A 65,000-nucleotide genomic window follows, 5' to 3' on the forward strand; every position below is an offset into this window, starting at 1 on the left:
TAATACATTTAATCCAGTTTGTAATAAAACAAATGTAGAAAATGCACTGTATTCAAACGTCAACATAAATCCTTCTGACCTTTGCCCTGACCTATGCCCTGACCTTTTCCCTGACCTCTGCCCTCTCTGTTTGAAGTGCCCCGGCTCAGACGCTCAGAAGACTTGTCCACAGGGTCTTTGTGGACCTTCAGGAGGAGGACTGGGCTCCTCTGGGAACTGCACTTCCTCCTAAAACAGGAAACACTCGACGTTTAAACAGATTAAACGTAAGAGACGTTTCCACGCGAGTCTCCTGTAGTTTACATCCTGCAGAGGAATTCACTTCTCATGTTCAGCACTTGTGACGTTCAGCACTTCTCACACTTTAGATATTTTTACATTTGTTTTTATTGAGGTATTTATTTGAGACAAAATCACATTTAGACAAAATAAATAAAATGGACAAATTGAACAGAAACTGGACTAAATGGGACTTTTAAGTTGGACTTTGTGTCTTGACTGTCTTTTTCTTTGTTGTAGTTTAATGTTTTCATTTTATTTTGGAAAAAATCAAATAATAACATTTTTTGCTGCAAAAAAGAGAAGAAAATAAATAGTTATTTTCACAAAGCATAATGTAAAAAGAAATTCAAGACATTTAGGCCCAAAAAGTACAAATCCAGAAGCAAAAACCTCAGACATAAACAATCTAAATCTGTCCCATTGTTGTGTCCCAGCTTCACTTCCACTACTGACCGCTCCATCCTCTCACAGTCCAGTCCTCAGCCCTCTGACCACAGCATGACTCTGACCACAGCATGACTCTGACCACAGCATGACTCTGACCACAGCATCACAGCATGACTCTGACCACAGCATGACTCTGACCACAGCATCACAGCATGACTCTGACCACAGCATGACTCTGACCACAGCATGACTCTGACCACAGCATCACAGCATGACTCTGACCACAGCATGACTCTGACCACAGCATGACTCTGACCACAGCATCACAGCATGACTCTGACCACAGCATGGCTCTGACCACAGCATCACAGCATGACTCTGACCACAGCATGACTCTGACCACAGCATGACTCTGACCACAGCATCACAGCATGACTCTGACCACAGCATCACAGCATGACTCTGACCACAGCATGACTCTGACCACAGCATGACTCTGACCACAGCATCACAGCATGACTCTGACCACAGCATGACTCTGACCACAGCATCACAGCATGACTCTGACCACAGCATGACTCTGACCACAGCATCACAGCATGACTCTGACCACAGCATGACTCTGACCACAGCATCACAGCATGACTCTGACCACAGCATGGCTCTGACCACAGCATCACAGCATGACTCTGACCACAGCATGACTCTGACCACAGCATGACTCTGACCACAGCATCACAGCATGACTCTGACCACAGCATGACTCTGACCACAGCATCACAGCATGACTCTGACCACAGCATGACTCTGACCACAGCATCACAGCATGACTCTGACCACAGCATCACAGCATGACTCTGACCACAGCATGACTCTGACCACAGCATCACAGCATGACTCTGACCACAGCATGACTCTGACCACAGCATCACAGCATGACTCTGACCACAGCATGACTCTGACCACAGCATCACAGCATGACTCTGACCACAGCATCACAGCATGACTCTGACCACAGCATCACAGCATGACTCTGACCACAGCATGACTCTGACCACAGCATGACTCTGACCACAGCATCACAGCATGACTCTGACCACAGCATCACAGCATGACTCTGACCACAGCATGACTCTGACCACAGCATGACTCTGACCACAGCATCACAGCATGACTCTGACCACAGCATGACTCTGACCACAGCATCACAGCATGACTCTGACCACAGCATGACTCTGACCACAGCATCACAGCATGACTCTGACCACAGCATGACTCTGACCACAGCATGACTCTGACCACAGCATCACAGCATGACTCTGACCACAGCATCACAGCATGACTCTGACCACAGCATGACTCTGACCACAGCATCACAGCATGACTCTGACCACAGCATGACTCTGACCACAGCATCACAGCATGACTCTGACCACAGCATGACTCTGACCACAGCATCACAGCATGACTCTGACCACAGCATGACTCTGACCACAGCATCACAGCATGACTCTGACCACAGATGTTTGACTCATTGTCATGATCAAAAATACTTTTCTTTTCAAACATTGATCATCTTTTGAAACATAAAAATTGAGCTCAAATAAAGGCAAAGAAACTAAACTCAAATACAAAAGCTTGGGTCAGATGTTCTGACCGGATGAAGCTGTTGCGTCCGCTCCTGGTTTTGAATGATTCATCTGAACATAATTATGTTCACGTGTCTCACAATGAAAATGATAAATGCTCCGATATTTAAACTATATTTAAACTATATATTTAAACTATATTTAAATTATATTTAAACTATATTTAAACTATATATTTAAACTATATTATAATTATATTTAAACTATATTTAAACTATATTTAAACTATATTTAAACTATATATTTAAACTATATTTAAATTATATTTAAACTATATTTAAACTATATATTTAAACTATATTATAATTATATTTAAACTATATTTAAACTATATTTAAACTATATATTTAAACTATATTTAAATTATATTTAAACTATATTTAAACTATATTTAAACTATATTTAAATTATATTTAAATTATATTTAAACTATATTTAAACTATATTTAAACTATATTATAATTATATTTAAACTATATTTAAACTATATTTAAACTATATATTTAAACTATATTTAAATTATATTTAAACTATATTTAAACTATATTTAAACTATATTTAAATTATATTTAAACTATATTTAAACTATATTTAAACTATATTTAAACTATATTTAAACTATATATTTAAACTATATTTAAATTATATTTAAACTATATTTAAACTATATTTAAACTATATTTAAATTATATTTAAACTATATTTAAACTATATTTAAACTATATTTAAACTATATTTAAACTATATATTTAAACTATATTTAAATTATATTTAAACTATATTTAAACTATATTTAAATTATATTTAAACTATATTTAAACTATATATTTAAACTATATTTAAATTATATTTAAACTATATTTAAACTATATTTAAACTATATTTAAACTATATGTATTGAAACAGAATAAATCACATTCCAACACGTCTCTCTTTCTTCTTTCTAAGGACATTTTTCAGATATGAATGATTTTTGTTCCGTGGAATTAAACTGTTCAAACAGAAACACGGAACTTTAAACATTCTATTGCAGTTTGTGAAAATGTGTCAAAAGTGTTTATGATTCTAAAGTTCAGACGAATTCTGAATGTTTGTCCCTGACACCGGCTCAAGACCAGGTAAACACACGTGTGACACATACAAGACCAGGTAAACACACGTGTGACACATACAAGACCAGGTAAACACACGTGTGACACATACAAGACCAGGTAAACACACGTGTGACACATACAAGACCAGGTAAACACACGTGTGACACATACAAGACCAGGTAAACACACGTGTGACACATACAAGACCAGGTAAACACACGTGTGACACATACAAGACCAGGTAAACACACGTGTGACACATACAAGACCAGGTAAACACACGTGTGACACATACAAGACCAGGTAAACACACGTGTGACACATACAAGACCAGGTAAACACACGTATGACACATACAAGACCAGGTAAACACACGTGTGACACATACAAGACCAGGTAAACACACGTGTGACACATACAAGACCAGGTAAACACACGTGTGACACATACAAGACCAGGTAAACACACGTGTGACACATACAAGACCAGGTAAACACACGTATGACACATACAAGACCAGGTAAACACACGTGTTTGAGCCTCAAACATGAAACACTTTCTCCAGCTCCACTTGGACTCAATCAAGAACTAAGCTTTTGATTTTCTGTCATTTGAACCTTTTCCATCCGCGCTCCTCCTCCTTCCCCCAACAACAACAACAACAACAACAACAACAACAACAACAACAACAACAACAACAGCAGCAGCAGCAGCAGCAGCAGCAGCCCGGAGCCCTGAGGGGTCCTGAGGGGCCCTGAGGAGTCCTGAGCCGCTCCTGCAGCTGTGGAGGAGCCAATGGAAGAGATGGAGCACAGGAATGTGGCCCAGCGGAAGTGGAGGAGCAGAGGCGCGGGGACATGTCCACAGTTGAGACACAGCTCCAGTTACAGTTACATGTGGAAGTCTGAAGCATTCGAACTTCTTTTTTTTATGATTATTCTAGAAAGCTTGACCCAGTTCGGCGTGACTCTAGATTAGTTTATAATAGTACTATTATATATATAGTATATAATAGTACTATTATATATATAGTATATAATAGTACTATTATATATAAAGTATATAATAGTACTATTATATATATAGTATATAATAGTACTATTATATATATAGTATATAATAGTACTATTATATATAAAGTATATAATAGTACTATTATATATATAGTATATAATAGTACTATTATATATATAGTATATAATAGTACTATTATATATAGTATATAATAGTACTATTATATATAGTATATAATAGTACTATTATATATATAGTATATAATAGTACTATTATATATAGTATATAATAGTACTATTATATATATAGTATATAATAGTACTATTATATATAAAGTATATAATAGTACTATTATATATATAGTATATAATAGTACTATTATATATATAGTATATAATAGTACTATTATATATAAAGTATATAATAGTACTATTATATATATAGTATATAATAGTACTATTATATATATAGTATATAATAGTACTATTATATATAAAGTATATAATAGTACTATTATATATATAGTATATAATAGTACTATTATATATATAGTATATAATAGTACTATTATATATAAAGTATATAATAGTACTATTATATATATAGTATATAATAGTACTATTATATATATAGTATATAATAGTACTATTATATATAAAGTATATAATAGTACTATTATATATAAAGTATATAATAGTACTATTATATATATAGTATATAATAGTACTATTATATATAAAGTATATAATAGTACTATTATATATATAGTATATAATAGTACTATTGTACAGCACAGATGAGTTTGACAACACGCTGACGTCCCGGGAGGCTTCACTTGCTGACGTTGCAGGAGGAGGTGCAGGAGGAGGTGCAGGAGGAGGTGCAGGAGGAGGTGCAGGATAGATTCCCGGGGTCACTTCAGGAGGTGCGGGAGTGTTTTTGGAAGAGAAGGAAAAGTTGCTGACTCAGGAGATCACGTCCTCCGCGGGCGCGGCCGGAGAGGTCAGAACCAGAGACGTCCACGAGGTGAGACGCGTCCAGCCGCTTCACCGGGGTCACGTGATCATAACTCGCTTTAATATCTGGCACTTGCTTTGTTCTACTTTAGTCTGCATGGTGGAATGTGGATTCTTCTGTTGTTTCTTTCTTCTTCTGGAGTAAACGTGGCAGACTGTAAAGTGCACGTGAGTCATCTTTAGATCTGACTTCAGCTTAAACACAGCAGAGGATAAATGTTCTGACATTTAAGAAATCCTTCAGGCAGACAGGAGCAATTTAACACTTTAGTAAATGATAAACAGCATGTTGCCTCTTTTATCTATGACTTACAGGATTGTGAAACATGAATACATCTTTTGAATGGTAAAATGTCCTCAAACTGTTGTAACACGAAGCTGAATACACTGCATTCTCTTTGCTTTTTGTCTTACACTTGTCTGTAAATGTATGAAACAGGCACTTTTTTCCTACTTTAAGCTGTTCCTAAAGTAGTGTTTTACTTCTGAAGTATATTATAGCGTAAGTGTATCGTGCTCCTACACTTCACCTTTAAATGGGACACTTCCAGTTGGTTATGTCATCTCTCTGGTCAGAACCAAACACTGAAATGCTCATTTTCTCCAGAACACTTGTGGTTTTAGTTCTAACTCTCACAACACATAGTTTGAAGACATTTACTTCCCCCAAAATGAACTGTGAAAGTGAAAAGCCCGTTCATCCAGCCGAGCATTCTTCTGATGGGAGGTTTGTTCTGTCATGTCTGCAGCTGTGTCCGGTTCCTCTGAGTTCTTGGCCCAGAACGTAGACTTTAAGTTACAAAATATGAACTCATTTGGCTGGTGAAGCGCTCTGCGTTCTGTTTCTGCTGCATCACGTGTGTGGGAAAGTCCTCATAACGGATCATTACACTTTGTTTGGCCAACAGTTCTTTAGTATTTATTCCCTTTATCTGAGCTTGTTCCTCCACAAAGACTGAGTACATGAACTCAATACTTAGAACAATATACATACATATACATAAATATACAATAAATATACAGTAAATATACAGTAAATATACAGTAAATATACAGTTACTACAAGTGTTTGCTACTGGAGAAAGTGAGAGATCACACGTGACATTGATGGGTTAAATCCACCTGTCACTCACAGCATGAGGCTGAAGGAGGAAGAGCAGGAGGAAGAGCAGGAGGAAGAGCAGGAGGAAGAGCAGGAGGAAGAGCAGGAGGAAGAGCAGGAGGAAGAGCAGGAGGAAGAGCAGGAGGAAGAGCAGGAGGAAGAGCAGGAGGAAGAGCAGGAGGAAGAGCAGGAGGAAGAGCAGGAGGAAGAGCAGGAGGAAGAGCAGGAGGAAGAGCAGGAGGAAGAGCAGGAGGAAGAGCAGGAGGAAGAGCAGGAGGAAGAGCAGGAGGAGCAGTTTAACTAGATGAAGAAGCTGTGCTCAAATGTTATTCTTTTTTGGATCTTTCCTTGTCAGATAGTGAACTATAACTATAACTATAACTGTAACTGTAACTGTAACTGTAACTGTAACTGTAACTGTAACTATAACTATAACTGTAACTGTAACTATAACTATAACTGTAACTGTAACTATAACTATAACTGTAACTGTAACTGTAACTGTAACTGTAACTGTAACTGTAACTGTAACTGTAACTATAACTATAACTGTAACTGTAACTATAACTATAACTGTAACTGTAACTATAACTATAACTGTAACTGTAACTGTAACTGTAACTGTAACTGTAACTGTAACTGTAACTGTAACTATAACTATAACTGTAACTGTAACTGTAACTATAACTATAACTGTAACTGTAACTGTAACTGTAACTGTAACTTTAACTGTAACTGTAACTGTAACTGTAACTGTAACTGTAACTGTAACTATAACTATAACTATAACTATAACTGTAACTGTAACTGTAACTGTAACTGTAACTGTAACTTTAACTGTAACTGTAACTGTAACTGTAACTTTAACTGTAACTGTAACTGTAACTTTAACTGTAACTGTAACTGTAACTTTAACTGTAACTCTAACTGTAACTGTAACTGTAACTGTAACTGTAACTTTAACTGTAACTGTAACTGTAACTGTAACTGTAACTGTAACTGTAACTATAACTATAACTATAACTATAACTGTAACTGTAACTGTAACTGTAACTTTAAGTGTAACTGTAACTTTAACTGTAACTGTAACTGTAACTATAACTTTAACTGTAACTGTAACTGTAACTGTAACTTTAACTTTAACTGTAACTGTAACTGTAACTATAACTCTAACTGTAACTTTAACTGTAACTGTAACTTTAACTGTAACTTTAACTGTAACTGTAACTATAACTATAACTTTAACTTTAACTGTAACTTTAACTGTAACTGTAACTATAACTATAACTTTAACTTTAACTGTAACTGTAACTGTAACTTTAACTTTAACTGTAACTGTAACTGTAACTGTAACTTTAACTGTAACTGTAACTGTAACTTTAACTTTAACCTTAATTTTAACTGTAACTGTAACTTTAACTGTAACTGTAACTTTAACTGTAACTTTAACTGTAACTGTAACTGTAACTGTAACTTTAACTGTAACTGTAACTTTAACTGTAACTTTAACCTTAATTTTAACTGTAACTGTAACTTTAACTGTAACTTTAACTGTAACTGTAACTGTAACTTTAACTGTAACTGTAACTTTAACTGTAACTGTAACTTTAACTTTAACTGTAACTGTAACTTTAACTGTAACTTTAACTGTAACTGTAACTGTAACTCTAACTCTAACTCTAACTTTAACTGTAACTGTAACTGTAACTGTAACTTTAACTTTAACTTTAATTTTAACTGTAACTGTAACTTTAACTGTAACTGTAACTGTAACTGTAACTATAACTTTAACTGTAACTGTAACTGTAACTGTAACTTTAACTGTAACTTTAACTGTAACTGTAACTTTAATTGTAACTGTAACTGTAACTTTAACTGGAACTTTAACTTTAACTTTAACTGTAACTGTAACTGTAACTTTAACTGTAACTTTAACTGTAACTGTAACTGTAACTTTAACTGTAACTGTAACTGTAACTTTAACTGTAACAGTAACTGTTACTGTAACTTTAACTGTAACTTTAACTGTAACTGTAACTGTAACTGTAACAGTAACTGTTACTGTAACTTTAACTGTAACTGTAACTATAACTTTAACTGTAACTCTAACTGTAACTTTAACTTTAACTGTAACTGTAACTGTAACTTTAACTGTAACTGTAACTGTAACTGTAACTGTAACTTTAACTGTAACTGTAACTGTAACTATAACTGTAACTGTAACTTTAACTGTAACTATAACTCTAACTTTAACTGTAACTGTAACTTTAACTGTAACTGTAACTGTAACTGTAACTGTAACTGTAACTTTAACTGTAACTGTAACTGTAACTGTAGCTGTAACTGTAACTTTAACTGTAACTGTAACTGTAACTGTAACTATAACTTTAACTGTAACTGTAACTGTAACTGTAACTTTAACTGTAACTGTAACTGTAACTTTAACTTTAACTGTAACTGTAACTGTAACTGTAACTGTAACTCTAACTGTAACTGTAACTTTAACTGTAACTGTAACTGTAACTTTAACTTTAACTGTAACTGTAACTGTAACTGTAACTTTAACTTTAACTGTAACTGTAACTGTAACTTTAACTGTAACTGTAACTGTAACTATAACTCTAACTTTAACTGTAACTTTAACTGTAACTGTAACTGTAACTTTAACTGTAACTTTAACTGTAACTGTAACTGTAACTGTAACTGTAACTTTAACTTTAACCTTAATTTTAACTGTAACTGTAACTTTAACTGTAACTTTAACTGTAACTTTAACTGTAACTGTAACTGTAACTTTAACTGTAACTGTAACTTTAACTGTAACTTTAACTGTAACTGTAACTCTAACTCTAACTCTAACTCTAACTTTAACTGTAACTGTAACTGTAACTTTAACTGTAACTGTAACTTTAACTGTAACTTTAACTGTAACTGTAACTGTAACTTTAACTTTAACTGTAACTGTAACTGTAACTGTAACTTTAACTTTAATTTTAACTTTAACTGTAACTCTAACTCTAACTGTAACTTTAACTGTAACTGTAACTGTAACAGTAACTGTTACTGTAACTTTAACTGTAACTGTAACTGTAACTATAACTTTAACTGTAACTCTAACTGTAACTTTAACTGTAACTGTAACTGTAACTTTAACTGTAACTGTAACAGTAACTGTTACTGTAACTTTAACTGTAACTGTAACTATAACTTTAACTGTAACTGTAACTTTAACTGTAACTCTAACTCTAACTTTAACTGTAACTGTAACTTTAACTGTAACTCTAACTGTAACTCTAACTGTAACTTTAACTGTAACTGTAACTGTAACTGTAACTATAACTTTAACTGTAACTGTAACTGTAACTGTAACTCTAACTCTAACTGTAACTGTAACTTTAACTGTAACTGTAACTGTAACTGTAACTCTAACTCTAACTCTAACTTTAACTGTAACTGTAACTTTAACTGTAACTGTAACTGTAACTTTAACTTTAACTGTAACTGTAACTGTAACTGTAACTCTAACTTTAACTGTAACTGTAACTGTAACAGTAACTGTTACTGTAACTATAACTGTAACTGTAACTTTAACTGTAACTTTAACTGTAACTGTAACTATAACTTTAACTGTAACTGTAACTTTAACTGTAACTTTAACTGTAACTTTAACTGTAACTGTAACTGTAACTATAACTTTAACTGTAACTGTAACTGTAACTGTAACTTTAACTTTAATTTTAACTGTAACTGTAACTTTAACTGTAACTTTAACTGTAACTGTAACTTTAATTGTAACTGTAACTTTAACTTTAACTGTAACTTTAACTTTAACTGTAACTGTAACTGTAACTATAACTATAACTGTAACTGTAACTTTAACTTTAACTTTAACTGTAACTGTAACTGTAACTTTAACTGTAACTGTAACTTTAACTGTAACTGTAACTTTAACTGTAACTTTAACTGTAACTTTAACTGTAACTGTAACTGTAACTGTAACTTCAACTGTAACTGTAACTGTAGCTATAGCTAAAACTTTAACTGTAACTGTAACTGTAACTGTAACTGTAACTGTATCTGTAACTGTAACTGTAACTTTAACTGTAACTGTAACTTTAACTGTAACTGTAACTGTAACTTTAACTTTAACTGTAACTTTAACTGTAACTATAACTTTAACTGTAACTGTAACTTTAACTTTAACTGTAACTGTAACTGTAACTGTAACTTTAACTGTAACTGTAACTGTAACTTTAACTGTAACTTTAACTGTAACTGTAACTTTAACTGTAACTTTAACTGTAACTGTAACTGTAACTTTAACTGTAACTCTAACTCTAACTGTAACTGTAACTGTAACTTTAACTTTAACTGTAACTGTTACTGTAACTGTAACTTTAACTGTAACTGTAACTTTAACTGTAACTTTAACTGTAACTGTAACTGTAACTGTAACTGTAACTGTAACTTTAACTGTAACTATAACTATAACTTCAACTGTAACTGTAACTGTAACTGTAGCTATAGCTAAAACTTTAACTGTAACTGTAACTGTAACTGTAACTGTATCTGTAACTGTAACTGTAACTTCAACTGTAACTGTAACTGTAACTGTAGCTATAGCTAAAACTTTAACTGTAACTGTAACTGTAACTGTAACTGTAACTGTATCTGTAACTGTAACTGTAACTTTAACTGTAACTGGAACTGGAACTGGAACTATAACTTTAACTGTAACTGTAACTGTATCTGTAACTGTAACTGTAACTTTAACTTTAACTTTAACTGTAACTGTAACTTTAACTGTAACTGTAACTGTAACTGTAACTGTAACTTTAACTGTAACTGTAACTGTAACTTTAACTGTAACTGTAACTGTAACTTTAACTTTAACTGTAACTGTAACTTTAACTGTAACTGTAACTGTAACTGTAACTTTAACTGTAACTGTAACTGTAACTTTAACTGTAACTGTAACTGTAACTTTAACTGTAACTGTAACTGTATCTGTAACTATATAACTGTACCACCTCCACCAGAAAAACACAACATACGACACATGTTGTGTTTTATGCATCAACACAAACACATCTGGAGTGATATTTCTCTTAATAAGACTCTTCCATCTGAGCCTCAGAAAACACTCAGAGTTTTGTGATATTGTAGTTTCAGCTCTAAGATCTTCTGCACAAAAACAACAGAACATTTCAACTGTGTTAGCATTAGCATTAGCATGTCAGGGGAAAGCTAGCTTCTCATGATCCCCATTTGTAATTCCCTTTGCTGCCAGTAGATGGAGGTCTAACTCCTGATGAAGGAACGCCTGTGATATGATATGTGATATGATATGATATGATATGTGATATGATATGTGATATATGATATGTGATATGTGATATGATATGATATGTGATATGATATGATATGATATGTGATATGATATGTGATATATGATATGTGATATGTGATATGATATGATATGATATGATATGTGATATGATATGTGATATATGATATGTGATATATGATATGTGATATGATATGATATGTGATATGATATGTGATATATGATATGTGATATATGATATGTGATATGATATGTGATATGATATGTGATATATGATATGTGATATGATATGATATGTGATATGATATGTGATATGATATGATATGTGATATGATATGTGATATGATATGTGATATGATATGTGATATATGATATGTGATATGATATGTGATATGATATGTGATATGATATGTGATATGATATGTGATTTGATATGATATGTGATATGGTATGATATGATATGTGATATGGTATGATATGTGATGTGATATGATATGTGATATGATGTGATATGTGATATGATATGTGATATGATATGTGATATGATATGTGATATGATATATGATATATGATATGTGATATGATATGTGATATGATATGATATGTGATATGATATGTGATATGATATGTGATATGATATGTGATATGATATGTGATATGATATGTGATATATGATATGTGATATGATATGTGATATGATATGTGATATGATATGTGATATGATATGTGATATGATATGCGACTCCGACGGTCCCTCATCTGCCTGAAGAGTGGCTCCAGCTCCAGTCTCCCTCGTGTCCGTCTGTGAGAGTCGGATCTCTCCTTCACTGGAACTCCTCCAGGTTTCTACGCTTTTTTCCCAAAGAGGTTTTTTTTGTAGTTTTTCCTGGCCGAGAAGGAGAGTCTAAGGACAGAGGACCCTGGGACATCGTCCCTCGCCACCACAGACATTGTTGATTCATTTCTCCCTGTGGCCCTCAGAGGCAACTGTTGTTGTGATTTTGGGCCTTACAAAAATAAATTGATTTGATTTGATGATATGTGATATGATATATGATATGATATGTGATATAATATGTGATATGATATGTGATATGATATGTGATATGATATGTGATATGATATGATATTTGACATGATATATATATATATATATATATATATATATATATATATATATATATATATATACATATATATATATATATATATATATATATATATATGTATGTATTACTTCTCTCTCACAGTTGCTGGTGTTTGGCTGTGATCCACCGAACACACAAACACGCCTCATGTGGCCGTGGCAGATTTATGGAGTGATAAATACTCGTTGTTGCTCAGACTTTGGTCTGAACAGATTCTTCTGGTGAAATGCGCTGCAGCGAGACAGAAACTGTCCTCAACTAATTGGACATAAATGATGAGCCGGCTTCAGTCGCTGAGTGAGATTTATTCATCGCTCGTACTTTAGAAACGTCCCATTTATCTGAGCTCAGCACTTTTATGTTGTTTCTTTATGATGTTTCTTGCAGCTTCTTTGTCAGGACTTATTGTCCTGGATGTCTCCATCGTTTATCTGCAGCTCACGCTTTATGAGGCTTAAGTTCACATTCATTTTCCACTTGTACTTCTTTTACCAGGCGAGTGAACTCTGTCCTTAAACATCATGTCAACATCATGTAAACATCATGTAAACATCATGTAAACATCATGTCAACATCATGTCAACATCATGTAAACATCATGTAAACATCATGTAAACATCATGTCAACATCATGTCAACATCATGTAAACATCATGTAAACATCATGTCAACATCATGTCAACATCATGTAAACATCATGTCAACATCATGTAAACATCATGTCAACATCATGTCAACATCATGTCAACATCATGTAAACATCATGTAAACATCATGTCAACATCATGTCAACATCATGTAAACATCATGTCAACATCATGTCAACATCATGTAAACATCATGTAAACATCATGTCAACATCATGTCAACATCATGTCAACATCATGTAAACATCATGTCAACATCATGTCAACATCATGTCAACATCATGTAAACATCATGTCAACATCATGTCAACATCATGTCAACATCATGTCAACATCATGTCAACATCATGTAAACATGTAAACATCATGTAAACATCATGTCAACATCATGTAAACATCATGTAAACATCATGTCAACATCATGTAAACATCATGTAAACATCATGTAAACATCATGTAAACATCATGTAAACATCATGTCAACATCATGTAAACATCATGTAAACATCATGTCAACATCATGTAAACATCATGCAAACATCATGTAAACATGTAAACATCATGTAAACATCATGTCAACATCATGTCAACATCATGTAAACATCATGTCAACATCATGTCAACATCATGTAAACATCATGTAAACATCATGTCAACATCATGTAAACATCATGTCAACATCATGTAAACATCATGTAAACATCATGTCAACATCATGTCAACATCATGTAAACATCATGTCAACATCATGTAAACATCATGTCAACATCATGTCAACATCATGTCAACATCATGTAAACATCATGTAAACATCATGTCAACATCATGTCAACATCATGTAAACATCATGTCAACATCATGTCAACATCATGTAAACATCATGTCAACATCATGTCAACATCATGTCAACATCATGTAAACATGTAAACATCATGTAAACATCATGTCAACATCATGTAAACATCATGTAAACATCATGTCAACATCATGTAAACATCATGTAAACATCATGTAAACATCATGTCAACATCATGTCAACATCATGTCAACATCATGTAAACATCATGTCAACATCATGTCAACATCATGTCAACATCATGTAAACATCATGTCAACATCATGTCAACATCATGTCAACATCATGTCAACATCATGTAAACATGTAAACATCATGTAAACATCATGTCAACATCATGTAAACATCATGTAAACATCATGTCAACATCATGTAAACATCATGTAAACATCATGTAAACATGTAAACATCATGTAAACATCATGTCAACATCATGTAAACATCATGTAAACATCATGTCAACATCATGTAAACATCATGCAAACATCATGTAAACATGTAAACATCATGTAAACATCATGTCAACATCATGTCAACATCATGTAAACATCATGTCAACATCATGTCAACATCATGTAAACATCATGTAAACATCATGTCAACATCATGTAAACATCATGTCAACATCATGTAAACATCATGTAAACATCATGTCAACATCATGTCAACATCATGTAAACATCATGTCAACATCATGTAAACATCATGTCAACATCATGTCAACATCATGTCAACATCATGTAAACATCATGTCAACATCATGTCAACATCATGTAAACATCATGTCAACATCATGTCAACATCATGTCAACATCATGTCAACATCATGTCAACATCATGTCAACATCATGTAAACATCATGTCAACATCATGTCAACATCATGTAAACATCATGTCAACATCATGTAAACATCATGTAAACATCATGTCAACATCATGTAAACATCATGTAAACATCATGTAAACATCATGTCAACATCATGTCAACATCATGTCAACATCATGTAAACAGCATGTCAACATCATGTCAACATCATGTAAACATCATGTAAACATCATGTCAACATCATGTAAACATCATGTAAACATGTAAACATCATGTAGACATGTAAACATCATGTAAACATCATGTAAACATCATGTAAACATGTAAACATCATGTAAACATCATGTCAACATCATGTCAACATCATGTCAACATCATGTCAACATCATGTAAACATCATGTCAACATCATGTAAACATCATGTCAACATCATGTCAACATCATGTCAACATCATGTAAACATCATGTAAACATCATGTCAACATCATGTCAACATCATGTCAACATCATGTAATCATGTAAACATCATGTAAACATCATGTAAACATCATGTCAACATCATGTCAACATCATGTAAACATCAGGTAAACATCATGTCAACATCATGTAAACATCATGTAATCATGTAAATATCATGTCAACATCATGTCAACATCATGTAAACATCATGTCAACATCATGTCAACATCATGTAAACATGTAAACATCATGTCAACATCATGTCAACATCATGTAAACATCATGTCAACATCATGTCAACATCATGTTAACATCATGTAAACATCATGTAAACATCATGTAAACATCATGTCAACATCATGTCAACATCATGTCAACATCATGTAAACAGCATGTCAACATCATGTCAACATCATGTAAACATCATGTAAACATCATGTCAACATCATGTAAACATCATGTAAACATGTAAACATCATGTAGACATGTAAACATCATGTAAACATCATGTAAACATCATGTAAACATGTAAACATCATGTAAACATCATGTAAACATCATGTCAACATCATGTAAACATCATGTAATCATGTAAACATCATGTCAACATCATGTCAACATCATGTAAACATCATGTAAACATGTAAACATCATGTCAACATCATGTCAACATCATGTCAACATCATGTCAACATCATGTAAACATCATGTAAACATCATGTCAACATCATGTCAACATGTTAACATCATGTAAACATGTAAACATCATGTCAACATCATGTAAACATCATGTAAACATCATGTCAACATCATGTCAACATCATGTAAACATCATGTAAACATCATGTAAACATCATGTCAACATCATGTCAACATCATGTCAACATCATGTAAACATCATGTCAACATCATGTAAACATCATGTAAACATCATGTAAACATGTAAACATCATGTAAACATCATGTAAACATCATGTAAACATTGTAGTGTCCTGTGTTCGTGGTTCAGTCTTCTTTTCTCAGCATGTTCAGGTTCAGAGGTCCACAAGAGTTAAAGGGGGAATATTATTGTCCTCATTAGTTTTCTTGTGTTCAGATTGACTGGTGCATGTCATGTTTGTTTGTCCTGTTCTGTCCCTGAGGCTGGACTGATCTGGACTGATCTGGTTTCACCAGACTGAGACGTTTCAACTGCATCCGGAAGTCATTTTCAATCTGAGGCTGAATGTATGTCATGTATTTTAGGGGCGACAGTTAAACCAGCTCCATATCATCCATCCATCTTCTGCCGCTTTATCCGGTGCCGGGTCGCGGGGGCAGCAGTCTGAGCAGGGACTCCCAGACTTCCCTCTCCCCAGACACTTCCTCCATCTCCTCCGGGGGGATCCCGAGGCGTTCCCAGGCCAGCCGAGAGACATAGTCTCTCCAGCGTGTCCTGGGTCTGCCCCGGGGCCTCTTCCCGGTGGGACATGCCCGAAACACCTCCCCAGGGAGGAGCCCAGGAGGCTCCGGAACAGATGCCCGAGCCACCTCAGCTGGAGGAGCAGCGGCTCTACTCCGAGCTCCTCACCGTATCTCTAAGGGAGCGCCCAGCCATCCGGCGGAGGAAACTCCATATCATCATCAACCACTGATGGACAGAAAACATATTGGTTATGCATAGATGGATGTGTTTTCTGTTTATGGTCCGGATAACGACGAACAGTTATTGAAATAGCAAACTATTATTCCAGCAGTGAATTAGTCACAATTATTTTTGACAAATAATTTCAGCGCTTGCTTTTTTTTTTCAGATGACAAAATATCCCATGGGCTTTTATGTTGGTGGTGTTTTTAGGGGATGTAAACATTAAGCTTGTGCTCAGTAATAATGCATTAAAAACAAAAACAAAAGTACCAAGACACTTTTTGCATTGTTCCAGCTTGTGACAGTTTGTGGGGAGAAGACTAATCATTGGGATTAAGTTTGTGATTTGTTGGATACTGTGCTTGGTACAAAAGAACATCTGATTCAATCAAATCTGGACATCAACCATTAAAATGTCATCATTTTGGTCATAAAAGAAGGATTCACCACTGTCCCTCTTGTGTTCCAGTGAGCCTCACCATGTTGGGCCCCTTGCTCGTCCTGTCCCTCCTCTCGGTGGTGGCCCCTGGGCCCCCTCCTTCAGGTGGATGTAGGCGCTGCTGTGACAATCTGGAGCCACCAGAGGGCACAAGAGACCGCTCAGGGCGGTTCATCCCAGGGCCAGAGGTCCGGACCTTCATCAACATGACCATCCTCAAAGGTACTGATACTGGACCTTCTGCAGCGTGTTCCCTGACACGGTCATTCTCACAGGGGTTCTTTTTGTAGTTTTCCCTCATAGAGAAGCAGAAGCTTAAGGGCCGGAGGAGCTGGGGCAACAATATCGTTATCAATATCAAATGTTTGTGTCTATTTCTAGTTTAATTTGGAAAAAGCTCCTCATCAGACCTCGCAGTGATGTTTAAACTTTTGACCAGTTTTATACCGGGTCCAATTCAGGACTATTTCAGGTCAAAGGCCAAACCAGGTCTGAAATTGGACAACATTACTTTGCTTAAATATTTCCAAAAAAGATACAATCCAAAAGAGGACGAACCGTGGATAATTGACTCTAAATTAAGCAAATATTATAACTGTAGAGGACCTTGCACCACCACAGGCACATATACTGTACACATATGTATACTGTACTTTCCTCTGCACTACCTCCTTGTACTACAAGATGGAGTCACGAGTCACTTTATTGCTTTGTCGGCAGGTGACAAAGGCGACCGCGGTGATCGAGGCACTGCTGGTAAAGTGGGGATGGACGGCCCTCCTGGTTCTAGAGGCTCCATGGGCTCCAAAGGCTCCAAGGGTCAGGCCGGAGCTCCGGGTGACCCCTGCAAAGTCCAGCACTCTGCCTTTTCCGTGGGCCGCCGTAAATCCCTCCACAGCCTGGAGACGTACCAGGCGCTGATCTTTGACACGGTTTTTGTCAACAAGGACGAACACTTCAACATGTTTGAAGGAAAGTTCATCTGTCAAATCGCAGGCATTTATTTCTTCAACATCAACATCCACACGTGGAACTTCAAGGAGACGTATCTGCACATCATGCTGAACGAGGAGGAGAAGGCCATCATCTACGCCCAGCCCAGTGACCGCTCCATCATGCAGAGCCAGAGCATCATGCTGGAGCTGGGCTTAAAGGACGAGGTGTGGGTGCGGCTGTACAAGCGAGAGCGGGAGAACGCCATCTACAGCGACGACGTAGACGTTTACATCACGTTTAACGGATACCTCCTGAGAGTTACTCATTAGAAGTGATGACACGCTACGTTTGCTGCTGTTTGGGAGGCAAGAGGAAGCAGTTCTAGTGCTAAACAGTAGTCGAGCCTGAGAAGGTCCATTCAGTTCTGCTGATGCAGAACGTTGGTCCTGATCAAGTGTAAATAACGGCTTTAGTTGCGTCTCGTCCTTTTCTTCTTTGGAACAGATGAAACAGCAGCAAAGATGAGTCCAGCTTGAATATAGTGGGATTTGATGGATTCTTACAGGATTAGAATGACCGGCCAGGCTATATATAATTATTATTATTATTATTATTATATTATTATATATACTACATGGTGCTTAAACCTAAGACAAACATGTGTGTATTGTACTATAATGTACATGTACTGTACGTGTACTGTACATGTACTGTATGTGTACTGTACATGTACATGTACAGTACACATACTGTACATGTACACATACAGTACATGTACAGTACACATACAGTACACGTACAGTACACATACAGTACACATACAGTACACATACAGTACACATACAGTACACATACTGTACATGTACACATACAGTACATGTACAGTACACATACAGTACATGTACTGTACGTGTACTGTACGTGTACTGTACGTGTACTGTACGTGTACTGTATGTGTACTGTACACGTACTGTATGTGTACTGTATGTGTACTGTATGTGTACTGTACGTGTACTGTATGTGTACTGTACATGTACTGTATGTGTACTGTACGTGTACTGTATGTGTACTGTACATGTACTGTATGTGTACTGTATGTGTACTGTACATGTACTGTACATGTACTGTATGTGTACTGTACATGTACTGTATGTGTACTGTATGTGTACTGTATGTGTACCGTACATGTACTGTATGTGTACTGTACGTGTACTGTATGTGTACTGTACGTGTACTGTACTTGTACTGTATGTGTACTGTATGTGTACTGTACGTGTACTGTATGTGTACTGTACATGTACTGTATGTGTACTGTATGTGTACTGTATGTGTACTGTACATGTACTGTATGTGTACTGTTCGTGTACTGTATGTGTACTGTACGTGTACTGTATGTGTACTGTACATGTACTGTATGTGTACTGTATGTGTACTGTACGTGTACTGTACACGTACTGTATGTGTACTGTATGTGTACTGTATGTGTACTGTACACGTACTGTATGTGTACTGTACATGTACTGTATGTGTACTGTACATGTAATGTACATGTACTGTATGTGTACTGTACATGTACTGTATGTGTACTGTATGTGTACTGTATGTGTACTGTACATGTACTGTATGTGTACTGTACGTGTACTGTACATGTACTGTATGTGTACTGTACATGTACTGTATGTGTACTGTATGTGTACTGTATGTGTACTGTACATGTACTGTATGTGTACTGTACGTGTACTGTATGTGTACTGTAAATGTACTGTATGTGTACTGTACATGTACTGTACATGTACTGTATGTGTACTGTACATGTACTGTACATGTACTGTATGTGTACTGTATGTGTACTGTATGTGTACTGTACATGTACTGTACATGTACTGTATATGTGTACTGTACATGTACTGTACATGTACTGTACGTGTACTGTATGTGTACTGTATGTGTACTGTACATGTACTGTATGTGTACTGTATGTGTACTGTATGTGTACTGTACGTGTACTGTACATGTACTGTACGTGTACTGTATGTGTACTGTACATGTACTGTACATGTACTGTACATGTACTGTATGTGTACTGTACATGTACTGTATGTGTACTGTATGTGTACTGTACATGTACTGTACATGTACTGTATGTGTACTGTATGTGTACTGTATGTGTACTGTACATGTATGTATGTGTACTGTATGTGTACTGTACATGTACTGTACATGTACTGTACATGTACTGTATGTGTACTGTACATGTACTGTATGTGTACTGTATGTGTACTGTACATGTACTGTACATGTACTGTATGTGTACTGTATGTGTACTGTATGTGTGCTGTACATGTACTGTACATGTACTGTACATGTACTGTATGTGTACTGTACATGTACTGTATGTGTACTGTACCTGTACTGTACATGTACTGTACGTGTACTGTATGTGTACTGTACGTGTACTGTACGTGTACTGTATATGTACTGTACATGTACTGTACGTGTACTGTACATGTACTGTACGTGTACTGTACATGTACTGTTTGTGTACTGTATGTGTACTGTATGTGTACTGTACATGTACTGTACGTGTACTGTATGTGTACTGTACATGTACTGTACGTGTACTGTACGTGTACTGTATGTGTACTGTACACGTACTGTATGTGTACTGTATGTGTACTGTATGTGTACTGTACGTGTACTGTACATGTACTGTATGTGTACTGTACATGTACTGTACATGTACTGTACGTGTGCTGTATGTGTACTGTACATGTACTGTATGTGTACTGTACATGTACTGTACGTGTACTGTACATGTACTGTATGTGTACTGTATGTGTACTGTACATATACTGTATGTGTACTGTACGTGTACTGTATGTGTACTGTACATGTACTGTATGTGTACTGTACCTGTACTGTATGTGTACTGTACATGTACTGTATGTGTACTGTACATGTACTGTACGTGTACTGTACATGTACTGTATGTGTACTGTATGTGTACTGTACATATACTGTATGTGTACTGTACGTGTACTGTATGTGTACTGTACATGTACTGTATGTGTACTGTACATGTACTGTACGTGTACTGTACATGTACTGTATGTGTACTGTATGTGTACTGTACGTGTACTGTACGTGTACTGTATGTGTACTGTACACGTACTGTATGTGTACTGTACATGTACTGTATGTGTACTGTACATGTACTGTACGTGTACTGTACATGTACTGTATGTGTACTGTATGTGTACTGTACATATACTGTATGTGTACTGTACGTGTACTGTATGTGTACTGTACATGTACTGTATGTGTACTGTACCTGTACTGTACATGTACTGTACGTGTACTGTATGTGTACTGTACGTGTACTGTACGTGTACTGTATATGTACTGTACATGTACTGTACGTGTACTGTACATGTACTGTACGTGTAGTGTACATGTACTGTTTGTGTACTGTATGTGTACTGTATGTGTACTGTACATGTACTGTACGTGTACTGTACATGTACTGTATGTGTACTGTACATGTACTGTAAGTGTACTGTACATGTACTGTACGTGTACTGTACGTGTACTGTATGTGTACTGTACACGTACTGTATGTGTACTGTATGTGTACTGTACGTGTACTGTACATGTACTGTATGTGTACTGTACATGTACTGTACATGTACTGTACGTGTACTGTATGTGTACTGTACGTGTACTGTATGTGTACTGTACATGTACTGTATGTGTACTGTATGTGTACTGTACATGTACTGTACATGTACTGTATGTGTACTGTATGTGTACTGTACATGTACTGTACATGTACTGTATGTGTACTGTATGTGTACTGTATGTGTACTGTACATGTACTGTACATGTACTGTATGTGTACTGTATGTGTACTGTATGTGTACTGTACATGTACTGTATGTGCACTGTATGTGTACTGTACATGTACTGTATGTGTACTGTATGTGTACTGTATGTGTACTGTATGTGTACTGTACATGTACTGTACATGTACTGTATGTGTACTGTACATGTACTGTACATGTACTGTATGTGTACTGTATGTGTACTGTATGTGTACTGTACATGTACTGTACGTGTACTGTATGTGTACTGTACATGTACTGTACGTGTACTGTATGTGTACTGTATGTGTACTGTACATGTACTGTATGTGTACTGTACATGTACTGTACATGTACTGTATGTGTACTGTATGTGTACTGTATGTGTACTGTACATGTACTGTACGTGTACTGTATGTGTACTGTACGTGTACTGTATGTGTACTGTATGTGTACTGTACATGTACTGTATGTGTACTGTACATGTACTGTATGTGTACTGTATGTGTACTGTACATGTACTGTATGTGTACTGTACGTGTACTGTATGTGTACTGTATGTGTACTGTATGTGTACTGTACATGTACTGTATGTGTACTGTACGTGTACTGTATGTGTACTGTATGTGTACTGTACATGTACTGTATGTGTACTGTATGTGTACTGTATGTGTACTGTACGTGTACTGTATGTGTACTGTATGTGTACTGTACATGTACTGTATGTGTACTGTATGTGTACTGTATGTGTACTGTATGTGTACTGTACTTGTACTGTATGTGTACTGTATGTGTACTGTATGTGTACTGTATGTGTACTGTATGTGTACTGTATGTGTACCAGACATTTAACCCAAACTATGAGAGAGAAAACATGAAAATCATAAGAAGTTTGTCGACTAAGCAACTATTTATAGGCCACTGTATCTATGGCAACTTGTAATGATAAATAATGGGGTCAGAAAGAGGTCAATGTTTTATCTTTGAAGTAGTAACTCTCCGTCAGACGCTTCCCTCTGAGCCGGACGGGACTCGTTACTTACACCATGTTCTACAAATACTTCTTAGACTTTATTCTTTTCTTTCCTCTGTTTTCCCCACTTTCTTCTGCCGTTTGTACAACACTTCAGTCATGTTTGTGTGCTAACCTCTGGAAATATACCATGCCATTTCATGTAAGTTGATGGCAGCATTTGTGTGTGTGGGTGTTTTTATTTTTCTCAATAAAATGTGTCACATATTAATTTGTTTTAGCATTTGCCAAACTCATTCATCTACAGAGAAATACATGTTACAGAAGATTCAGTCAATCACAGCGGCTGATTCCACACGTGTTCAATACATTTACAGCCAATAGTTTTGAATCAAAATCTGTCCACAAACATGTAATAATAATAATGCTAATGTATTAATGTGTCCTAATGTGTCCTAATGTGTCCTAATGTGTCCTAATGTGTCCTAATGTGTCCTAATGTGTCCTAATGTGTCTGAGAGGAGAACAGACATGCAGCAGACTTTCTTCCAACATGCCTGCACCTTTATTTTTCCTTTATGCAAAACCACAAAATACAAATTTGCCAGATGAAAAAAATAGTTCAATAAGTTCAAAACGTAAAGAATGTTTTGTTCAAATATGACAATCACTTCAGTCACAAACATTGAATCGTGCGCTTCACAAGTCGACACGTTTTCCCTTTGTCAACAGCAACGTTGAGCTTTTTCTTTTCTTGCAATAAATAATGTTTTGCAAAATGATTGTGAAGCCGCCAGGTTCAGTCAGAATCAGGCAGAAATGTGATGATTCAAGTCAGGAACAGAAAACAAAGGTTCTGTGGGAGATGCTGCTTTTGGATCAATATATTTAAACCGGTTTATCACAATTAACACAAAACTAACAAAAGGCAAAGAGACGACAGTGTCACCGCGGCAACGGGAGGATGTGGCACAGGCTCTGACATCAGGTACAGTACAAGAAACACTACAAAACTAAAGCAAATGTTCTTCGCTCTTTTTTCTTTCTTTTTTTACATAATAACCACAAAATATCTTGTGGTCGATAAAGACGTCACTGAGTAAAAATGAAATCGTACTAGAAAAATACTTTTTCCTGTGTAAACGTTTGCATCCAAAGGCACTTCCTTCTCTGACCACTGTCTGACCACTGTCTGACCACAGTCTGACCACTGTCTGACCACAGTCTGACCACTGTCTGACCGCACGTCCCCCTTCAGAAGTGTGTGATATGAGACTTTAAACAGAGTCCAGTCATTTATCAACATTAACCATAAGTTTACTCTGATATATATTAGTGCAAGCTTCAGTCTAATCGATAGTAATGACATCACAGCAGTAGCATCGCACACGCTCTAACACTTTGTTTCAATAAAACAAGATTTGATGAAAAAGAAAAACTGTTGCAGTTTCCAGCGGAATCTTAAGTGTTAAGAAATGTGTTCTGTGAAAAAACAGGAACATGTTCCTTAAATAAGTCGTGTTTTCTGTGGTTTTCCTGCTGAGATGAAACTAAAGTAAAGATGTGAGAACGCCAAGAAAACAAGTTCAGACAAATTTCAGCTGCAAACGCTGGAGCTGCAGAGGCCGGAGCTGCAGAGGCCGGAGCTGCAGAGGCCGGAGCTGCAGAGGCCGGAGCTGCAGAGGCCGGAGCTGCAGAGAGGCCGGAGCTGCAGAGAGGCCGGAGCTGCAGAGAGGCCGGAGCTGCAGAGGCCGGAGCTGCAGAGAGGCCGGAGCTGCAGAGAGGCCGGAGCTGCAGAGAGGCCGGAGCTGCAGAGAGGCCGGAGCTGCAGAGGCCGGAGCTGCAGAGGCCGGAGCTGCAGAGAGGCCGGAGCTGCAGAGGCCGGAGCTGCAGAGGCCGGAGCTGCAGAGGCCGGAGCTGCAGAGGCCGGAGCTGCAGAGAGGCCGGAGCTGCAGAGAGGCCGGAGCTGCAGAGAGGCCGGAGCTGCAGAGAGGCCGGAGCTGCAGAGAGGCCGGAGCTGCAGAGGCCGGAGCTGCAGAGAGGCCGGAGCTGCAGAGAGGCCGGAGCTGCAGAGAGGCCGGAGCTGCAGAGAGGCCGGAGCTGCAGAGGCCGGAGCTGCAGAGAGGCCGGAGCTGCAGAGGCCGGAGCTGCAGAGAGGCCGGAGCTGCAGAGGCCGGAGCTGCAGAGAGGCCGGAGCTGCAGAGAGGCCGGAGCTGCAGAGGCCGGAGCTGCAGAGGCCGGAGCTGCAGAGGCCGGAGCTGCAGAGGCCGGAGCTGCAGAGGCCGGAGCTGCAGAGGCCGGAGCTGCAGAGGCCGGAGCTGCAGAGGCCGGAGCTGCAGAGAGGCCGGAGCTGCAGAGAGGCCGGAGCTGCAGAGAGGCCGGAGCTGCAGAGAGGCCGGAGCTGCAGAGGCCGGAGCTGCAGAGAGGCCGGAGCTGCAGAGAGGCCGGAGCTGCAGAGAGGCCGGAGCTGCAGAGAGGCCGGAGCTGCAGAGGCCGGAGCTGCAGAGGCCGGAGCTGCAGAGAGGCCGGAGCTGCAGAGGCCGGAGCTGCAGAGAGGCCGGAGCTGCAGAGAGGCCGGAGCTGCAGAGAGGCCGGAGCTGCAGAGGCCGGAGCTGCAGAGGCCGGAGCTGCAGAGGCCGGAGCTGCAGAGGCCGGAGCTGCAGAGGCCGGAGCTGCAGAGGCCGGAGCTGCAGAGAGGCCGGAGCTGCAGAGAGGCCGGAGCTGCAGAGGCCGGAGCTGCAGAGGCCGGAGCTGCAGAGGCCGGAGCTGCAGAGAGGCCGGAGCTGCAGAGAGGCCGGAGCTGCAGAGAGGCCGGAGCTGCAGAGGCCGGAGCTGCAGAGGCCGGAGCTGCAGAGGCCGGAGCTGCAGAGGCCGGAGCTGCAGAGGCCGGAGCTGCAGAGGCCGGAGCTGCAGAGAGGCCGGAGCTGCAGAGGCCGGAGCTGCAGAGGCCGGAGCTGCAGAGAGGCCGGAGCTGCAGAGAGGCCGGAGCTGCAGAGGCCGGAGCTGCAGAGGCCGGAGCTGCAGAGGCCGGAGCTGCAGAGGCCGGAGCTGCTCACGGTGACGCTACAATATGGCATTCATATCATGCTCTGAAATGTTTCAATAAGCAAAATCTATACTATTCATATTTTCACCTCATGCACATGTATCGGGTTCAATACATCACATCAGTTCTGTCATAAAACAAGTTCTGTCATATGGATATGTTTCTATATATAAAACAAATCAAAAATACCAGTGACCCTTTGTGCTCAGTGTAATCACTGCACCACTGCATCGATCACTGCACCACTGCATCACTTTAGGGCATGAGGACATGAGGACATGAGGACATTAGGACATTAGGGCATGAGGACATTAGGGCATGAGGACATTAGGACATTAGGGCATGAGGACATGAGGACATTAGGGCATGAGGACATTAGGGCATGAGGACATGAGGACATTAGAACATTAGGGCATGAGGACATGAGGACATTAGGGCATGAGGACATTAGGACATTAGGGCATGAGGACATTAGGACATTAGGGCATGAGGACATTAGGGCATGAGGACATGAGGACATTAGGACATGAGGACATTAGGGCATGAGGACATTAGGACATTAGGGCATGAGGACATTAGGACATGAGGACATGAGGACATTAGGGCATTAGGGCATGAGGACATTAGGGCATGAGGACATGAGGACATTAGGACATGAGGACATTAGGACATTAGGACATTAGGGCATGAGGACATTAGGACATGAGGACATTAGGACATGAGGACATTAGGGCATGAGGACATTAGGACATTAGGGCATGAGGACATTAGGACATGAGGACATGAGGGCATTAGGGCATTAGGACATTAGGACATGAGGACATTAGGGCATTAGGACATTAGGACATGAGGACATTAGGGCATGAGGACATTAGGACATGAGGACATTAGGACATGAGGACATTTGCCACCTGCACTCTTCAGTTACACATAATCAGCTGTTACTTCACGGCTGTGAGGGTTTTAAATGAATAACTGTGCAGATGATGTAAGACTAAAAGGCAGAATTGACCTTTTTTACATTTCGTAACCGTCAAAAACCAAAAACAATATTCTTTGTAATAAACTGAAAATGCCGTTTCTAGCTGAGCACCAAGAGTGGAAGTCTCTGTCTGACCCACTGGGAGTCTTGTTCTAGAAATGAGTCTTTGTTATGCCCAGTGTGTGTTTATATATATATATATATAAATAATATATATATATATATATATATATTATACATATATATATATATATAAATAATATATATATATATATATATATATATATATATATATAAATAATATATATATATATATATATATATATATATAAATAATATATATATAAATATATAATATATATATATAATATATATATATAAATAATATATATATATATATATATATATATATATATATATATATATATATATATATATATATATATATTTATATAGCTACAGTGTTTTGAACTGACTACAGGAGCTTAGGCTTTAAGTTGTGTGGCTGTTGCAGAGAATAGAACTTTGCAGCAGAATCACTCATTGAGGATCGAGTCTGGCTGGTCGTAGCCAAAAAGCCTGAAATCAGGTTCATACAACTTGTAGAGTTTTTTCCGGGCCTCCAGAGGCACCGTGCGGAACCAGTCCGTCTGCCAGCTGCTGTTAGTAACATTTCTGGGAGTGATGGGAAACTCCACCACATTGTCCACTTTGAGGAGCCTCAGCAGATGCTCGGCGTCTTCATCTGCCGTCTCCAAGTGGCCCACGAAGTCGTACTGGATCTGACACGGGTGGCACAGGCGGTACACCTGCCTCCAGTGCTCGTTAAAGGGCATGTCCTTCTCAGTCTGAGGGTCCAGCAGGTAGTGCACAAACTGGGCGAATGAGGGGTGGATGCCCTGGGAGAAGGCCTCGTTGGCGTGCGCGGGGGGCGTGGGCTGGTTTGCAAAGCGCCGCAGAATGGTTTGTCCGAAACGCTGGTAAAACTGCTCATTGCTCAGCTCAAATTTATTCCTATAAGCCGAGATCAGGCGCACAAAAGGGTCCCGCACGAAGAGGAACTTAGTGTACTTCTTCAGCTTCACCTGGGAAGAAAAATAAATGCAAGGTACAAAAGCATTGAATTAAACGGGCAATTTATCCAAATTATAGTCTACTTAGGGTAATCATTGCATAGCACCTTTCCCATAATCGCACACTGATATCATAAATTAGCCTTAGCAGACGACTGGTGCCAAGCTTGTAATTACAGGGAAGGACTTTTATAGCTGTCGACTTGGAAACAAACTACAGTAAGTGACAGTTCTGTGCAGTTTAGAACAACTCTCCATCTCAGCAATAATCATGTGCATCCACAGTTATGAGACTTAGTCAAGATAAAAGGTTAAACATTGTCTAGAAAAAAATAAGGTTTCTGCAATCAAGCAACAAACCCACTGGGCACTAAACTTAGGACAGGAAATCAGCTCCGCTCCACCTTTCACTACTGTTTCTGTTTTCAAAAAGGCTTCAAAACTTAGGTAATTGTATTTAATTGTTATAACCTAAATCATAAATACTGCCAAGTAAAATGTAGATGTGGATTTGATTCAGAGAACATCGCGACATCCTGCCTGTAGTGATGTGTACAGCAGGAACACATACTACTACATACTACTACATACTACTACAGTCGTACACTACAACCGCTTCAAAACACTACAGTCACAAACAGGACGACCGCTTCTCAAACGCTCTCTTACCTTCATCAGGTGCTTGGCGAACTTGCCGTATCGTTTCCAGAAGCGGTTGAAGGTGAAGTGCATGCTGCTGTTGTGGACCAGGTCCCCGGGGACGGCCTGCGGGTCTCTCTGTGGGACGCCGTCGTGGAGCAGACCTTCGCTGAGCACGATCATGATGCGCTTCCAGTTGCTGCACGCCACCTGCACCCGGCACAGAGACGACAGAGACGACAGAGACAACAGAGACAGAGACGACAGAGACGACAGAGACAACGTGTCATTCCTGTGGCTTCACGCTGCAGCAGGCGCCCCTGTGGAAGTGTCAGAGCGCCGTCACGAGGGTGATGAAGGCGAGCGGCGGGAGCGAGTACCTTGGGGACGTAGCAGTAGATAATGCCGTGTCTGTCGTCCACGATCAGGTGATTGAGTTCTTGGTTTGGAATGTCGTCGAATGAGCGGTTTTTGCCTGGAAACGTCAGGCTGTCGTTGGAGCAGATTTCCTGAAGCATCCGGCGCCTCTGCTCCTGTGAACGTCAGGTGGAACAAAAGGCATGATGGGAGGATTTATGGTGGACTTATTTCCCTAATCCTGAAAAGTAGATCATAATTCAAAGCAGCTTCAAAGTGCGGTGTGTCCTATCTGCTCATATTTATAATTCACGCTGCATTCCTTTCTTTTCTTCAGTTTAGTTACATTCTGTTCTTAGATTCATCTGTAATGGCAGAAAATGGGTCATGTCATGTGATTCTAATGTTGTTTTAGGCCATGACATGTCACGGAATTAATATCTTTGTTGTTCTCCTGTGTGCAGATGGGATAAGAATATGAGGTCCTGATTATACTGAATATCTACTGTCCGGCGCCTCTTAATCATCAATTAATGCGTCAGGACCTGATTCAGTGTGGAAATGGTCTTTGATTAAACCTCTGAAGAGATAGCTGGAACCGTCACAGACGTGATAGTCTGGTCTATCTCTTTTTGAGCTGATTTGGGTTGTGATTATGTCATGTTTGTTACCACTTATAAAAGGGGTACTTTGTAAATTGTAAAGTTAGGTAGGGACAGAACGAACTTGTCTTAAGGAGAGAGAGGGTGTTTATCCACTGTGCACGTGAATAAACTTCCACCTTTTGAGAGAGACCGAGAGACTCTGTTTCTGCTTCAAGTTATTGCCTGGTTACTCTTTACTTGATCATTGTTTACAGGAAACTGCCGTAACACATCTTAGAACTAGTCAGACCAGACCAAAAAGCTGATTTGTCCTCTTCATTAAAACATTAATAATATCAGCAAATAAATCAAATGATCAGTGATCTGCTTTTCCAAACTTCAATCATGAAATGAGAAAATGTGTCAGACCTGAATATCAGTCAGGGCTGTGCAAATCTATAATATTATATATTATATATATACTATTATATATATATATATAATAGTATATATATATATATATATATATATATATATATATATATATATATATATATATATATATATATATATATATATATATATATATACTATTATATATATATATATATATATATATATATATATAATAGTATATATATATATATATAAAAAATAGTATATATATATATATATTATATATATAATAAAAGCAGAACTGATCACATGTCACGTACCTGTCTCTCCCGGAGCTCAGGTGCGATCGGGGTCATGTGGACCTTCCATTCTTGTCGCGGGACGTAACGCTCCTCCGCTTTCTCCGATTGGTTACCCGTGTCAGCAGGGGCGGGGTCAGTCGGCTCATCACTTCCTGGCTCCAAAAACTGGTTTACAAAGGCATCAATGTCCGAGAGAAACGAGGGCATCTGAGAGGTTCTGGGCTTCTGCTGCGGAGGCGGGGCCGGGGTCTTGGGGCCCGGGGACACGTGCGTGTGCAGATACAGGTACGAGGCCCCCACATCGTCCCAGTAGATGATGATGAAGAGGATCATGAAGAGCGAGCCCAAGACAACAAACACACGCAGCATCTTGGACGTTCCCATGGCGACTCACAGACGTGCGAGCTACAGGGTCACCATGGCAACACAATTGTCTTGGTGGGGCGTCTCTACTGCGTAGCCATGGCAGCAGATTGGGGCTTGTTGCCCGGTGAGGCTTCAAGTGAACAATGGAGTGAGAGGCTGTTTGTGCTACACAGTCACAATGACAACAGAGTCAAGGGCTGGATATGGCCCGTCACCATGGCGACACAGGGATGCTGGGTGGAGGCTGGAGCAGGTCGTCATGATGTTGGTGCAGTGCCATCCACCGATCCGGCGCTCGCTGCTGCAGCTCCTGCAACACACAGACTTTACTGAACTGCAGCGTACAACACATGTTTATCATGTACCCCCAACATGTACCCCAACATGTGCCCCAACATGTACCCCAACATGTACCCCCAACATGTACCCCAACATGTGCCCCAACATGTGCCCCAACATGTACCCCAACATGTACCCCAACATGTACCCCAACATGTACCCCCAACATGTGCCCCAACATGTACCCCAACATGTACCCCAACATGTACCCCAACATGTACCCCAACATGTACCCCAACATGTGCCCCAACATGTACCCCAACATGTACCCCAACATGTGCCCCAACATGTACCCCAACATGTACCCCAACATGTGCCCCAACATGTGCCCCAACATGTACCCCAACATGTACCCCCAACATGTACCCCTCACACTACATGTACCCCAACATGTACCCCCAACATGTACCCCCAACATGTACCCCAACATGTGCCCCAACATGTACCCCAACATGTGCCCCAACATGTGCCCCAACATGTACCCCAACATGTACCCCCAACATGTACCCCTCACACTACATGTACCCCAACATGTACCCCCAACATGTACCCCAACATGTACCCCCAACATGTACCCCAACATGTGCCCCAACATGTACCCCAACATGTACCCCCAACATGTACCCCAACATGTGCCCCAACATGTACCCTAACATGTACCCCAACATGTGCCCCAACATGTACCCCAACATGTACCCCAACATGTACCCCAACATGTACCCCTCACACTACATGTACCCCCAACATGTACCCCAACATGTGCCCCCAACATGTGCCCCTCACACTACATGTACCCCCAACATGTACCCCAACATGTACCCCCAACATGTACCTCTCACACTACATGTACCCCAACATGTACCCCCAATATGTACCCCCAACATGTACCCCAACATGTGCCCCAACATGTACCCCAACATGTGCCCCAACATGTGCCCCAACATGTACCCCAACATGTACCCCCAACATGTACCTCTCACACTACATGTACCCCAACATGTACCCCCAATATGTACCCCAACATGTACCCCCAACATGTACCCCAACATGTGCCCCTCACACTACATGTACCCCCAACATGTACCCCAACATGTACCCCCAACATGTACCTCTCACACTACATGTACCCCAACATGTACCCCCAATATGTACCCCAACATGTACCCCCAACATGTACCCCAACATGTACCCCAACATGTGCCCCAACATGTACCCCAACATGTACCCCAACATGTACCCTAACATGTACCCCAACATGTGCCCCAACATGTACCCCAACATGTACCCCAACATGTACCCTAACATGTACCCCAACATGTACCCCCAACATGTACCCCAACATGTGCCCCTCACACTACATGTACCCCCAACATGTACCCCCAACATGTACCTCTCACACTACATGTACCCCAACATGTACCCCCAACATGTGCCCCAACATGTACCCCAACATGTACCCCCAACATGTGCCCCCAACATGTAGCCCAACATGTACCCCCAACATGTACCCCAACATGTGCCCCTCACACTACATGTACCCCCAACATGTACCCCAACATGTACCCCCAACATGTGCCCCCAACATGTAGCCCAACATGTACCCCCAACATGTACCCCCAACATGTACCTCTCACACTACATGTACCCCTTAGCTTTGTCTCACACTACATGTACCCCTTAGCTTTGTCTCATACTACATGTACCCCTAAGCTTTGTCTCACACTACATGTACCCCTAAGCTTTGTCTCACACTACATGTACCCCTTAGCTTTGTCTCACACTACATGTACCCCTTAGCTTTGTCTCACACTACATGTACCCCTTAGCTTTGTCTCACACTACATGTACCCCTAAGCTTTGTCTCACACTACATGTACCCCTAAGCTTTGTCTCACACTACATGTACCCCTAAGCTTTGTCTCACACTACATGTACCCCTAAGCTTTGTCTCACACTACATGTACCCCTTAGCTTTGTCTCACACTACATGTACCCCTAATAACACAGGTACTTAAAAAACTTTTTAAATGGTATAAATCAGTGGTGATCAGAAGTATTAAGATAAAACTCAGGATTATGTTCATAAAGTTCACATTATGAAACATATACATCTGCAGTGTAATGTAAAGCAGTTCTATAGTTGTTACATGTGTTGTTACATGTGTTGTTACATAAATATTACACAGTTACATTGAATAACAATGATCCATAAATGTCTTCACTACCTCAGAATGTGCAGAGCCACCATCAGGCATCAAACAATAAGGTCAAAGGCCACGGCCACTTTTATTTGGAACTGGAATAATAAAGTTCCAGCAGCAGATGCAACATTTGAAGTGTCCACGTGACACATCGTTGTCAAATGTCTCCAGTCACTGCAGAAATGTCCACGTCTGTCCATAACAGGCTCGCACTGTGTTTCTGCTGCAGCGGCTGCATTTCAATCACATCCAGCAGCTTCATAGTGGAACCTTTGTCTTTTTTCTGCAGAATTTCACTCTTCCGCTTCAGTCATTTCTAAATATGGAGCGTGTCATGCAAGAGCTCACACACTTTCCTCTTCCTGACACTCAGAAGCTTCAGCTCAGCTTCCACTTTGGCTGGGAGAAAATAACCGAGAATGAACCCACGATTATGCACTTTAATCCTGTGACATTAAAGGTGCTACATATATTACACATTAACCTACGAATGTGCAAATGTTTCCCTGTACACACGGGTATATTCTTGATTCAGTTTAAGTTCACTCATGATGTTAAGGACTGTAAAGCATGAGAGGAAAATTACATTAATGTAGTCTCTGCTGTGCTTGATATGTCCGTGATAGACAGGGTCGCGTTTGTGTGCAGGCTGGTGCCCCCAAACTCTGTGCAGGTTGGTGCCCCCAAACTATGTGCAGGCTGGTGCCCCCAAACTATGTGCAGGCTGGTGCCCCCAAACTCTGTGCAGGCTGGTGCCCCCAAACTCTGTGCAGGCTGGTGCCCCCAAACTCTGTGCAGGCTGGTGCCCCCAAACTATGTGCAGGCTGGTGCCCCCAAACTATGTGCAGGCTGGTGCCCCCAAACTATGTGCAGGCTGGTGCCCCCAAACTATGTGCAGGCTGGTGCCCCCAAACTCTGTGCAGGCTGGTGCCCCCAAACTATGTGCAGGCTGGTGCCCCCAAACTATGTGCAGGCTGGTGCCCCCAAACTATGTGCAGGCTGGTGCCCCCAAACTATGTGCAGGCTGGTGCCCCCAAACTATGTGCAGGCTGGTGCCCCCAAACTCTGTGCAGGCTGGTGCCCCCAAACTCTGTGCAGGCTGGTGCCCCCAAACTCTGTGCAGGCTGGTGCCCCCAAACTATGTGCAGGCTGGTGCCCCCAAACTCTGTGCAGGCTGGTGCCCCCAAACTATGTGCAGGCTGGTGCCCCCAAACTCTGTGCAGGCTGGTGCCCCCAAACTATGTGCAGGCTGGTGCCCCCAAACTAGAATATGGCCATATTCTAATCCAGGCAAGTAGCGGAGGGCCGGCCGCGATAATTGGTGTGAAAATGTGTGTAGATGTGTGTGGATGTGTGTAGTAGATGTGTGTAGTAGATGTGTGTAGTAGATGTGTGTAGTAGATGTGTGTAGTAGATGTGTGTAGTAGATGTGTGTGGATGTGTGTAGTAGATGTGTGTAGTAGATGTGTGTAGTAGATGTGTGTAGTAGATGTGTAGTAGATGTGTGTAGTAGATGTGTGTAGTAGATGTGTGTAGTAGATGTGTGTAGATGTGTGTAGTAGATGTGTGTAGATGTGTGTAGTAGATGTGTGTAGTAGATGTGTGTAGTAGATGTGTGTAGATGTGTGTAGTAGATGTGTGTAGTAGATGTGTGTAGATGTGTGTAGATGTGTGTAGTAGATGTGTGTAGTAGATGTGTGTAGTAGATGTGTGTAGATGTGTGTAGTAGATGTGTGTAGATGTGTGTAGATGTGTGTAGTAGATGTGTGTAGTAGATGTGTGTAGATGTGTGTAGATGTGTGTAGTAGATGTGTGTAGATGTGTGTAGTAGATGTGTGTAGTAGATGTGTGTAGATGTGTGTAGTAGATGTGTGTAGTAGATGTGTGTAGTAGATGTGTGTAGATGTGTGTAGATGTGTGTAGTAGATGTGTGTGGTAGATGTGTGTAGATGTGTGTAGTAGATGTGTGTAGTAGATGTGTGTAGATGTGTGTAGATGTGTGTAGTAGATGTGTGTGGTAGATGTGTGTAGATGTGTGTAGATGTGTGTAGTAGATGTGTGTGGTAGATGTGTGTAGATGTGTGTAGATGTGTGTAGTAGATGTGTGTAGTAGATGTGTGTAGATGTGTGTAGTAGATGTGTGTAGTAGATGTGTGTAGATGTGTGTAGATGTGTGTAGTAGATGTGTGTAGATGTGTGTAGATGTGTGTAGATGTGTGTAGTAGATGTGTGTAGTAGATGTGTGTAGATGTGTGTAGATGTGTGTAGTAGATGTGTGTAGTAGATGTGTGTAGATGTGTGTAGTAGATGTGTGTAGTAGATGTGTGTAGATGTGTGTAGATGTGTGTAGTAGATGTGTGTAGATGTGTGTAGTAGATGTGTGTAGTAGATGTGTGTAGATGTGTGTAGTAGATGTGTGTAGATGTGTGTAGTAGATGTGTGTAGATGTGTGTAGATGTGTGTAGTAGATGTGTGTAGTAGATGTGTGTAGATGTGTGTAGATGTGTGTAGTAGATGTGTGTAGTAGATGTGTGTAGATGTGTGTAGATGTGTGTAGTAGATGTGTGTAGATGTGTGTAGATGTGTGTAGTAGATGTGTGTAGATGTGTGTAGATGTGTGTAGTAGATGTGTGTAGTAGATGTGTGTAGATGTGTGTAGATGTGTGTAGTAGATGTGTGTAGTAGATGTGTGTAGATGTGTGTAGATGTGTGTAGTAGATGTGTGTAGATGTGTGTAGATGTGTGTAGTAGATGTGTGTAGATGTGTGTAGATGTGTGTAGTAGATGTGTGTAGATGTGTGTAGATGTGTGTAGATGTGTGTAGTAGATGTGTGTAGTAGATGTGTGTAGTAGATGTGTGTAGTAGATGTGTGTAGATGTGTGTAGATGTGTGTAGTAGATGTGTGTAGTAGATGTGTGTAGTAGATGTGTGTAGATGTGTGTAGTAGATGTGTGTAGATGTGTGTAGATGTGTGTAGTAGATGTGTGTAGTAGATGTGTGTAGATGTGTGTAGATGTGTGTAGTAGATGTGTGTAGTAGATGTGTGTAGATGTGTGTAGATGTGTGTAGTAGATGTGTGTAGATGTGTGTAGATGTGTGTAGTAGATGTGTGTAGATGTGTGTAGTAGATGTGTGTAGATGTGTGTAGTAGATGTGTGTAGATGTGTGTAGTAGATGTGTGTAGATGTGTGTAGTAGATGTGTGTAGATGTGTGTAGATGTGTGTAGTAGATGTGTGTAGTAGATGTGTGTAGATGTGTGTAGATGTGTGTAGTAGATGTGTGTAGATGTGTGTAGATGTGTGTAGTAGATGTGTGTAGTAGATGTGTGTAGATGTGTGTAGATGTGTGTAGATGTGTGTAGTAGATGTGTGTAGTAGATGTGTGTAGTAGATGTGTGTAGATGTGTGTAGATGTGTGTAGTAGATGTGTGTAGTAGATGTGTGTAGTAGATGTGTGTAGATGTGTGTAGATGTGTGTAGTAGATGTGTGTAGATGTGTGTAGTAGATGTGTGTAGTAGATGTGTGTAGTAGATGTGTGTAGTAGATGTGTGTAGTAGATGTGTGTAGATGTGTGTAGATGTGTGTAGTAGATGTGTGTAGTAGATGTGTGTAGTAGATGTGTGTAGATGTGTGTAGATGTGTGTAGTAGATGTGTGTAGTAGATGTGTGTAGATGTGTGTAGATGTGTGTAGTAGATGTGTGTAGATGTGTGTAGATGTGTGTAGTAGATGTGTGTAGTAGATGTGTGTAGATGTGTGTAGATGTGTGTAGATGTGTGTAGTAGATGTGTGTAGTAGATGTGTGTAGTAGATGTGTGTAGATGTGTGTAGATGTGTGTAGTAGATGTGTGTAGTAGATGTGTGTAGTAGATGTGTGTAGATGTGTGTAGATGTGTGTAGTAGATGTGTGTAGTAGATGTGTGTAGTAGATGTGTGTAGATGTGTGTAGATGTGTGTAGTAGATGTGTGTAGTAGATGTGTGTAGATGTGTGTAGATGTGTGTAGTAGATGTGTGTAGTAGATGTGTGTAGATGTGTGTAGATGTGTGTAGTAGATGTGTGTAGATGTGTGTAGATGTGTGTAGTAGATGTGTGTAGATGTGTGTAGTAGATGTGTGTAGATGTGTGTAGTAGATGTGTGTAGATGTGTGTAGTAGATGTGTGTAGATGTGTGTAGTAGATGTGTGTAGATGTGTGTAGATGTGTGTAGTAGATGTGTGTAGTAGATGTGTGTAGATGTGTGTAGATGTGTGTAGTAGATGTGTGTAGATGTGTGTAGATGTGTGTAGTAGATGTGTGTAGTAGATGTGTGTAGATGTGTGTAGATGTGTGTAGATGTGTGTAGTAGATGTGTGTAGTAGATGTGTGTAGTAGATGTGTGTAGATGTGTGTAGATGTGTGTAGTAGATGTGTGTAGTAGATGTGTGTAGTAGATGTGTGTAGATGTGTGTAGTAGATGTGTGTAGTAGATGTGTGTAGTAGATGTGTGTAGTAGATGTGTGTAGTAGATGTGTGTAGATGTGTGTAGATGTGTGTAGTAGATGTGTGTAGTAGATGTGTGTAGTAGATGTGTGTAGTAGATGTGTGTAGTAGATGTGTGTAGTAGATGTGTGTAGATGTGTGTAGTAGATGTGTGTAGTAGATGTGTGTAGTAGATGTGTGTAGATGTGTGTAGTAGATGTGTGTAGATGTGTGTAGATGTGTGTAGTAGATGTGTGTAGTAGATGTGTGTAGATGTGTGTAGTAGATGTGTGTAGTAGATGTGTGTAGTAGATGTGTGTAGTAGATGTGTGTAGTAGATGTGTGTAGATGTGTGTAGTAGATGTGTGTAGTAGATGTGTGTAGTAGATGTGTGTAGATGTGTGTAGATGTGTGTAGTAGATGTGTGTAGTAGATGTGTGTAGTAGATGTGTGTAGATGTGTGTAGTAGATGTGTGTAGTAGATGTGTGTAGATGTGTGTAGTAGATGTGTGTGGTAGATGTGTGTAGATGTGTGTAGTAGATGTGTGTGGTAGATGTTCCAGGTGCGTGAACAGCGGAGCAGACGCGCGGTCCGGACGCGCTGTCGCGTCACGGTCCTGCCGCTGCAGCGGAGCCAGAGCGGACACAATGTCGCCTTTGACTGGGCTCCGGGCTCCGGGCTCCGGGCTCCGGGAACGGGCTGTTCTGCACCGGGAGGACGTCTGCATGTGCCATTCAAGGAAGCGGCGCGTGTCTGACGCTTTACGTCACCGTAACGCTCGAAGTTGGGAGCAAAACAATAAGACCGCGCGCGGCTCTTTATCAGCCCGTAGTGTCAGAAGAAGAGGATCCAAGTACTACCGAGGTCCAAAGAAAGAGCGCGAGGACACGTTCTATACGTCCAGGCTTCACGTGTCACGTGGTCCTGACAGACATGGACATAAAGATCATAAATGCCATAGATTGGACTTACCTTCCGCTTGTGAAGCTGCGCCGCGTCAGCTGAGCCGCCTCTGATGAGACTGTCTCCTCAGGATGGAACGAGAGCTCCCAAGTATCGCGAGGTTTGGGGAGATGTGCTCCTGCAGCTGTTCAGCTCAGGCTCAGCTCAGGGAGGACTCACTTTTCTGGGTCAAATCCTGCACAAGCTCTTTTCATTTCATGATTCATGTTGACAGTCTCGCTGCTATAGTGGGTCTATCTGCCCTGTTCTGCGGGCCCCACGCGGACCCCACGGGCCCCACGGGCCCCTGTGGGGATGTGTGCTCAAAATAACCGGTCCTGTCTACCTGCAAAAACAAATGTCATATCATCTTCTACTGAGACCAAAGAATTACAGAAGAAATGTGTGTGTGTGTGTGTGTGTGTGTATGTGTATGTGTATGTGTGTGTGTGTGTGTGTGTGTATGTGTGTGTGTGTGTGTGTGTGTATGTGTGTGTATGTGTATGTGTGTGTGTGTGTGTGTGTGTATGTGTGTGTGTGTGTGTGTGTGTGTGTGTGTGTATGTGTGTATATATGTGAGTGTGTATATGTGTGTGTGTGTGTGTATATATGTGTATGTATGTGAGTGTGTATATGTGTGTATATATGTGTGTGTGTGTGTATATGTGTGTGTGTGTGTATGTGTGTGTGTCTGGTTCAGATTGAAGCATCTGTTCTTTGCATAAATTATAACATTTCAGATTCTGTATCAAAATGATTTAAATTGTTGAGGAGACGACCTGTTCAAACACATTTCATAATATGAATACTAATCATGTAATTTAAATATGTTAAATGGTTTAACATATTTAAATTATACTCATATATAAACTACCATCATAAATACAGATTTGTATTTGAGGCGTGTACAATACTGCAGGGTTAGACTACACACAGCCTACACTCCTGCAGGGTTAGACTACACACAGCCTACACCACTGCAGGGTTAGACTACACACAGCCTACACCACTGCAGGGTTAGACTACACACAGCCTACACCACTGCAGGGTTAGACTACACACAGCCTACACCACTGCAGGGTTAGACTACACACAGCCTACACCACTGCAGGGTTAGACTACACACAGCCTACACCACTGCAGGGTTAGACTACACACAGCCTACACCACTGCAGGGTTAGACTACACACAGCCTACACCACTGCAGGGTTAGACTACACACAGCCTACACTCCTGCAGGGTTAGACTACACACAGCCTACACCACTACTACACACAGCCTACACCACTGCAGGGTTAGACTACACACAGCCTACACCACTGCAGGGTTAGACTACACACAGCCTACACCACTGCAGGGTTAGACTACACACAGCCTACACTCCTGCAGGGTTAGACTACACACAGCCTACACCACTACTACACACAGCTTACACCACTGCAGGCCGTGTACATCCCAGCATGCACCAGCAGAGGTCGCTAGAGTTATAAAACGAGCTGCTTGATGGAAACGTTCCAGAAAAAGGCCTAAATACATCAATCATTTCATTTTGAATCTCAGTTTATTTAAAATACCAAATATACAAAAATATACTGTTTAGATTATGATACATTTTCAGATGTTAAAAGCAAAAATAAATATGATTTTATAACAAGTCCTGCTCCACCCAGATGGTCTTCTTCTGCTCCTCCAGGATCCTCTCCTTCACGACCTTGACCAGGTCGTCCAGTCCGGTCCAGGAGTCCGGCTCCAGGCTGGCGTACAGACAGGGAACGCCCTCCAGCTCCTTCTCTTTGGCCCGACACAACCTCATGAACTCGTCCTCCGTCTCCACGCGCACAAGCAACTTCCTGTCAGGGCAGGAAACAGGAAGAATGACTGTGGTGATGATGACGAAACAAGTGTCTCGCAAAAGAGAAGTCGAATACAGCTGACCACCAACACATCAATTCATTTAGTGACAAACACAACGTGATTTTCTTTTACTAAAGTTACTTTATGTGTGAAGAATAATCTCTGTTTGGTTGAAATGATAATATCAATGATGATCCAGGCTAAATTGTCCCTGTTTGTCTAAGTCTAACACCATTGGCTGTGACCTTGCGACCTTTAAACCATGTGATAAAACACTTCTGAACAATATAGACACTAGATATTAGAATCTTTACAATGACTGACCTCATCTTCTTAATGTTCCTCTCACAGATCTTGACGTAGATGATGATGGGATAAACCTCTCTCCTCAGAAGGTCTTTGACACAGTTCAGCTCCGCCTCCAGCAGACAGTGCTTCCCCTGAGCACAAACATCCATCTCACCTATCACGTTTACAGCATTCATGGCGTGTGTTGTCATGGATATTACAGATGTTTGCGTCTCTCACCTTTGCAGCGACGCCTTCGATGTTCTCTCTACTGATGCACTCGTACACAGCCTGTTTCTCTGTGCAGTGGACGAAAGGCTCCACGTTCTGTTTGAGCTGAAACTCCTCTTTGGTGAAGGTCTCTGCAAAGTAAAGATACATATTTATATATATGTACAGTATATGGAAACAAGCAGGTGGCCAACCCTCCACTAGAAAAGTTAGTATTGATCTAAAACGGCTCAGTAATAGAAACATATCTGTAAGAGAATAAATAATGCTCAGGTCAAGTCTCTGGTTTGATTTGTAATAAACTAAAGCCGTCCAGACTGTTCCTCTATATTTTATCAACTTCCTGTAAAACCTCTACAAGGTCCATCCACTTCCTGTTCCAATCATATGCTCCATATGTCCACTTTAAGGTGCTTTGTTAACGACACAGTGACATTTATGTTTGGTTTCCATGAAAAATATAAAATACTTTTATGTTTAAATGGATTGAAATATGAGGATTTGCTGGACCTTTTATGACTCATTTAACAGAACAAAACGATCTCTTCAAATCAACCTCATCATTGTTACTATCAAGCAGAGCATCTTTTTCAAGCCACTTTCGGCGTGGCTAAAGTTACCGCCGGCACAAAACATGACCCACATCCTCAGATTTCATCCGCCGCTTTCTAAACGCCTGATCCTCTATCGTTGCTATGGTTCCCACCGGCTTTACAGCTGCTGAAGTCCGCTGCTCCCGGCGTGGCGAGTATCTTGTTGATGATGGTTCTGGCTAAAGCGACGGGCGTGAACAGGACCGGTCTCCTCCTCTGGGTCTTCTGAGGCGTGACTGGACTGTAGGGAATGAGGTTCAAACTTCTGCTCAGCTCATTGTCTGGATCGGCAGCATCTGGAGTCAGGAAGTCAAGAGCTGGTGAGAGTGACACACGCAGGTTTTATCGTTTCTCCTGATGAGAGACACGTGGCACTCACCCTCGGCTCGGAGCATCTCAAAGTTGTGTCTGGGCAGAGAGTTCACCAGCCGGACGCGCTCGCTGCTGTTCATGCGCTTGTACTTGATGTCCACGCGGCTGACGAACTGGAAAGACACGAGGTTTTTAATGATACTCGTATGTGATTATATGAGTATAAGGCATTTATATCTGTGGACAAAACTGAGCTCAAACATTTGACATATGCACAAGGCTTTATTTGTCTTTTGAACACGTTGGGTTCACATTACCACGTCACAACCTTCACTGCCAATACTGAGGGAAGCTTCGAATTTATTTATTAAAAATGTGCCTTTTGTCTGTAAAAAATGATGTCGATGTTTCGTCTTGGTCAGTAGTAAATAGACAAACAAACTAAGTGAATCTTCCAGTATAAGTGAACGTTTATTCCCCCATAACTGCTTTAAAAGTGGAAAAGACCCACGTTCTTCTTTTAATTTGAAAGGACTTCAAGCCATAAGTTCCTGTCTTACATCTTCCTGTTTGCGTACTGAGTTCCATTTACAGTATTATTCAGTATATTACAGTATTATTCAGTATATTACAGTATGATTCAGTATATTACAGTATTATTCAGTATATTACAGTATTATTCAGCAGTATTATTCAGTATATTACAGTATGATTCAGTATATTACAGTATTATTCAGTATATTACAGTATTATTCAGCAGTATGATTCAGTATATTACAGTATTATTCAGCAGTATTATTCAGTATATTACAGTATTATTCTGTATTATTCAGTATATTACAGTATTATTATTCAGCATATTACAGTATCATTATTCAGTATATTCCAGTATTAAAGAGAGAACGGTCATCACCTGTAATATGTGTGTGATGAAGATGCTGGCTTTGGACATGCGAGCACTGGCTTTAGAGTCAGAGGAGGAGCTCGGGTCGTCACCCAGGAAATTATTCTAGAAACAGGCAACACTCATTACAACATATGAAGACGTGTATTCATCGTATTCTTATGATATATGATGAGTCTTTACTCTTGCATTGCGGCTGATTTCACTCCCCTCTGTCCCACCGCGATAGACCAACTTCTGTATCTTCACCAGGAGCAGCTGCTGAGCCCTGGAACAACATGATCCCACATTTATGTCCATTGATTGCCCTTTAAACCCAAATAAAACGTGGAACTAGTGGGAAAAGTGGCCGGTTATTCATTGAAATAGATTGCATAAACTGTGGACTAATGTAGAAAGAGTTTGTCTTCACACCTGACAGTGCTTCCTGTTCAATGCTGTAAACTGTGTAAGGAAAGGTGCAAATGTGAGAGGGAGACGCAAAGATGAAGTGCGCCAACTGGGTGTTGAGGGCTCTGCACTTGACTGGCTCACATCCTACCTCACCAACAGGCAAGAGTTCATTTCCCTCTCCAGTCACTCATCCACCCTCTCCCCAGTGTCCTCGGCCCCCTCCTCTTCATCTGCTACATCTTCCCCCTTGGTCACATCCTCCGCCAACTCAACCTGGACTTTCACTGCTACGCTGACGACACCCAGATATACCTCACCACCAAATCCACCCAAAACCCTCCCCTCAGCCACATCGAAACCTGCATCTCTACAATAAAATCATGGCTCACTCTCAACTTCCTCAAACTGAACAGTGACAAAACAGAGCTCCTCCTCATTGGCACCAAATCCACTCTCAATAAAACTGGTCCCCTTTCACTCAGCATCGACACCTCGACCATCACCCCCTCTACCCTGGTACGCAATCTCGGTGTCATCATGGACCCCACCCTCTCCTTCACTCCCCATGTCAGCCACATTGTCAAGACCTCATACTTCCACCTCCGCCGCATCGCCAAAATCCGACACGGCCTCACCCTCCCCGCTGCTGAATCCCTCATCCATGCCTTCATCTCCTCCCGCCTCGACTACTGCAACTCCCTCCTCACTGGCATCTCCTCCCATTCCCTCCACAGACTCCAAATGGTCCAAAACTCCGCTGCCCGCCTCCTCACCCACACCCGCCTCCTCACCCACACCCTCCTCACCCACACCCTCCTCCTCACCCACACCCGGTCCCGTGATCACATCACTCCCGTTCTCCGCTCTCTCCACTCTCTCCCCATCAAGCAGCGCATAAACTTTAAAATACTCCTCCTCACCTTCGAAGCTCTTCACCACCTTGCCCCCCCCCCACCTGTCTGACCTCCTCATCCCCCACCGCCCCTCCCGAGCTCTCCGATCCTCCTCCTCTCTCACCCTGACTGCACCAACATCCCGACTCAAAACTTTTGGCGACAGAGCATTCTCCCGAACAGCACCCCGACTCTGGAACTCCCTCCCCCAACCTGTCTGCCACTCTCCCTCACTCACAACATTCAAATCCCGCCTAAAAACATACCTCTTCACCCAAGCCTATGACCTCCCCTACCCCTAGCCTCCTCTACCCCATTGCCTACTCTTCTACCCCCTGTTACATCCCCATCTTTTTCTCTCTACTTCTTCTGTCTTGTTCATTTTATCTGTATATTAATGTGTATTGTACGTGTTGTCCCCCCCTGTTTGTAAATACCCCCCCTTTTTTATATATGTTCAGCGTCTTTGGGTCACTGAAAAGCGCTATATAAATAAAAGTTATTATTATTATTATATGTGCCACAAACTGTGCCACCGTGCCTTTTGCCTGGTTTTATCCACTGCACGGTCAAAGCAGCGCTCGATGGTAAAAGCAAAGAACAACATGTTACATGATCTAATGTGGTCATTGTGTGGGTTGTGCAGCAAACACATTAACTTTGTATTTGTTCAATGAAAAACATCTAAGAGCACGACAGACATGTTCTGTTTGTCTCCTGGTGTTGTAATTGTACCTGATGTCATGCCATTGCCTAGACTCTTCCACAGTTTGGCATTTTGCACTTTAGAAGTCACTCAAAAAAGCATCAAAAGACATGATTATGGTACTTTTTTAAAGCCTTTTTTTACATCTGGGCAAAGCAATAACATTCCCATGAAAACAAGCATGTGGCGGACCCTCCACTAGAAGTGACTCATTTATTACATTGTCAACACTTTTGTATTTGTTTTGTTTGATTCCTGACACTGCGTGTGCTGCGTGTGCTGCGTGTGCTGCGTGTGCTGCGTGTGCTGCGGGTGCTGCGGGTGCTGCGTGTGCTGCGGGTGGGTGCTGCGTGTGCTGCGGGTGCTGCGTGTGCTGCGTGTGCTGCGGGTGCTGCGGGTGCTGCGTGTGCTGCGGGTGGGTGCTGCGGGTGGGTGCTGCGGGTGCTGCGGGTGGGTGCTGCGGGTGCTTCACCTGGAGTTACATGGGACGGTGCCTCGCTCCGGCAGGTCGAGGCCGGTGTACGGGTCCATGCGGGAGCACAGCCACTCACAGCGCTCCTGGTAGTGCGTGTCCAGCACGTGCACCACCTCGTCACAGCGCACGTTCAGCGAGCAGTTCTCGTAGTTGGAGATGTTGAGATTTAAGCGGATGAAGAAGGAGTCGCCAGACGCCAGCATCCCGTCGGCGATGTCCCTCTGAAGGCGGCGATACGCTGCAGAAAGGCTCGGACGTAAATATATAAAAGTGCTTTTCTTGGAGTGATTCCTGTGACGTACCGTCGTAGTTGGATCTGTAGTGTAGTTTGACCAGGCCAGAGCAGTGCTGTAGTGTCCAGTGAGCTTCCTCCTGAGTGCTGGTGTCCAGTGAGACGCTCTGGTCCTCTCCTCGTATGATGCCCTCCAACTATTCAGCCAATCATCAAGAACATTATTGTTTCAGTTCACTTTGTGTGAAGCAGTTGTAAAGCTGGCAAAACACCACAAATAAAACAATAAATGGTTCAAACTGTAGGTTGAGTTGGCTCTTATTACAGCTGCAAGAAACAAAAAGTGAAATATAAAAAGTCATAGAAAGTGAACTGAAATATTGTAAAATGATTTATATATATCCACGATACAGAACAAGGACTTTCAGGTTAGTATTTTACATTTATGCAGCCAGTCCCTGACAAACAATCACAACATTCTCTGTTTGAATATGTCAAAAACAGTGAATTGCCCAAAGAGTGATCCAGAAACTCTCTTCTCTACAAAATGATGACATCAAATTGTAGAATATTGTGAACACTACGTTGTCTTTTAAGCGACGGCTCTGATTCTAACTGACAGATGTCTCACCATCAGAAGGTGGTGCCCCTCCTTCAGCCCCGCCTGCTCGGCCCCAGAGCCGGCCTGAACACACGAGATGAAGATCCCACTCTCGTTGCCCCCGACCAGCGCAATGTCCCTCAGCAGGTTGTCCCCGAGCAACGTCACCTCCTGGACGGGCTTTAACGTGGAGCTGATTGGGATTGAGGACAGAGAGGGACGAAAGGGTCTGAACGCACAAAAAACACACTCAATACAAGTCTGTGCAGGATAAAGCACTTTGTCCTTTCATTTCTTGTACCTCTCTAGAGAGTACTTCCTGAAGATATTGTTGACCTGCTCCAGGTCATACGTGTCCATGTTCTCTGACTGATGAGAGGAGGAGGACGAGTGGACAGAGGGCGGCCCACGATGCACCTCGTCATCTAGACATGAAAGGAAATTAAGAAATATAGAACAATTTGGATCTAAATAAGTACGATGTGTGGATGTTGCTTACCAAATTCTGTCTCCTGATTATCACTGTCAAAGTCTGAATGACTAAAAGAGATGAAGAAAGATATAAACATATAATCAGGTGTTTATATTTGTTGTACTGCGTGTTCTGTGTGTACTGTGTGTACTGCGTGTACTGTGTTCTGTGTGTACTGCGTGTACTGTGTTCTGTGTGTACTGTATGTACTGTGTTCTGTGTGTACTGTATGTACTGTGTGTACTGCGTGTACTGCGTGTACTGTGTGTACTGTACTGTGTGTACTGTGTGTACTGTGTGTACTGTACTGTGTGTACTGTGTCTTCTGTGTGTACTGTACTGTGTGTACTGCGTGTACTGCGTGTACTGCGTGTACTGCGTGTACTGTGTGTACTGTGTGTACTGCGTGTACTGTGTGTACTGCGTGTACTGCGTGTACTGCGTGTACTGTGTGTACTGTACTGTGTGTACTGCGTGTACTGCGTGTACTGCGTGTACTGCGTGTACTGTGTGTACTGCGTGTACTGTGTGTACTGCGTGTACTGCGTGTACTGCGTGTACTGCGTGTACTGTGTGTACTGTGTGTACTGCGTGTACTGTGTGTACTGCGTGTACTGCGTGTACTGCGTGTACTGTGTGTACTGTACTGTGTGTACTGCGTGTACTGCGTGTACTGCGTGTACTGCGTGTACTGTGTGTACTGCGTGTACTGTGTGTACTGCGTGTACTGCGTGTACTGCGTGTACTGCGTGTACTGTGTGTACTGTACTGTGTGTACTGCGTGTACTGCGTGTACTGCGTGTACTGTGTGTACTGTGTGTACTGTGTGTACTGTGTGTACTGTACTGCGTGTACTGCGTGTACTGCGTGTACTGTGTGTACTGCGTGTACTGTGTGTACTGCGTGTACTGCGTGTACTGCGTGTACTGTGTGTACTGTACTGTGTGTACTGCGTGTACTGCGTGTACTGTGTGTACTGCGTGTACTGCGTGTACTGCGTGTACTGTGTGTACTGTACTGTGTGTACTGCGTGTACTGCGTGTACTGCGTGTACTGTGTGTACTGCGTGTACTGCGTGTACTGCGTGTACTGCGTGTACTGCGTGTACTGCGTGTACTGTGTGTACTGTACTGCGTGTACTGCGTGTACTGCGTGTACTGCGTGTACTGCGTGTACTGTGTGTACTGCGTGTACTGCGTGTACTGCGTGTACTGCGTGTACTGTGTGTACTGCGTGTACTGCGTGTACTGCGTGTACTGCGTGTACTGCGTGTACTGCGTGTACTGTGTGTACTGCGTGTACTGTGTGTACTGCGTGTACTGTGTGTACTGCGTGTACTGCGTGTACTGTGTGTACTGTGTGTACTGCGTGTACTGTGTGTACTGTGTGTACTGCGTGTACTGCGTGTACTGCGTGTACTGTGTGTACTGTGTGTACTGCGTGTACTGCGTGTACTGCGTGTACTGCGTGTACTGTGTGTACTGCGTGTACTGTGTGTACTGCGTGTACTGCGTGTACTGCGTGTACTGTGTGTACTGCGTGTACTGTGTGTACTGCGTGTACTGCGTGTACTGCGTGTACTGCGTGTACTGTGTGTACCTGTATCTCCGAGGACAGAAGTCTCGCTCCTTCTCCTTCTCCCTGCGGTAAAGTGAAGCCTTGTCGGGCGGCTCAGGGTTCGTGGACATGATGCTGTCGTTACGATTCCGCAGCTGCTGAATTCAAAGAGGAGATTGAGTAGATTTCAAATAAAAACATGATAACGGTCACATTCATTCACACTGGTGAGGTAGAGCTGCATGTGAAGATTACTGAGCGTGAACGCACCAGAATGGGCCTGTCCATGGGGGGGTGTGGCTTTGGCGGGGAGCAGAACGCTGGCGCAGACGTGGGTTGAAACCCGGGGGAAACGGGGAAACTGGGAGACGAGGGCGCTGAGGTGCTGAGGGCGTTCGTGGGCTTTTCCAACAAATCTCCTCCAATGACTGAGACAACGACAAGAAGGTAAAGAAAAGCAGATCGAATGCTGTTCATTATAGATTTGTGGTCGTTACAGCTGCAAGAGGTGAGAGAAGTGTCTTGTCAAAGGGCACAACCACCAGCATTATATAATGATGTCTCTTTGTAGATGTAAAAGACATGGAGCGTGTGTGATACCTGTGGACTGTGTGGAGTCTGAAGTGGACGGCTGGTCTTTACCAAAATAAACCGGCGATTTGACTCTGATCTATCGAAAAACAAGAACAAAACTCACTTATTAAATACAAGGAAGAAAGTGTTTGTTGTGTAAGTGACGGGACGGTCACCATGGCTTTGATGTTGGGTCTGCGTCTGAACCGCGGCTCCTCAGAAAAGAACTTCTCTTCTGGGGATTCGTCGCTGGACCATTCAGGCGTCGGTTTGAACTCCTCCTCCGACGACATGCATTTAGGTGCAAAGTCTCGTGGTAAAGTCTGTGTAAAAAGTGTGTTTAGTGTCATGAATAACCCTAAAGTCTGTAAGATAAATCACGATAATGACTATGTTGTTCAATAAATAGAAGCTAGAACTATTTTTGGGGATTTTTCTTGTATATATTCACCATTAAGTAACATATGCGGCTCTTTAATTAGTCTTTATTACGCTATTTATTGTTTTTGCAGACGTTAACAGATTGACTAGAATAATCTAGCTTTGAGGTTGTTGTGTCAAGTACCTTCAATATTAAACATGATATTTTCTGTAAAACCTCTGGTAAAGGTGTAAGTGCGGCGGGGACAGTACCACGTTCTTGTCCACCTGGTCCAGCGGCTGGTCCCTGCCCAGCCGGCGCAGGCGAGACTCCAGCGTGATGATTTTGGCGTCTTTGTGAACTATTTCTATGTGAAGTTCATCGGTTTTCTCCTCCAACTCTCTGATCTGCTTCCGATATTTGTCTTTGTCGATGAGACACTGGGAAAACTGGTGCTGGGCTTCATCCCGGGCCCGGAACGCCTGCGGAGAGCATCGTTTAGAGCATCGTTTAGAGCATCGTTTAGAGCATCGAGTTTGTACCTGGTCTCGCTCCTTCTCCACTTCCTCTAACTGAATGGTGATGGTGTCCATTCGGTTGTGGTACATTTCACAGTCTTTTTGAAGTGTGGAGCATTTGAGTTCCAGTTCCTCTTTCTCCTCCAGATACTAGAATCACCAGATCAAACACAGAGTGAGCGTCACGTCGACAGAAGCGGTTCTCGTGCGTTTCGCCCGCCGCACCTTGTCGCGCAGCTCTTCAGCCTGTCTCACTTCCTCCTGCAGGTTGTACAGACGGTTGACCAGGTCCTGCCGGTCCTCCAGAGCCTCTAACCGGTCGTGCTCCAGGATGTCCAGAATGGTTTTGTCCGACGTTGGGACAATGTCCGGCTGGAAGACGGAGATGACACGTCAACACACGGGAAAACAGGAAGTGGTAATTTATTTTGTTGCATTTTTCTTGGGCAAAAGCAACACAAGTACATGAAGTTCATACATGATGCTATTAGTTGCTTACTTATCCGTGACAATAAAACACAACAGTGAGCGCCAGGGCCAGGTCAGAAATCAAATTACAAGCCAGTTCAGGGACTGAAAGCTTGTTCTATCCACACACTTTAGATTTCAAACTCATTCCCTATTCCATGTTTTTTATTTTTTTATTTTATTAGAACCTTGAACAACAACATAACAACAACAGAACAAATAATGGGGCGGCATCAGATTAAAAGAGACAAATTAGAGCATATTATGTTCAGAATAATTAAATGTCTGTTCTGATGTTGGTCCAGTTCTCTTACTCTTCAACAACACGGGATCTTTTCATATCTTTATCTTCTCACAAATGTCTTTAAAATTCGTTTCGTGAACATTTTAAAGTAATTGTATAACTTGATGGGCACCAAAAATATTCTTTGTTCTTGAGAAAACATTTGCTGGTGTGATGTAAAAATGTCATGTCTTTGCCTGATGCCATAAAACTTAGGTCGACATATGTGTAATATCCGGGTCACACTTCTTCTGGCTCTGCAGACGTCCCTGGGTAAACAGACCCATGCGGGTCGCATGAGGTAGAACATTGAGTGTGTTTTTCTGCAATATGTTTAGACTGGTTTAATGCATATGTGGCATCTGTTGTGCCTTAATAACTGGAACTCAATGTTTGCTCTGGTCAGATCAGGAGGGACAGAAAGGCAAATGTCAGGGAGAGACATGTGGCTGTGCACGGCTAAAATAAAGAACCACTTTTGAACAAGACAACTTGGTTATATTTTGCCTCATTTTCTCTGTCATTTGTTATAGAATAGTTTCTGCAACACTGGTCATGTCTGATGAACGGCCCTGCACCTGTATGAACGGCCCTGCACCTGTATGAACGGCCCTGCACCTGTATGAACGGCCCTGCACCTGTATGAACGGCCCTGCACCTGTATGAACGGCCCTGCACCTGTATGAACGGCCCTGCACCTGTATGAACGGCCCTGCACCTGTATGAACGGCCCTGCACCTGTATGAACGGCCCTGCACCTGTATGAACGGCCCTGCACCTGTATGAACGGCCCTGCACCTGTATGAACGGCCCTGCACCTGTATGAACGGCCCTGCACCTGTATGAACGGCCCTGCACCTCTATGAACGGCCCTGCACCTGTATGAACGGCCCTGCACCTGTATGAACGGCCCTGCACCTGTATGAACGGCCCTGCACCTGTATGAACGGCCCTGCACCTGTATGAACGGCCCTGCACCTGTATGAACGGCCCTGCACCTGTATGAACGGCCCTGCACCTGTATGAACGGCCCTGCACCTGTATGAACGGCCCTGCACCTGTATGAACGGCCCTGCACCTGTATGAACGGCCCTGCACCTGTATGAACGGCCCTGCACCTGTATGAACGGCCCTGCACCTGTATGAACGGCCCTGCACCTGTATGAACGGCCCTGCACCTGTATGAACGGCCCTGCACCTGTATGAACGGCCCTGCACCTGTATGAACGGCCCTGCACCTGTATGAACGGCCCTGCACCTGTATGAACGGCCCTGCACCTGTATGAACAGCCCTGCACCTGTATGAACAGCCCTGCACCTGTATGCCTGCACCTGTATGAACAGCCCTGCACCTGTATGAACGGCCCTGCACCTGTATGAACGGCCCTGCACCTGTATGAACAGCCCTGCACCTGTATGCCTGCACCTGTATGAACAGCCCTGCACCTGTATGAACGGCCCTGCACCTGTATGAACGGCCCTGCACCTGTATGAACGGCCCTGCACCTGTATGAACGGCCCTGCACCTGTATGAACAGCCCTGCACCTGTATGAACAGCCCTGCACCTGTATGCCTGCACCTGTATGAACAGCCCTGCACCTGTATGAACGGCCCTGCACCTGTATGAACGGCCCTGCACCTGTATGAACGGCCCTGCACCTGTATGAACAGCCCTGCACCTGTATGAACAGCCCTGCACCTGTATGCCTGCACCTGTATGAACGGCCCTGCACCTGTATGAACGGCCCTGCACCTGTATGAACGGCCCTGCACCTGTATGATGGACTGCAGCTCCTGCACTTTGATCTTGAGCATCTCGTTCTCCCGCTCCAGCTCGTAGATCTGTTCTCGTTTGGGCCGGTTCTCGATGTCGTTCTTCAGCTTCAGACTCTGCCTTCGCTCCATTTTACACTCCTCCTCCACCTTGTTCAGCCGGTGCTTCAGCTGATCGATCTGTCAGAGCCAAAGAGTCACACAGAGTCTTCCATTTCCGGCTGTGATGGACGGTAGCTTCATGCGGCTTCATGAAGCTTCATGTAGCTTCATGCAGCTTCATGTAGCTTCATGTAGCTTCATGTAGCTTCATGCAGGTTCATGCAGCTTCATGTAGCTTCATGTAGCTTCATGCAGCTTCATGTAGCTTCATGTAGCTTCATGTAGCTTCATGCAGGTTCATGCAGCTTCATGTAGCTTCATGTAGCTTCATGCAGCTTCATGTAGCTTCATGTAGCTTCATGTAGCTTCATGTAGCTTCATGTAGCTTCATGTAGCTTCATGCAGGTTCATGCAGCTTCATGCAGCTTCATGCAGCTTCATGTAGCTTCATGTAGCTTCATGTAGCTTCATGCAGGTTCATGCAGCTTCATGTAGCTTCATGTACCTCGAGCTGCAGGTCCCGGCTCCTCATCACCGCCATGTTCTTCTCCTCGCTCAGAGCCGCGTACCTCATGGCCAGTTTGTAGTTTTCATCCTTCACTCGGAGCAGCTCGTCGCTGTAGGTGTTTCTTTCCTCTTTTAACTTGTTGAACCCTAAATTGGGACGTCACAAATGTTAGTCTCACGATTATTGTGTGAAAAAAACTGAGAGAAAAATGTAACTTAAACTTAAATGTGACAAAATAAAGTTAAATATGATTTTAAAAAAAACAGCTGGATAAACAGATTTTTTTTTACATTTAGGTCTATTTTTTGGGCTATATATTGAACATAAAAACATGATTATCAATTAACCGTATAATCTTGACATCCCTCACACCTTTAGACACAATAAAGACGTGAGGTTATCATAGGGCCAATATTAGCCCATGTAGAATCAACAGTATTATAATAACTAGACACTTTCAGATTGACGTGGGAGTCGAATGCAGATATTTCCATGTCAAACGCTGTATAAACCCACCACAAGCTCAGTATTCTAGTTTCAGAAAGACAAATGGGGCAGAAAAGGAATAGAAAATCTGTGAAACTGTTGGAAAGAGCGAAATGAAACGTATAAACTCAACAACAATGTTCAAATCTTGCTGCTCAGCTCATGATCAAGGCTTTGAACCAAACAGCTCTGACCAGAAGGTTAAGGGTTGTTTTTATTTGATCAAATATGAATATCACAGTATTTTGAACTCTGTGTCAAAGTATGTGTATCATGTTCTTTTATAGCATGTATTTGGGACACGTTATCTCCTTCATCTCCTCTGTCTGGTGTTCCACGCACACAGCACCAGCTCAGGGCTTTGACTGTGTCACCACCACAAAGCAGCTCTCGCCTTCCACAAATACTTCATATGTGAGTTTTACCCGTCTTTCGTTGCTCAGAAATAGCACCGCTTCTGTTGGTCACTGTTTCTAAGCTCTTTTTTTAATGTCATTGGTCTTTTACTGTGTTTTTCTGCATCAATTCTATCATTTTTTAATCCTATTATTTTGTATTATTATTTCTAACCCTATTATTATTATTATTATTATTATTTTTATTATCTTGTCTTACGCTAGCTGTTTTTTTAATTTTACGTTATACATTTATTTTTTTATTTTATTTGTTTATTTATTTATGTATTTATTTATTTATTTTTATCTTTATCTTTATCTTTAATTATTTTTTCCCCTCCATCTCTTGTAGGAGTTTTTGTTTATAAGAGTTTTTCTATTAAGAGTGTTTTTTGAACTTCCTATAAGTGATCTGTCCTTTTCCTCTGGATCTACTGCGTTGCAACAATGAAATTTCCCCATGTGCACATTTATGATCCGTTTCGACATTTATACATTTTCATTTGTGCAATTTAATAGGCCATAAAGTGAAGGTAGTTTCCCATGATCAAATAAAAACACGTATAGAATTGTCTTTAAACGCAGATGTAACGAGGTCAGTACTGTGTTGGAACGCCTGCAGCTCCTGATTGGCCAGTCTGAGCTTCTTCTGCTCGTCCTCCAGAGTGCAGTTCTTGCTCCGGAGCTCCGCCTGCTGCAGGGTCTTGACCTTCGACTGCTGCTGGAGCTTCATCACCTCGTTCATCAGGAAGTGCACCAGACCCTCGTGACCCTCTTCCACTGGAACATATCACAAACACGTCATTTCGACTGAATCAAACACTAAGTCTGGCTGGAGGCGAGTTACACAGGGAAAAGTCTCATTATTAAGCACTAATTGAGTAAAAAGAGAGAGAGAATAATAATATTTGGGTTTTTTTTAGGCACCAATAGTAAACTTGACTTAAAGTAGCAGTACCCACATTTAAAAATTAGTAACATAAAAATTGTTCTTCTGGAAATCTGTAATTTTAAAGAGCTAAGTAAAAATAAAACTACAAAAAAATAGTCATATTTCTGCACTTTTGTTGTTAAATATACAGTCCAATATTTGAAGCTCAACCATGGCACAATTCATTCATTTGTGATCAATTTTCATTATATCTGAATATTGTTTTATAATATATTGAGAGATATATCCACCACGTACACACGTATCGATATTTTCAGAGCCAAAGGAATCCATCAATAAATGTATAATACTTCATTCGCCGTCGTAGTCGGAATAATTGAAGAACATATTGCAAAATCCACATGAGGACATAAGTAAAATGATTCCCACGTTGTGCAAGGCGTTTTCCCCTGAAGGAACTTCTCGTCTTGCCTGTAACGGCCCCATCACAGTTGCGATAGCGCGTTTTAAAGACGACTGACCTACAATGGTGGAGAAGCGGCGTGTGGGTTCTTTCCCCGTCACCAGTTTGTACAGCTCAGGATAGTACAGCTCCAGGCTCTCCAGGAAGGCCACATATCCTCGCTCTCCTTTGGTCTGGAGGATGTCCAGCAGGCGGCCTGACGGGAAACAGAGTCCGGACGTTGAACACCATCGACCAACACGACTGAAGCCTCCGTGTTTGTTGTGTACATGTTTGTTGTGTTACGTACTTGTGCGGTTGACGTTGCTCACCAGGCGGAGGGAGTTGAGGACCTCGTCTTCGTCCTGCTCGTCCAGGACCTTGCACTGGCGCAGATACGGCGTGAGTTTGGAGGGGGAGATGTTCCGACAAACCTCGTAGCGTTTGCGGTCCACTTTGTCCCACAGACAGCACTCCTCCTCGGACGCAGCCGACTGACCGTTCTCCATCTCTGACACACTGAAAAGGACTCGCGGTCAGAACCTCGCCAACGTTTAAGCAGCACAAACATGAATGAACGCTGCATTTTAGATCCAACAATGGCAGCTGTACTTTTTGGAACGGTATGCAAATGAGTGAATATATAATACGAAACCTGGTAAATGGAGGCAATTAGTTGATAAACAAAAATAAAAAGTTGCAGTGTATAATATTTTAGGTGATATTTCTGCAGTTTTAAGTTTAATTTCACACTCTATTCACTTTTTGTGCAAAACCTGAACCAAAACCAGGACATTTTAACACATTTATGTGGAATTCATATAAGAAACTCTATTGTTGACTTTCTTCCAGTCGCACTAAATATTAAACTACCAGATACTGAAGAAGACAATAATCTCTTTGACTCCACGTCACTCATTTGAATACACAAAAGGCCTTTGTGAGCTGCAGTTTGGTTTTATATCATACGCGCTCAGTAAAGTGCCATAACATGCAATATTACTCCCACATTCTTTCCCACACAAAAACAAGCTCTCGTCTTTCCGTCCTCAACTATCTCTATTCAATATCGTTCCAGACTTTTCACCCTTTTCTCCCACAAACACAACACAAACATGGGACATTTGCATGTGTTTGGCCTGGAAGTCTGTTATAGTCCTGCATTAGAATGAGAAGTCAACAGTTAGGCAAATCCCCAGTGGAATCTAAACGCTCTCTCTGACACTAAAAGACAAAAAGGCATAAATGTAACAAAAGTGTGTATAACCCACATTTGGACAAGAGTTTCTCTGGCATTTGACATTTGAGCATGTCCCTGATTAGACATCGAACACCACCGAGGTTTTTACTGCCAAAACCTCCACAGTCACTGCAGATAATGAAGAGTACACAAGCAGAAGTCTATGACACACACACACACACACATACCGACACTCACAGACTCACACACACACACACACACATGCACACACACACACTCACTCACTCACGCTCTCAAAACCACACGCATGTTTCCTCTTCTTTTATTTTAGAGTTCTTTACCGAGAAAGACCATCTTTACTTCCTCTTTTCACACCAGATGTTGTAAATGTGTTCACTTCTTCTTCTTCTTCTTCTTCTCTTCCTCTGGTCATGAGATCAATCTGATATTGTGCTTTCCCCTTTTTAGAAATACACCACAATGCACCAAATACACCACAATGCACCAAATACACTACAATGCACCAAATACACTACAATGCACCAAATACACTACAATGCACCAAATACACTACAATGCACCAAATACACTACAATGCACCAAATACACCACAATGCACTGCGGACACTTCAACTTCACTTCATTTCATAATCATGACAATGTGATACCAGACGACCAGCAGGACTAAAAATGGTGTAAACAAATTCAAATACGCTGAGTTGTGGTGACACAGGTTGTAATATGCATGTAATATTAAGAGCACACGCATTTAAAAGTATTCAAACTACAGATTGGAATGTTTTGTTAAAATATGGGGCTGTGTAATTCTGCAACAATCAGTGGATCCAGTGATTGTGAAATGAAAATCACTGCACAATAGAAAGTAACTGTCATCCGTCCTCCAAAGTGCAGTTTCCATAAAGAATATGTCTTTGCTTTTTGTAAAATAACCATAAAAATGCATTGTAAAGGCTTTTTAAACTTTATATTAAGTCAAGTTGTCTCGATGTGTTTGAATGAACGCTCCAGTACGTTCAGATGTGCACAATTGTTTGAGATTCGTGTTCCCTAAAAACAAAGCAATCTTCTCTTTTCACTTCATTACAGTGACGTGGCTTTAGTCCGACATGATGCCACTTTTTCCATTTCAACTCAGTGAATGCAAAACCAGCACAAACACGACTGAAAACAGGCACTGCAGCGTGATCCCGCCGTCCTCTCACTTCTGCCGTCACGTCTGTTACTCTCAATAAACAGGTTACGCCACATTAACGACAGAATACGGACCCTGGATATAGTAATTCATCCCGCACCAGCGTGACTAAGAGCAATGTACGAGCTGCAATCCTTCTGTACTTGTGTTAAATGTAGAGTAGAGACCACATACTGTAGATCCGGTATCTATACGGAAACCAGCGCCATAGAAAAGAAACTAACTTCATGCAAACAATCGCTGCAACATGCCCGTGCTAAAGGTTGCGCTGGCATAAGAGTAAAGGCTTTATTGTTTTATGGACCTGATGTGCACAGACTGTCGCTGCGTAAGAAATGAAAGTTACTGCATTTAGTGCCGTGTAGTCGCCGTCTTATCATTTCCAATACATTATAAACTAAATATTACTGTACACATGACTCAGCTTTAAAAACATCCCTTCAAATCATGTGCTAAATGTTTCAATGTTTCTAAATCAACATGAATGCTAGAGACATTTACCAAAATCAGCCCAGTAAGTTATATTATAACCACAGTACACAGTTTGACAACATTCAGATATGACTATTTGCAGCACAAGGCTCAATATTTGAATACTTGTGCCAATGTAGTGGTTAGTTACCTTTACTTGAGTAACTTTAAATACATTTACACACTTTTAAATTACTATTAATGTTTAGTTTGCACTCTTCTGAATAAGTCTAAGTGACATGAGCTTTATGTGAACAATATTCAATGATTTGAACATTTATTTACCTTCAGATATGATTTGTTTTTTTTTAAATATTTGTGTCTATTTTGGGGGAAATACCAGAAAATGTGCATCAATGAATGAGTCTGTTTAATTACACAGACAGATTTTAAATATATTTCACATCCAAACTGTTCAGTACTCAAGCAATACTGTTTTAATCCTACATTTTACTAGTAATATGATGTGAAAGTAACGCTACTCTTACTTTTGAGAACTGATTTGGTCTTCTCTGCCAACCGCTGCCTGTTGGAGCCATAACAATCTTATTTTGTCTGTGATACGGGTTTTGTACAATATTGTCCAGTCTTGTCTCAGTTCCCTTGACTTCTACTGCACCAGTTAATTATGTTCAAGATTCCGAACTATTTCAAAGTAGCTGCAATTTTTGATTTGAAATGATTTATGAATGTGTAAATGTATTGACAGTGAAACTAAATTCAACCCATACTTAATACTGAGGCAAACGCTCGATACTCAACATGCATTTTGACACCACATGGGTCCAATAATGTCCTATTTATGTTATTGTTACCATACTTCAAACAAGTGTCTAGTTTTAGTATCAATTAGTATCCGGGTCGTTTGGTGTCACTATAACTGCTAATACTACTACTGCTGCTACTACTACTGCTACTACTATAACTACTACTACTACTACTACTACTACTATAACTACTACTACAGAGGTTAGTTTCAGCATGATATTAGAGGATTTATTATTATTATGGGTAGATGATGTGTTTTAGTAATTAGTTCAATAATTCCCTGAACAAGGAACAAACTGAAAAATGTAAAATGTTCAATTCCAATTCATGTCTCATTGCGCCGCATCACACACAGGACTAAAGAGTTAAAGTAAGTGTTGTGATGATAAATTGGAGAAAATGTACAAGTGAAAAATTCTGCTCATTTTCCACTGCGCGTCTGGATTCCTCTGCTCTTCATTATGACATCTGAACTGGTTGTATTTGGAGTCACTTCAGCTCAGCCCTTGTACTCCCTCAGCCTCTTCTAGTCAGGCCTCGCCACACGACTGACTCACAAAGGTTGAGCCCTCGACTTGATTTGTTTTTCTGTGACAAACATCAGATACGTACGGATGACAAAAGACTCTGTTTCCATTCGCCGGTCACACAAATCCAGCCGGGCCAGTGGGAGTCCAGCGGCTGCGTCCAGGGTCACTGCGGTGGGACGGGGTCTGATGGGCACATGTGATCGGTTTAAGTGTCCACGCTGCACACTGTCATAAAGGCTGCATTGTTCAACACAAACTACTATAGGAATCGGATACATAGGGCCGGGGTAAGAGGAAGTAAGATGCAAAGTTCAGATCTGTGCAAAAGGGGCACAAGTCTGTCTGTAAAAGAGGTTCTCAAACTGTGGTCCAGGGGAGACAATAGCACACCGGCTTCAGGACGAGCGGTTTGCAGTGTCATGTCCCGATTTTGAATTCCATCTATTATTTCATCTTTAATATTGTAGATATGAATGTTGTCCCAGTGGTAAAATGAATGATTGCTTCAAGCTGAATCCCGCAGTGAGAGAGTGAGATACTGGGTTTACAGGTGCACAAATCACGCACAGAGCAGTTCTCTCTCATACTCAGAGACACATGAATTCCCAGCGCTGTATCAAGTGTTTGACCCCTCACTGGGAGCCACTGGCCCCTGCACCTGCTGCTGGAATCCCAAACATGTTAGAAGCAGATAATGGGCTCTCCATGAGTGAGATGCCAAAGTGCAAGAAGAACTCCAGTACAAAACAGAAGCATATCATATAAGATATAGTTTTTACAGAATATTATTGTATATTATCTCTTGAGCCTGCAATTACTTTGTGTTGACTGGTTTATTGATTAAGTTATGTTTTGAGACTATGGTTCTTTTATAGTAATGTAAAAGTGGTGTATCATATCTCGAGGGAGAACAATTTAGTTCCACATTGTCATTATGCTTTAGAGATTGTCCCCTGAAGCTCTGGATGAAATCTAAACTTCATAAAAGTCATTATAAACCTACTTTGCACACGTGAGGCTTGAAAGCTAAACACGCCCAAAATGCACTTGTTTGCTCACCTGTGATGCGGCTGATGCGATGAAGAAGTGAATAACAGATGAAATTATGATGACATCTGTCCGTTTGTCCTAACTTGTCTCCATGTGTCCACAGGAGCTGCGTGTGAGACAGAAGAGGACGGTGTGAAGCGAATGGAAATGATGTGAGCGCAGTGAGGTGAGGAGGACCGCCCAGTGCAGAGCTGTGAGGCCCCTGTGTGAGGCCCCTGAGCAGTCTCAGGAGCAGCACGGAAACCGCTTATTTAGGAAACTCGAGTTGCTGTTGCTTTCACCCAAAAAGTGACACATTTCAAGCATCCTTTTCCCCTTCGGTTCTGTGGGGGAAGAAAGGCTTATTGTGGGTATTAACTAAACTCTTGTATCCGCTTTGAATTATTGGATTAAAATTAAAATAAAATACTAAGAGTTTGTAATCTTCTTGTTTGTTTTCTATTTTAATCTTTGTGGCGTCCTCGAAGAGCGGAGGCGGAACCAAAGTCTCCGCAGTGTGTTTCCTTCAGGGCCTTGTTTTCGAGCGCACTGTTTATGTCCGTCCCGTGATCTGTGGTCTGAGTGGAAGAACGAATACCTCTTTTTTTAAACATGTATTCTCACGGATCGGAAAGTTTAATCAAGCAGGCAAGGTAGGAAAACCCGATTTAAATTTGTATTTACTTTGTGCGTCTTTCCCTTTAGCTATGCTATGCTAGCCCTACACTACACATGCTAATGTTATGGTTTTTGGCATTGACAGGTTTATATCTTTCAAGCGTTACTCCATTTAATTGTCGGTCTTGTGCAAATAACTCTACACACAAACTATAAACCTTGATGTACGACCCATAAATGTGTTTAGCTTGAACTGTTGTTTTATTCTCAGGGATATTCATGAGTCTGAGCTGCAGAAGTTTTACAGCAGACTGTTAAAACTGCTCCAAGTGAAGGATTTTGGACATGAGGCGGTGGACTTGCTTCAAAGACTGCACCTCATCCTGACAGCCACAAAGTTCACCAAAAGGTAAGATGCAATCATGATCCATCTCACTGGATTTACTGAGGAATCTGTGCTGGTTTGTTAACACTTTTAGTTCTTGCAAAGTCTCTTTTGTTTTTTGAAGTTTTTTGGTGTCATTTAAGTCATCCAGTTGAAAATACTGGTTATAAATTAAGATTAAATTCAATTTAGCACCCATTCTTAAGCAAGCAGAAGCTCAAACAATCATGTGTACTGATAACCATACACTCACCGATAATTATTTATCTAAAATGAAATTATCTGTATGCAAATTAAAGGTGCTGTCAATATATTAATTATATATCTATGGCCTGTTTATAGATTACCTCCAGAGCTTCACAACAAGATTGTCTCCCTCATCTCCTCACCTTCAGAGCAGTTTCAGCTCCTGGGCTCAGCTGTGCTGAGAGAAACACTGCCCTCGTCTGATCAAGACATGAATTACATCCAAAATCACCCCTATGTTAAGAACAGCCACGGGGCTGATCTGCTGCTTGTACAGGTGCGGGATGACCTGCATTTTGTCTGGTTCTTATGTACCATAACAAAAGTGTAACTGGACTAATGTTTATTATACTATTCTTTTCACAGACCAGCTCCACAACTTCCCTGTCACATTTCTGTGCTCAGCTTTTGCGTAGTCTGGAAAGTCGACATTCAGAAGCACTATCTCACTCACAAACACACACTTTGCCCATGCTCAGTACTATTCTGACCCATCGGCCTGAATGCCTAACAGAAGGTAATACATTAATACCAATAATGAACTATAAATACAATGTAGTATCTGCTTTCTAAAACATTCACTTTACCCTTTACAGAGCATGTGACTATCCTGAGTAAAAAGATTGTGGATTGGCTGCGCTATGCCAGCATCACTCAGGCAGTTTCCCCTGGTGGATTCTTCTCTGGCAGTCGGTCAAGACAGGTGGACATAATATTGTTGTTGTTGTTGTTGTTGTTGTGTGATACTAAATGTAGTCTGTGGTTGTTTTCTTTTAGCCTTGCCCCATTGCAGAGTTGGATGGAAGCGTCTCTGGGGATTTCTTTACAGTGTTGTGTGTGGGCCAGGGCTTCACTGAAGACCAGTGGATGAATGTCCACTCTTTCTCAATATTGCGCAACTGGCTTCTCACTTACCACTCTGTTTCCAATTCCAATAATACTGCAGACACAGCAGGTAGGAGCTCTCCGCTCAAACTCATCACAATATAATTACCTGAATGTGACCACAAATAATCTAATGTCACAGTGGCAAAGACTAGCTTGTAGCTTACATTGTTATGCCTCAGTTATGTTACTTATTATCATTATGTTTTCAACATCTCCAGCAGCCCGGCTACAGTACAGCCTCTCCCTGTCCCACTCACACTCTCTCCCCAATGGTAAGAATGAGTGTGCGCATGCAGGAATATCTGAGGACATTGGAAGAAAACCCCAAATGGGATAATTAAGCTCAAATTTGATGTGGCTTCTGCTGAAAACTGATTCTGCTGCTCCTAATCAAACTTGTTATCTGTGGAAAACTAATCATGTGTGTTGTTCTATAACTCTTTCACTGGTGTGTTACGTTTGTCACCGTGACAAATGTAGGTCTTAGAAGTTTACAACTACTGATTTACATTTGTTACCCTAATTGAAGCATCAAATATGCACTAACTCTAATCTTTCATAATCATGTTTGCTGTGACATTTCACCATCACCGGTGCCGTCAGATTGTGTTGGTTTTTAAGGCGCTGTATGATTCCTCTGTTGCAGATGATCGCTCTGTGGATGGTTCTGTTATCTCCATGGTTTCAGCCACCTCATCCTCCAGTCGCCTCCTTCCTCCAAAAGAACGCCTGAGAGAGAAATCGTTCCAGTATTGCCAACGCATCATCGAACAGAGCGATCGCAGTGAGTGTGTTTTATTCAGTCTTTGTTGATAAGACCTCATGCTCTGTCTGCATATTAATAAGTAATAATCAAACGTTTAATTGATATTCTATGAACTGTTAAGGATCATAATGTGTACAAATACTGTTTTTCAGAGGCACAAAAGCGGACTGACTGTGATTTGCAAAAAGCAGTAAGTCATCAAAATCTTGTATATGTATATTTCATAATAAATGTGCATTTCTTACGACTTGGTTGTGTTTGCCCAGTGTCTGGTGGAGGCTGTGTGTATCCTGGACACCTTATGTTTGGAGGACTGCTCATTGGTTTACCGCGTGTTTCCATGTATAAAGGCTCTCTACGGCCGCCTCAGCTCAGATTTGTCCTATGCCAGAGTCCTGTTGCCAATCGCACAGTTCTACCTCAACCATGGTCTGTATATTTGTATTGTATAGATACACGGTAGAGATATATGGATATGTATTATGTGTTATCGTATTTCTATTATGTGCTACTGTGTGTAAAGGTGAGATGGCTGCAGTGGACTGTGAGTGCATGTGGCAGCTGGTGTTTAGCCGTTTCCCCTCTGAACTCTTCAATGACCCTCTCCTGGCACACGAGTTTCTGCGCTTCATCCGTCAAAATATCCAAACGCTGCCGTCCAAAGTACCACAGTACACACAGTCATTCCCAAATTTGCTTAAGGTAAATACGGTCGAAAAACAGGATCGGAAAAAAGTAACCTACAGCAAAATGATGTGTGCTTGTTTTGGGTTTTCATTTTAGTTCTTGGCCTGGGATAGCGCAGCACTGGTGGATGACTTTGTAGATTTGCTGCCCTCTATGGTAACGACTGGAACTGCAGTGGAATTGCTGCACACTCTGCTGGACCTGCCCTGCCTTTCTGCCACACTGGTTTTACAGCAAAGGTTTCCAGCCATTTATTGTCAATAATTTGCCCTCAAAATGACGTAAATGTCATAAAGGTTGTGTTGAATAGGTCTGTCCTTCTACCTATAACTGAGCCAAGCGCTCGTGGTCCCCAGGCCCTGGACGCCTTTAGAAATCCCACATTCCGAGGTCTTTTTCTGTTCCTGCTCAGAAACGAAGCAGGCTCAGGTAATTACATCTTGTATGTGTGGTTTATCACAATTCTAACGGGTTAATAACTCTTCATTATGTTTAGGAGATACTATGGACCGACTGTGCGTGCTGCATGAGTTA

At 41.4% G+C, this 65,000-nt stretch overlaps 4 protein-coding genes across 6 annotated transcripts in view; 2 read left to right on the plus strand and 2 right to left on the minus strand.

Moving 5' to 3' along the window:
• The first annotated feature begins 5,429 nt into the window (after window positions 1-5,429).
• On the plus strand, window positions 5,430-19,204 carry c1qtnf6a (C1q and TNF related 6a). The gene is made up of 3 exons (XM_072442264.1): window positions 5,430-5,452; window positions 17,924-18,115; window positions 18,614-19,204. Exons 2-3 carry the CDS (start codon window positions 17,935-17,937, stop codon window positions 19,156-19,158), a joined length of 726 nt encoding a protein of 241 aa, XP_072298365.1. The 5' UTR covers window positions 5,430-5,452; window positions 17,924-17,934; the 3' UTR covers window positions 19,159-19,204.
• A 9,016-nt stretch (window positions 19,205-28,220) lies between these two features.
• On the minus strand, window positions 28,221-39,435 carry chst12a (carbohydrate (chondroitin 4) sulfotransferase 12a). Its single transcript, XM_072443768.1, has 5 exons — window positions 39,382-39,435; window positions 31,060-31,717; window positions 29,783-29,935; window positions 29,433-29,612; window positions 28,221-28,775 (listed from the first exon to the last, which is right to left on the minus strand). The coding sequence occupies exons 2-5, from the start codon at window positions 31,423-31,425 to the stop codon at window positions 28,227-28,229; spliced, it is 1,248 nt and encodes a 415-aa protein (XP_072299869.1). The 5' UTR covers window positions 31,426-31,717; window positions 39,382-39,435; the 3' UTR covers window positions 28,221-28,226.
• A 1,457-nt stretch (window positions 39,436-40,892) lies between these two features.
• card11 (caspase recruitment domain family, member 11) lies at window positions 40,893-56,185 on the minus strand. Its single transcript, XM_072443769.1, has 24 exons — window positions 55,975-56,185; window positions 55,744-55,881; window positions 54,934-55,110; window positions 53,447-53,595; window positions 52,840-53,019; window positions 50,540-50,686; window positions 50,339-50,464; window positions 50,069-50,278; window positions 49,612-49,758; window positions 49,463-49,532; window positions 49,133-49,290; window positions 48,905-49,017; window positions 47,333-47,373; window positions 47,135-47,258; window positions 46,864-47,062; window positions 46,303-46,429; window positions 45,998-46,238; window positions 43,717-43,801; window positions 43,543-43,638; window positions 42,697-42,802; window positions 42,431-42,613; window positions 41,734-41,855; window positions 41,530-41,645; window positions 40,893-41,201 (listed from the first exon to the last, which is right to left on the minus strand). The coding sequence occupies exons 1-24, from the start codon at window positions 56,171-56,173 to the stop codon at window positions 40,997-40,999; spliced, it is 3,459 nt and encodes a 1,152-aa protein (XP_072299870.1). The 5' UTR covers window positions 56,174-56,185; the 3' UTR covers window positions 40,893-40,996.
• Window positions 56,186-61,402: 5,217 nt separating this feature from the next.
• ap5z1 (adaptor related protein complex 5 subunit zeta 1) overlaps window positions 61,403-65,000 on the plus strand; it is a 5,378-nt gene continuing 1,780 nt past the window's right edge. Inside the window, exons 1-14 of one of the 3 annotated variants that reach the window (XM_072443770.1) lie at window positions 61,403-61,529; window positions 61,766-61,903; window positions 62,222-62,402; window positions 62,492-62,642; window positions 62,722-62,828; window positions 62,903-63,080; window positions 63,232-63,285; window positions 63,660-63,797; window positions 63,932-63,969; window positions 64,046-64,208; window positions 64,303-64,481; window positions 64,563-64,705; window positions 64,777-64,895; window positions 64,963-65,000. The exon at window positions 64,963-65,000 is cut by the window's right edge and continues 90 nt beyond it. In XM_072443770.1, coding sequence (XP_072299871.1) covers window positions 61,489-61,529; window positions 61,766-61,903; window positions 62,222-62,402; window positions 62,492-62,642; window positions 62,722-62,828; window positions 62,903-63,080; window positions 63,232-63,285; window positions 63,660-63,797; window positions 63,932-63,969; window positions 64,046-64,208; window positions 64,303-64,481; window positions 64,563-64,705; window positions 64,777-64,895; window positions 64,963-65,000 — 1,668 coding nt within the window. In that variant the 5' untranslated portion in view covers window positions 61,403-61,488. The remainder of the gene's footprint in view (window positions 61,530-61,765; window positions 61,904-62,221; window positions 62,403-62,491; window positions 62,643-62,721; window positions 62,829-62,902; window positions 63,081-63,231; window positions 63,286-63,659; window positions 63,798-63,931; window positions 63,970-64,045; window positions 64,209-64,302; window positions 64,482-64,562; window positions 64,706-64,776; window positions 64,896-64,962) is intronic. The other 2 variants (XM_072443771.1, XM_072443772.1) reach the window with 2 other exon arrangements.

Source organism: Eucyclogobius newberryi, unplaced genomic scaffold (assembly GCF_026437365.1).
Source record: "Eucyclogobius newberryi isolate DKJ021-1_F unplaced genomic scaffold, fEucNew1.0.hap1 SCAF_13, whole genome shotgun sequence".
In the NCBI taxonomy this organism is placed as follows: domain Eukaryota; kingdom Metazoa; phylum Chordata; class Actinopteri; order Gobiiformes; family Gobiidae; genus Eucyclogobius; species Eucyclogobius newberryi.

Bases quoted from the DNA above. Each gene is read 5' to 3' on its own strand.
- c1qtnf6a (XM_072442264.1), top strand. From the start codon at position 17,935: ATGTTGGGCCCCTTGCTCGTCCTGTCCCTCCTCTCGGTGGTGGCCCCT. The intron at 18,116-18,613 runs GTACTGATACTG...CTTTGTCGGCAG, and splicing joins CAACATGACCATCCTCAAAG to GTGACAAAGGCGACCGCGGT.
- chst12a (XM_072443768.1), bottom strand. From the start codon at position 31,425: ATGGGAACGTCCAAGATGCTGCGTGTGTTTGTTGTCTTGGGCTCGCTC. The intron at 29,936-31,059 runs GTACGTGACATG...TGACGTTCACAG, and splicing joins CTGAGCTCCGGGAGAGACAG to GAGCAGAGGCGCCGGATGCT. The intron at 29,613-29,782 runs GTACTCGCTCCC...TGCCGGGTGCAG, and splicing joins TCTACTGCTACGTCCCCAAG to GTGGCGTGCAGCAACTGGAA.
- card11 (XM_072443769.1), bottom strand. From the start codon at position 56,173: ATGGAGAACGGTCAGTCGGCTGCGTCCGAGGAGGAGTGCTGTCTGTGG. The intron at 50,687-52,839 runs GTGCAGGGCCGT...TCCGTCTTCCAG, and splicing joins AGCTGCAGTCCATCATACAG to CCGGACATTGTCCCAACGTC. The intron at 43,802-45,997 runs GTGAAGCACCCG...ATGTTGTTCCAG, and splicing joins ACCGTCCCATGTAACTCCAG to GGCTCAGCAGCTGCTCCTGG.